Here is a 72,089-nt window from a genome sequence, read left to right as displayed (position 1 = left end):
GATGTAGAAGTGTGAGAATGGCAAGAATATCCAGCTTCACAGGAGTGAAGATATAGTTCAAAGATGGGATGTATTGGTTGAGAGCCAGCAGCTATTCATATGTATGAGAAACTTGTAATCACTATGTTATGCTAAAAAGTAGCAAGAAAGAACTAACCATTTTTTAATATATTTTACCAAGGTATCCAGATATAAATAACTTTGTATGGTGTTTGAAGTTATAATTAGTTAGCCAAGAATGTGTGCCCTTATCAAGTGGGACAGCTTGAGATGATGTCAGGAGATGATTTTTAAAACCTATATATATGGGAAGCTGAATCGATTGGGAGACTCTTCATCTTAGGGTAAGATATTTTTTATGAACTCATGTAATTGCTGTCCTTTAATTATCCATGTAACAGTAATGGATGGTATAATTTTTTTGTTGAGTTAATCAGTATCAAAAATGAAAAATACTTATGCTGTAATAAAGAATAAAGTAGATGCAGAGATTCTCTAAAACCATCATTTGTGTTCTATACCCACAATGAAATGAAGACATTTTTGAGGTGTACCTCTTGCCAGGAATTAAATGATCTGATATAGGAAAGCTAACTAAATGCATTGGACTTCTTAACACCAAACCAATATCTGAATCAGGCCTCACCAGAGTCATCCAGGACAACATGCAATTAACACAAAATTAGGGTTGCCAACCTCCAGGTACGTGGAAACAAATAAGACACCTCTATACACCTATCTTAAGATGAGAAATTCAGTATAGGAGTAGCTGTAACTAATGCCAACAGTTTTGAGGCTATATATTTACAGTATGTGGTAATATACCCACCAGCATCACATATTACCAACAACACATGTATTTATTTCTTTTACACATAGAATTTATGAACAAAGACACATTCTCAGCACTTCCTATAAAAGGTAAGTATAATAGTATTGCATCATAATCAATTTGTCCTTTATGATGTATTTCTTTTTCTTTTGCAGCAGCTGATTAGTTGAAGGAGAAAACGATCGTTTCAAGGCACAAGGGCCGATTCTTCTTCAGTTCTTCAATAATACGTCCTATGCAATTTATTTCTCATCATCCAAAGTTTCAGGTTTCAATTGAATAACCATTTATGGATATGATGTACAATAAGTCCCCACACTGGGTAAGTAACAGGAATCAGTCCACTCTGGTAACGATCCCAATGGAGATCTCCTGCTATTATAACTAATCTCCAGCTGATAAAGATCAGTTCACCTGGAGAAAATGGCCGCTTTGGCAATTGGACTCTATGAAGTCTCTCCCCTCCCCAAACCCCGCCCCCCTCTGGCTCCACCCCAAAAACCTCCTGCCAGTTGTGAAGAGGGAACTGGCAACCCTACACAAAATTAATGTTAACAACTGCATTTTTCAACAGGAGAATGCCACAGGGAAACAGAAAATTACATGAAATGAAAGGCAAATAGTTTCCACTTACACAAGGGAGAAGTGAAACTGAAATGTAGAATTTTAAAATTAAACTGCATAGTCTCTTACAGAGTTGCAAAATTGCAATGGCACCCCAAACTCAAATATTTCCATAATCCAGAGTTTATTTGTTGTATATTCACAAAAAAATTATACACACAAATCTGAAGAATAATTTCTTGGACAAATTTATTCTACTCACAAACAAAATAGTAATACATACGATCTAAACTTTTGGCATTATTTCCAAGTTGCACTGAGCATTATCCTGTACAAAAGCAATAGTACAACATTCCAGAAATTATTTTATTCTGAATACAACTAATATCCACCCCAATTACATTAAAGCTTACTTCAAGCAGCTAAAGCTAGAGAACATATTCAATGTACCAGCACCTCTCTATTAAAATCCTTTTTCTCCTGTTTCCACAAATGGAAATGCTGTTCTGTAGGAAGAACAGTATGCCACTTACAGCTGAACCAAACTTTCATGCCCCGCCCCCCCCAAATGGCACTGGAAGTATGGAGGGGCAAAAGGTCAAAAGCTGAATTTGTAGCAAGGGTTTTTATTGTATAAAGAATATATTCTAAGATTGGGTGGAGCTAAAGTTAGATCTTTGTTGTAGAGCCTGTTATTTGTCAGAGATTATTACGAAAAGGAGGTAGGGACAGTGAAACAGTTTTGCTATGTCACTGCTTTAGCTGAAATTGTTAGACTCTTCTTCCCCATCATCTGTGTTACCAAAAGCCTAAAACCCCCTTACTGTGCATAAGGTTTTAGCACAAGTTATGAGATCACTTTTGCATTGCTTTAAGAAAAAAATTAATTTCCTGCAGGTATATGCAAGGTGGTGGTTGCCATATTTCACACTGGAGTTGGTTGGTCTTTTAGTCTTGGTGTGACACTGTTCAGAGCTGAAGTGGCTAAATGAGCAGTATCATTAAGGTAAGTAAGTAAGTTGGTAGCCCCCACTGCCTATGCACAAATGTAGTAACTGCTGCTTACTCTGTTTTCAATTCATTGCTGGAAGTTGGAAGTTGGTGCTTGCAAAAGGAAGAACTGTGCAATTCCATGACCTTACATTTTGTATCTGCATTAACACTGTCTATCTTGGTGAGCCCCAAGACAATTAAAGCCTTTCATGGGTACTGTGAACTGGTTCTGCCTATCTTAGTGACAGGAAAGACCCCCCCCCCAATCAACCTTGTCCAAAGAGGAATCCGTTGGTGGGTTGCCAACCTCCAGGTAGTAGCTGGAGATCTCCTGCTATTACAACTTATCTCCAGCCAACAGAGATCAGTTCACCTGGAGAAAATGACCGCTTTGGCAACTGGACTCTATGGCATGGAAGTCCCTCCCCTCCCCAAACCTCACCCTCCTCAGGCTCTGCCCCAAAAACCTCCCGCCGGTAGTGAAGAGGGGCCTGGCATCCCTAGCAGTCATACTTCAGAGTTTGGGTTCACTAAAGAAGGGCAGTTTTTATCCCAAACCTTTTATGACAGCACCTTCAGTAAACTTCAGCTCCATCTACCCTTACTATCTTGGAATATATTTGCCTTGGGTGGGAGCCTAAATGATAGGTCTGCTATGTTAACCAGGAAGCAAATGTGGTATAGCATGCTGCAAGCCTATACATGCTTGGAAAGGATCCCATTGAAATAAATGGGACTTAGTTTTTAGTAAACATCTCTATTTCTCAGTAGAGATGGCCATGGCCAGACTTTACAAATGCCTAGTGAGTTCCTGTGGGTGCGATGTTTGGGACTACATGTCTCAAAAAGACCCCTGATGCACAAGCTAGGCAATGGGAAAAAGGTCCTGAGAGTGTTCACCCTAGAGATACAAAAGCCTGAGATGGGGGAGGGGAGGGGACAGGGGGAAATACATTAAAATCAAATCAAATTTATTAATACGGTCAACTGACCAATCATGGCAACTGACCAAACATGGCAACACATCAAAATTTCCAGACTCAATAGTTTTGCACTGCAGAATCACAGACTGCCAGTACAAATGAAGGTGTAAGACACAATAAAAACCACCCCTGATTAAAATTATAACCTTAAAATTGATAAAATTGTAAAGTATTCTAATGATCATTCTCTAATAAAGTTCTGCGTATTTTAATAGCAACAGCGCAGAACTTGGCAGTTTGGAGAGTAAGCTAAGGATCTTCTCCTAATAAGAGCTTCTTTGCCAAAAGCTCAACTGACTCTTCAGGGAATTTACCAAGCAGGGGGGGAATAAGCTTTGATTTAATTTCATGGTAGAATGGGCAACATATCAGTGCATGTTCAATGGTTTCAATGTCCCACATGGACAAAACCTCTCTGATCTAGGGATCTTCTTATATTTCCCTTCTAAAACAGCTGATGGTAGGGCCTGGCATCTGGCAAGGGTAAAGTCCTTCCTATAAGTAATAGGCTCAAGATGAGATAAATAAGCCGCAGGTGAGACCACGTATCTAGACTTATTGGGTACTAGGAAGAAGGGGAAACACATTTTTCCTGTTTCTTTCCAGATCTTCACATCTCTAGTTCACACATCCTCCACTGCAGCTAAATACCCGAGATTCGGATTTACACTGGAAGTTCTGGCCTATGACTTATTTGCCCTGCAGCAAAATGGATTGTCTCAAATGCTTCATAAATGCTAATGTAGCTATACTAAGCAGACAATGGCTGCTGTGCACTAGTTGTTCGCTGTGGGAAGAGTTACAAGGGCAAAAGACTGAAGTTTTTATTTTTGCAAATCCAAGACTAAGGGGGTTACCACATTATGTATTCCCAGCGATGTATTAAGAGTTTGAAAGTGTTATAAAAAACATTGCTTTAAAAGGGTTTTTGGATGCCATGGCTAAAAAGTGGTTGGAAGACCTCTTCACAGCTAAAGGGGCCTAACAAAGTGTGAACAGTATTTTTTATAACGTTTTCAAACTCTTAATACATCGGTGGGAATACATAGAAAGTGCAAACAGTATTTTTTATAACATTTTCAAGCTCTTAATACATCACTGGAATATACATAATGTGGTAACCCCCAATATCTTGATTGTAAATACTTTTGGTTCTTTTTAAAAATAGCAATGAGGTGATTTTTTAAAAATACAATAAATAAATAATCGCTCCAGCAGTACCCTGCCTGCCTCTCTACCTTTCTGCAATGTTCTAGGAGGACTTTCTAATGATTCATCTCTCTTGGTAGAATGGAGCTTGCAGAATGCAGGTTTACTGGGGGGAAATCAAATTTGGGAGAATGGTTTTATGTAGAACTTAAAAACAAACTATCACTGTTTCTGTACCATTTCCTGTCTCCTTTTTAGTGGTCTCACTGTGCAGTAGAATGGTTCATGCCATGCAAAGAAAAAATATCACTGAAAAGTGTTTTGTAGAGAATGCAGAACCTCATCTGGTATCTGAACTGATATGTATGAAAGGATTTCAAAGGCTTCAGATCAAAAAAGGTGCTGTGTTTTGTACAGGTATCCACTCACTGAAGAGACAGCCCAGCTTGTACAACAAGCAAAGTCTGATGTTTTGTTTTAATTGCAGATTTTAGAAGAACAGATTCATGATTATTAGTCAGCAGCAAAGATCTGCTTGAGAATCAATCTGAAGAAATGCATGCTGGGAACAGCCTGGCGTTCCTTCATTGACAGTTTCTGTTTTCCCCTACCTCTCATTCTTTACCTGTCTCTCACTTTCATTCCCCCCCCCCCCCACTTCTTCTCTTTTGGCTTCCTAAAGTTTCTGTTTCTGGCAAAGAGCTAGAGGAACTTTAATGGGCAGTTAGGACACCAGGAGGAATCCCAGGAGCCCGCTGAGTCACAGACAGTATAGCCAGCATCTGTGGGTATATGCTTTCTCCTGCCTGGAAGGTGTGAGGCAATATTTAATGTGTGGAATGCATAAGAACTCGTGAAGAGAAGTAATTCACACTGACTAAAAAGGAGAAGATTCCAAAATGAACATTACATTGCTTTATGATGCACATGTAATTTCAGCCTTAGGATGCATTCCCACATACACAGGATTGCCAGGTCCCTCTTCATAAACAGCAGGAGTTTTTTGGGGCAGAGCCTGAGGAGGGCAGAGTTTGAGGAAGGGAGAGACTTCAGTGCCATAGAGTTCAATTGCCAAAGGGGCTATTTTCTCCAGGTGAACTGATCTCTATCAGCTGGAGATCAGTTGTAATAGCAGGAGATCTCCAACTAGTACCTGGAGGTTGGCAACCCTACACATACACTATATGGGAGTACTTACTACTGAACATAGATGATATTACTTCTGCGTAAACATGTCTGGTAACTTGTGCTTATCAACACAGCATCATTTAGGTAAAGAAGAAATCTCTTGGAGTTACTGATAAAAGCTGAAGATTTTGACCTGTAAAACAAAAGTTGTCAATGGTAAAGTTTAACTGTCATTTAAATCAGTGGTACTTATTAAATGTACCTGAGGCTGAATAAGCTTTCCATATAATGGCTTGGATCCTGGAGAAAATCTCCACGGATGGAATGATTTCTGGCAGGTGGACTGCATGCCATTATACCCTACCAAGGCCCCTCCCCTCCCTAAATCCCACTCTCTCAGGCACCACCTTCAAATCGCCAGGTATTTCCGAATCCAGAGTTGGCAGCCCTAACAAACACCCAGTTTCCTTTGACTTAATGGTTTATTAATTAACACTGAAACTTCTGGGCAGATAACTTGTCTTGGAAAAGGAAATATAACAATACATAGCTAAAACTATTCCTTGTCCTTTAGGCCCAGGATTATCCTGGGTCCCAGGGCTAGAGATCAGTTGTAATAGCAGGAGAGCTCCAGCCACCACCTCCCCTCCCAAACCCCACCCTCCTCAGGCTCCACTCCCAAATCGCCAGGTATTTCCCAACTAGGGTTGCCAACCTCCAGGTACTAGCTGGAGATCTCCTGCTATTACAACTGATCTCCAGCCGATAGAGATCAATTCACCTGGAGAAAATGGCCCCTTTGGCCATTGGACTCTATGGCATTGAAGTCCCTCCCCTCCTCAGGCTCCGCCCCTAAAACCTCCCACCGGTGGTGAAGAGGGACCTAGCAACACTGTTCCCAGTCCAGAGCTGGCAACATAATCCTGCACAAGCTGACTTTCTGCAAGATTTTCTCTGTTATGAAAATGCAAATACTAAGATGCAGAGATGCTGTTAAAACAGAAAGGTGCAAGCCTTAGCTGCCAAAGTCTAGAATGCTCACTGTTTGAACACTTCCAACAGGATTTCCTGGGATTAATTAGCAGCAACTTGACTTCACCAGGCATTCTTTGAAAGAGCCTATACTTCTCTATAAAATGCCATGCTGTCAAGTACTCAGGCAGACACTCGTGTTTTCCTGTGTTCCAGTAAAGGAACAAGATTTCACTGTGCTTTAAATTACATTCAAACACTCAGACAATGGGGAAGTGTTTTTCCATGAAACATCCAGGCCAGCCTATTGAGATTTTTATTTCTAGGTGAAGTAACATTAAAGGGAGAAAGTGAATGAGAGGAACTATTCTTTCCAGGATCACTACTTTTTAAAAGCACAAGGGCAGTAACCATTGTTAACTGAAAAGGAGAGGTGTCAGATGTTTGTCCCCAAAGATTTATGTGAAGAAGGAATGTTGACATGGTGGCATACAGGATGTTGTTTCATCTGGAGCCTAAGTGGTGAAAAGTCAACATTTGCCACTTTTTCTTGGTAAAATATTTGCTAGAATGTGTAAATAAAGAATAGAAAGTTTTTGCTTCACATCAATGTGCTAAAACATCTGGAGTTTTGTTTACACTGGAATGTACAGCAGACTTGTCTTTAAAGAAGCTTTTAAAAATCTAAAACATAAAGAACCCCAGAAGAGTATAATGTTTTCCCAAGCAAGACAATTCTGTCTGCATGTGTGGGTATTTCTCGACTACAGATGTGGAAAAATGGTGATTATGAGAAAGCTTCTAGATGACTATCTAAAGTACCCCACTACAAACTAGTATATATTAGCTAAAACAGATCACCAATACTTTTTAGACTGCTTGAGTCTATTTTTTAGACTGCTTTAGGGTTGCCAACCTCCAGGTGGGGCCTGGCGATCTCCAGGAATTACAACTGATAACCAAGAGCAGTTCTGGAGAAATGACTGCTTTGGAGAGTGACATTATACTCCACTGAGGTCCCTCCCTTCCCCAAGTTCTACATAAGAACATAAGAAAAGCCATGCTGGATCAGAGCAAGGCCCATCAGGCTAACAGTCTGTATACACAGTGGCCAACCTTGTGGGCTTCCTAGAAGCACCTGGTTGACCACTGTGTGAACAGACTACTGGACTTGATGGGCCATGGTCTTAGGGTTGCCAACCTCTAGGTAGTACAAAGTAACAGCACTTGTGGTCTAATAACTAATAAACTATATCAAGTCTATAAGTTCTAATCAGAATTATTTATCCGATTAATTTTAGTTACATGGATGCAAGATCCAATAACAGGATACAAAATACACAGTGAGCAATGAAATTTCCAATTGCAATGTTTGCAAAATTTACACAGTAAATATACAATTTAATAAAATTGTATATTTCATGTTCCAAATATGCATGTTCCAAATATGCATATAATAGCTCATTGTACCAAAGATGCCACTGGATTCCAAAAATTTTGTAATCATTGTAGTATTATAATACAAGCAATTTTTGTAGATAAACACCTTGTCCTGCAGCCACCCAAGGATTTTTTGGATTGATGAAGCCTGAACAGGCGAAACGGGTAGAAAAATACCAGAAACCCATCTCTTTTGGCATCTTTGGTATACTAGTTGCTGGAGGCAGAAGGTGAAGGGTTGATACCTTGTATGTGGCCTTCCCTGAGGCATCTGGTTGGGACAGTGATGCCATCGGCAGGAGGTTTTTGGGGTGGAGCCTCAGAAGGGTGGGGTTTGGGGAGGGGAGAGACTTCATTGCCATAGAATCCAACTGCCAAAATGGCCATTTTCTCCAGGTGAACTAAACTCTATCGACTGGAGATCAGTTGTAATAGCAGGAGATCTCCAGCTAATACCTGGAGGTTGGCAACCCTAGGTTGAGAAAATGATGGATTTGGGCTGTTCCAGCAAGGCTTTTCCTATACTGCCATATTCTTATGTGTGTAATATGCATGCGATGAACTTTCCAAGTCAACTCTAGAGAAAAAGTGCAAAGTTTACAAGATAAATCTCTGCTCCATTAATGCTTTCAGTTCAGGCTTGTTTTGCTTGTGCATTGGAAAGGTGTACATGATGTGTTTGGCAATCTCCTTCATATTTTCCAGCTCTGTGCCCTCGTGTCCATGGAATTACAGCAATTATGTCATCCAACAGCACAGATCATTTGTCGTATGGTTGGCCACTGGGAAATATATTTATCATAGATTCCAGGAGAGAATTACACTAGTAAAACCTGCTTTATATACATCAGCCTTTGGGTATTTCTCTCCCCATCAGCACACCCAGCAAAAATTCACAGAAAGGAAAAAAAGATGACTAGAGATAGGTGAAAAAAAGTCAGTTCCTTTGATATTATAGTCAAGCTCCATCAAGAAGACAACCCAGACAGAAAGGCTTGTTTTTTGTTTTGTTTTTAAATTTAGATCCAAATAAATTGGTAAGTCTGGTGTCTCATTTAAAAGCCTAAAATTCAGAAGGTTTTTTTTTTTAAAATAGCAGCGTTTGTTTTCATTTAATTTTTTTTTTCAAATTTATAACCCGCCCTCATCCCCAGCAAGCCATGCTCAGGGCAGATTTAAAACAAAAATGTAACTTGAATGGTTACAGGAAGACCTGAACGCAATGATTTCATGATGCTTAAAGAAGACTGAAAGTCTTTTGTAGACCTGCAACTGAATATTTCAAAAATGCATAGGATTGTATAAAGTATTTATTGCTTTTATTTCTGTGTGAATGTGTATAATCCAAGGAATGAAAAAATAATCAACTTCTGAGAGGACAATCAAAAATACAATCAAAAATACAAAAAATTGCTTCCTGCATTAGCAGATGATACTTCCTGTTGTAATGCTCAGATATAAGGGCTGGTTTAGAACACTATGTATTCATACGCACACACATGGAAGCTTTGGGAACGTTGGCATCCACAACTATAAGAGGCCAACAGATTGCATTGCTTGCCTGGTACGGCCTTTCACCAGTAGAGAAAACAGTGTCTTTGAATTACCTTCATCTTTAGGAATGTGGTTTCTAGTTACTAAGATCACAAGACCTAGAACTTGCTTAGAGACGCCTTCGGGCAATATCTATAGGCTATGCTAATTAGAGTGAAGTAGACACCTAATGTTCATTGGTGCTTTTGTGTATCAATCTGCTTGTCAGCAGCCATGGGCCTGCCCCATGCGAATGCATAAATATTTCTGAGCTTCCTTTGTTTCTCTGGTGAGTAACTCTCCATCTTATTTGTGGGTTATTTCACCCCAGGGTCTCTGTTGAGCTAAATAAAGAACTGTTGCTTATTCCTAGTTGTCTTCATTGGACTCTATAAGACAACCAGGCACTTCACTATTATGATCTGTTTTGAGTTTCTGGCACCCTTTGTTAGGCAGTGACGCCTTTCTGCACAGTGGTGCTGCGTCTGCTGCTTCCCTCTTTTCTCTTAATTCTCTTGTTTGCAAACACAACATGATACTAGAATATACCAGTTGAAAAATAGAGGCGGTCCTCAAAATTGCTAAACCAAAATGACATATCCTTTGTGGTACATTTTTAACATTTTGACTTTAAATTTCAGACATTAGAATCAGTACTCTTGTCTGGACATACCACATGAAGAGGAAGTTTGGTATTTACCTTAAGATGTATGAAAAACTTCTATTGCCAATAAAGCGACACTGCAACAGAACTTCCAGGTTGACTGGATTTATCTAAAGTAATATCATATGGGAATTATTATTATTATTTGGGGGCATAGAATGAAATATAGATCTTTACTATTCTTTAAAATGTTTTGTGGTTTATTTATTTACTTAATTTATACTCACCTTTATACCCAATAGTGACCCAAGTAGGTTTACATTGTTCTCTCTTTACCTGCACAATAACCCCATGAAGCCCACAGAATCAGGGCTACTTTCCCATCCAGGGCTACTTTTCCATTTCATCATTTTTCAGCCTCCCCAATAAAAGGCAGACATTGGGAGGACTGTTAAGGCAGTGATTTGCTGCATATTTCATCTGAAATAAGAGAGTCCCAGGTTCACATACTTGATTACAGGCTGGAGGTCTACCTGTTCCTTACTGCCTCTGTCCATATCTGTCAAAGCTCTGATAATTCTCCCAGGATTCCTTTTCTTACTACCTCTAGCACTGCAGCCTTACTATTGGGATAGGTGTTGAGGTATATTGTCCCAAAAAAGGAACCCACTGCTCTACTGGCAAGGAATGTCACCTCCCTGGCTGACGGGAAGACCTTGTCCCTTTCATCTTCCAAGGCCTTGCCTGCTGTTTAGCTTGCTGCCGAGTTCTTCCATTTCTTCATGTTCTGTGCTTTTATTTTCCCTTTCCTCCTAACATACCTATTCCCTGGCTCACTAGGCTATGCATGAATAGCCTTTACTCCCAAGGAGACAAAAACATGTAAATCATATTATGCACCCATCACAGTAGCCACCATTTTAGAAGATGGATTTCCTAATGTGTGAAAGAAACAGAAATGCCTCATGAGATGGTGCATATCACCTAGATTTTGTATTTGAAAAAAAAATCTTACTGGCTTCAGAAAAACAACAACAGTTTAGTCAAATTTAATTTGATAGCACTAACCAATTAATTGATTAAATATTCTAGACATCAGGCATTTGTTGTGGGGAGAGCGTTCTATCACATGAGAATTCACCTGCATTTTGAAGTGGTATAAGTTTACCTTAGGGAAAAATAGACCAAAGACTGATTTTGTAGGAGAAGCCCCTTCTCTTCTGCCAGAGTATGGAAATCCATAGGAGATTATTACACCTTTTCACCAAGGAATTTATTTTCTGAAGTCTCTTCTATAGGTTATGCCTTTAAAATTTAAATCATATAGCAATGATGCCTGACATTCCTGTCTGATGCCCCCAGCTTTGCTACACAGCTAGGATCTCTCTGTGTGAGTGAGAGTGAGAGTGAGAGAGTGAGAGAGTGAGAGAGAGAGAGTGAGAGAGTGAGAGAGTGAGAGAGTGAGAGTGAGAGAGTGAGAGTGAGAGTGAGAGTGAGTGAGAGAGAGAGAGAGAGAGAGAGAGAGGCATAAATTGAGATTTAACATATCTGTAGTCACAGACATCTGGTGACCATACATAATACTTCAGTCGCTCGATAAAATATTGCCAGAATGAGTTGCAAACAGCCATTGCAGTAGTCACAGACAACCTCTTCCGGCATAATGTTTGTTTCCAATATATATATATATTTTTTTGGTGGGGGAAATGTTTTAGTGGAAAATATAATATCAGATATAGTTGTTGGACTTTTTTCCTAGTGTGTGCTTTTGGCAGAAATACATCTTCCTGTCTAAAGATCCTTCATCAACACTCCATGTGAATGACCAGTTTGACACAATGTTTTCCATGTGTATGTACCTCCATAGCAATAATACCAAATGCATTCCAGTGGAGGCTGATGCTAAGTGGAAACACATCCAGATTTTTACAAGTACCAGAGGACAATTATGTCATAATTGCCATCTAGTAAGGTAACCAGCTCTACCTGAAGGGAAATTACCCAGTTACGTCTGGTAATGAGTAAATATGATTCTACAATATTGGAAAAACTAATGATAGTGCTTAGGAACAAATGGAAACCACTGCTGGGTCAGACCAGAGTCCTCTAGTCCAGCATCCTGTTTCCACATGTATCTGACCAGATGCCCCAGAAGAGCCACAGGAGGACAGTGATTCAAAACCTCTTCCATCTGCTGCCTGTAGCAATTGGAATTGAAATATATGTTGCTACTAAACATGAAGACCCCATTCAGCCATCATAGCTAATAGCTGGTGGTAGACCTGTCACATGTATCGAATCCCCCTTTATACCCATTAAGCCTGCAGCCATTCCTACACCCAAGCCAGTTTTGCATTATGTGAAGAAGTACTTTGTCATGTTCTAATATTTGGAGAGAGGAAGAAAATTGTCTCTAACGAATTTTTCTACAGATTTTTAAAATATATATCTCAGTCATGTTCCCTCCCACAGGCGAGGGTTTTCCCCCCCACCCAAAAACTAAATATCCCAAACTCTTTAGCCTTCCCTCATAATTAAGATGTTCCAACCCCATAATCTTCTTGGCTTCAATATTCTTTTTATGATGAGGAAACCATAGCTGTACCCTGTTTTACAAAAGTAGCTTGCCCCTATGGGCATTACGAGACTGTTACATTTAAAATTATTTCCCTTGTAATCTCTAGCATGGAAGCTCGACGACTGACTTGTTAGTTTTTGCCATTAGCCCTAGAACTTCATCTTTTATGTCCTCGATTTGACTCAGATTTTCATACACCTTTCTTGAAAATAGCACTTCTGAGGTGAGTAACCACCCTTGTATTGCATATTAGACATAATTTATTCCATTTCTCTGCTGCCCAACTGCCTTCTTATTGGTTGTCTTAATGATTTTTGCAGTATGCTTCCCAAATATCACTTGCCTTATCAATAATTTACATCTGTTTTGTCCAAGCTTGTGCTCCTTTTTGTTTCCACATTTGGGCAAGACAGACATTTTTTGAAGGAATCTTTCTTGCTATTTTAAATTCCTTAAGGTTGTCTGTTAGCCACACAGGCGTCCTCCTTTTTTTGATGGTACCTTCCTTAATCTGAACACTGAGCATGCAGCCCTCCAATGGGCTCCCTGGGGCCATTTTGGCAAAGAAAAATGGCAGGGATGAGGTGCTACAGTCCCAATCTCAATCAGGCCCTGTGGCACAAGGCTACGTAAGTTCCCTGCATGTTCCCTTGCCTTGTGGGAAAGCAAGTTGTGTTGGGATAACCATGATCCAACTGATGCACAGACATATCATGTAGTTTGGCCCTAAATCTCCTTCCCTCCCAGATAGCCCTCCCAGTCCTTTAACTCAGTGTCTTGGATGCTGTGTTGGCAGTGTATGAGAATGCCTGGGGCAAGATTAGGACTACATTACAGACTGTACTCCAGGCATACCTTGGACACTGCTGAAACAGCATCCAAGGTTTTGGTTGTAAGGAAGAAGAGGATGAGGAGTAGGGTTGTCAGCTCCAGGTTGGGAAACACCTGTAGATTTGGGGGTGGAGCCTGGGGAAGGCAGGGACTTCAATGGGGTATAATGCCATAGAGTCCACCTTCCAAAGTGGCCATTTTCTCCAGGGGTACTGATCTCTGTCACCTGGAGATCAGTTGTAATAGCAGGAAATCTCCAGCCACCACCTGGAGGTTAACAACCATAACAAGGCTGGTAGTGAGGGCAAAAGATACTCTTTTCGTACCCATTGGCTGGTTGGCCATCACTGTCTGCTGTAGAAGCCATAAATGAGAGGAGGAAGAGGGAAAGAGGGGAGCCCTGGACAGGGTTTCTGAGCCTAGAAAAACCTAGTTATTTTGCTAACATTGCAAATAGCTCTGTTTATCTAAGCCCATTTCCAAGGTGAACTTCTCATTGCTGCTTCTTGTCCTCAGTAAACCACATAATAGTTGCTGCCTTAGCTTTTACTTCCTTGCATGTGTTAATTTCAGTTCTGGAAAAGAGAAAAAGCAATACACACAGCAACCAAAAAGTTTAGTGAAACAGTTTGGCCTCCCTCCCCATCCCCATTCAGCTAACTATACTTAAAAAAATTCCGACACATGTGTGCCCTCTGGTGGGAAAAGAGCCTTAGGAACAGATGGAATTATATGTTCAAGGGTCTATATTTAGTAATTGTCAGTAAAGTTAAAAGTGGTATTACACTAATTTATATTGTGAGGACATGCATCTGCTTCCATGTTTTCAAGAGTTTTTTAAATGCTAAATGGACTTAACAGAAAGTCAATTTAAGTGGTAAACACATAAAACCTGTTTGTTAGTAAAACAAATTGGACTATTCAGGTGTACAACAATGTTACTGTAAACAGCTTAGATTATAAAAGAAGAAACTAGCACCTTGGGCTGTAGTATCAAAATAACTAAAGCTGCAAACAGGTTCAATAGAGCCTGTCTGGAGCAAAATTCCAGATGCTTCCTACAGATATTTTAAGGATAGAAATATGAAAATACTAGAAACTCCCCTAAATTCTGTTTCAGATAAATAAGGTGAGTTGACACAACTACTTTCTCCCTGTAAACTCAGCAAATCTTCATCAATTATCTGCAAGAAGCCAAGATTTTTGTTGGAGTTTTTCCCCTTCCATGCTACAAAGCATGTAAATATTGTTTGTGTTATATGCAATGAACTAGAACTATGGAATATAGGCAAAATACAGTATGCTTATTGAAAAATATGGTATGCTTATTTTGATTGGATCCCTTGGGCACCAAAGGACAGACTAGGTGCCTATTGCTGGGATTTACATCCCATACCTGGAGATAGCCATACGACCACCTTTCCTGGATCAGGAGTAGTTTGTTCAGTCAATTCTGAGAGAACTAGCACTTACTTGAGAGTACAGGACTGAGAGCTCCTCTCCCACCCAAAGCAGGTAGTACTGTCAAACCTAATTGTGTAAATCACTTATTTGGGATGGCTGAATGCAAGAATTTTTGGATCAGGAATAGATTGCCATTATAAAAACAAATCCTTTTTAAAAAGTTTCTAAACAGTACATCTTAAAGGTCAGCCATCTGGTGCATGACATAATTAATAAGAATTAAAGAATTAAAGAAAAGTTGCTAGGAAAAGTTGAGGGCAGCAGGAAAAGAGGAAGACCCAACAAGAGATGGATTGACTCAATAAAGGAAGCCACAGCCTTCAGTTTGCAAGATCTGAACAAGGCTGTCAAAGATAGGACATTTTGGAGGACTTTCATTCATAGGGTCGCCATGAGTCGGAAGCGACTTGACGGCACTTAACACACACACACACACACACACACACAAAGAAAGAAAGCAAAAAGAGAGTTTATGGTGAAGCTTTAAGTAAAACCTTTATGGGGATTTCTTATTTACTTTTCTGCCTGAAATAGTGGATGCCTTTGAACAATGCTGGCATCTAAACAAAAGTTACTTTGAGTAATTTGCTTGAATCCAGCCCAGGTTGGTAGTGTTGGACGGTTAGGACCATCTGGCAGCTGTTCAACAGCCAGTGTAATGCTTGGGTGGTCTCAGGATGGTTCTTATCACACACCCCTGACAATGTGAGTGAGCTAACTGGCAAATAACAGGCTCAGTAAAGCAGTCGTGGAAATGGAAAAGGAAAGACACAGTTAACATATTCCTGTTTTACATGAAGACATACCAACCCATTTATGGTATGATGCCTAATATAGATGTCATGGCAATATTGAAAAAGAAATACAGGTGTTCCAAGTCTTTTCTTCAGTGTGTAGTGTCATCTGTGTTGAAAGAACCATCATAAATCAGCTCCTCATCCAATGCCTTTATGACCTGGTAGACTGTAACTAACAATGAAAGTCAATTTACATGAAAAGTAGTAAAATGCATTTCAGTCTGGCTTCAGACCAAGGTTTGGGACAGAGAGGGCTTTAGTGGCACTCCATCTTCAAATGCACAGAAGGAATGTGTCTCTATTTATGTTGCAAGATCTGCCATTAGTCTTTCATATTGTGGACCATGCAATACTGCTGAAGCGCCTTAAAGGTGAGGTGGGACTGGGCAGAGCAGTGTTGAGATGATTCCGGCTTTTTCTATCAGAATGCTAACAGGAGTATTAGTTCTGACAGATCTGCATCCAGATACACTAGCAAAAAAATGTCAATTTAACTTTCTTACTGTTAAACTGCAGCAATGGATCTTTAAATATAATTGGCACATTCCCTTTAGACTTAATGTTTATATAAAAAATGAATGAGTGGTGGTTAAAATAGTAGAGAAGGCAATTGTTAGAATCACTTGAAAGATCTTCAGCAGAAGAAGGGAATCCTTTCTTCAGTTCAGTTCAGTTTTTATTGCATATGGCCAATGGCCATTACAAAAAATAAAACACCATAAAACTGAATGACAATTGGTAATAAAAGATACATTTTAGTTACAAATTAAAACCTTTATGGGTATGTTTCTCTCACCCTCTGGATCTTATCAAAACACAGCACATAAAACATTATTAAATAATTAACCTTCAGAATTATCTTGGGCTTATCTAACATGAAATAAACAACAAAGCAACTCAAGCCAAAAATCAACTCTGTAGAGTGAGGGAAACCAAAAAAGTGAGATCTCAGGCGCAATATGGTTTTAGTCCTGGGCAATAAGAGACTGCCAGATAGAATTAACAGCTGTAATTAGGAAAGCCTGCTTCGCTTCAGCCAATTGGTTAACTCAATTCTTTTCAGAATTAATGGGTTGGGCCAACTGTAACGATACCCTTCTATACCCCCTGTAATATGGACACCCTTGGACTCTCGTGTCTGTACATTGGGACTGTTGCTGAATGGCAGGGGAGGCATAGAGAGAGACAGTACCACACTCCAAGACACAGGAGTACCTCAGACACTCCACCGGACATCTCTGTACGGAGCCAGCAGGGACCTGTGAATGGCACACAGCACCTGGACCCAGAGAAGGGATGTGGACTTGAACTCCATCTTGGAGGTGAATGCAGAGCAGAACAGAGAACTCCAAAATCTGCTCCTGCCTCTCCCCACCTGTGAATTGCCCCTGGAACAGCTGCCTTCCTGGACACCTTTGCATAACCAAAGAAACGGCCAGCATATCAAGATCTGCCTAACGACCTTGGACTCAGAACAATAGCGTTTCCCCCTTCCACACCTTACATTCCTTCTCAGAGCAGGCTAATCCCATCTTCTCCTTCCCCTCTCTGCTCCCAGTTCCTGCCAGCTGTCAATAACACAATCACTCAATCATCCCCTCGTATTCCGATCACCCTGGCTCCCACCTTTTCACCACTCAATCTTTCTCCAATTTTGAAGCAGTCTTACCTTTGCTCCCCACTGCTCACATGTCCTGTGAGTCAGTCTGCCCCAAGGGCAGAATTTGACTATAAAACAGAGAGACCTGGCACATGTTAGTGGCTTCTTCTCATTTTGGATCCAGAACACAAGATGTGAGTCCTACACCTGGCGTGTAGTCCTTTTCCCCCTTCCCTCCTGAAGCTGCTATTCTGGAACCTCGTTCTGCAGGAAAGGTGACTATGAACCGCTTGGGAATCTCAAAACCTTTACTTTCCTAGCTCTTTGTGTTGGGAATTGTTTGTTTGTGTGTGTGCGTGTGTGTTATTACCCAATTTGATTACTTTTAATAAAACCCTTAACATTCATAAAAGCCTCCTCATTATTGGGTTGCTCTCCATCTGTCTGCTCACCTAGGGGCAGAATTGGTTTAGAAAGATCCCAACGCCAGCTTCTTGCAAAGCTCTATTTAGTCTCCAGCTAATTTCTCCAAATAGAGGAGACCCTCTGTGCTTGGCGTAACACAACCTGGCACATATTTTCTATGCTGCTAAAGCAAAGAGGGCAACTTTAAGAGAGACAGCTGGCTCCATATCTGCAAGGAGAAATAAAACATTCTCCATAACACTATGATGTTCTAAATTTGCCAGAATTGTCTCTAAATTTTTTATCCTTGGAGTAAGATATAATGGGCCATCCAGCATATAATGGCACAGATCTTCCAGACCTGAATCTCTAGGGAATCCCTTCTTAATAATAGAAAAGTTATAAATTGATTGGACCCTTACCAGAGAGTCCAATGAATTTTTTTTGCCTTTCTTCATTTAATCTGTTTCTGGTTTATTTCTATAGTTTTAAATTATAAAATAGATGGCTAATTTAAAATTCTTTCTTTAAATGTTAAAGGCCTTAATTCTCCAAATAAAAGGAGACAATATGCTAGACTTTTGAAGAATGAATGAGTGGATCTGCTTTTCTTACAAGAAACACATTTGAGACAAATATATAAAAAGCTATTGGAGTATATGAATTTAGGTATGGCCTTTGAGTCCTCTCTTCCGGTTCAAAGAAATGAAATGGCAATTATACTTTGCAATCTTTTTATAAAGTCTTTCTCAAATGAACAGGATTGTGAAGAAAGATATATAATGTCAAAATGTTGAATATATACTGAGATCTACTCAAGTATTTGTATCTACGGGAGGGCTGTCGATTTGGTTCGTCCAAAACCGAAAAAACAGGTGAATTTCCCGTTTCGGCAATTTTTAGTTTGGGACGAACCGAACTCAAAAAAGGCAGGAAAACAGGGAGCCGAATTCAGCGAGTTCGGGGTGTTCATGAATAAATCCGGCAAATTCAGGGTTCAGGGCAGCAGCAGAGGGGCGGGGGTCTTTAAACCCCTCCGCTGCCTGCGCAGACAGCGCAGAGGGGCTTGACAACCCACCGCCCCTCTTCCCGGGACTCCCGGGAAGAGGGGAGGGTCTTTAAACCCCTTCCCCCCCTTGCCTTCACAGGGCTCCCATGAAGGCGCGCGGGGGCGGCGCCCAGCACTTCAAAGACCCGGCCGAATTTTCCCCCCAAACTCTGGATCTCGCACCGAATTTCGCGGATCCGAAGCGGGGGAGTTCGGACTTCGGCACGTCACAAATAAAAAAGGGGCTAATTTTGCCAAAGCCGAACTTTGCCGAATTTTTTTTTCAACAGCCCTAATCTACGGTCCACATCAAACACAGATAAAATTCTACAGGATACTAATAAATAAGATTGGCACTTTGCAGATAGGCATATCCTTCTTGGTGGTGATTTTAATGGAGTTATGGAATCTGAAATGGATAGAACACCCACTAATCAACATGTTAAGTCACTGCATGGCAGGATTGGTCATCTCCTAGGTGACCAGTAGCACTGCAGCCCATAACCACCTGGGTAAGTATCTAGAAACCATTAGTCCTATTTCCCCAAGCACATGTATTCCTCATAATAATCATCCATTCCATCTGTTTTGACATCTGCTCCTGTTGTTTTGACAGCTGTTTATGCTGTCTTGCAGCTGTCTCATTTTGCTAAGCAAACATGTATTGAATTTTTTTTCCATATTTACTTGCGAGGGTTTGATGAGTTGAAGATATTTTTGATGTTTTATTTCAGCTATTTTGGCAAGTCTTAAAAAGTGTTTTTCCAAAGTATGGGTAGATTAGTGGTTCATGCTGAACCTAATCGCTAAGATGTTCCCCTAGAAATCCTCAAAAAACAGCTAGAAATTAAGTTTTTAAAATTTGAAGTACCATCGAGTTGTTTTGGACGCTCTAGGTCGACAAGAAGCAGGAAGTAGAAAGTCGGCCGGAAATTGAGTAGCTGCAGACCTTCCGTCGTTCCCTTTTTGTAGTTTTAGATAGCAAACCTTTTAGTTGGTACACCAAGGGAATTCACTTCCGGTCCTGCGTGCTTCTGTACTTCCCTTCTCCCTGTTGTTGGCAGGTGTCCTGCAATGCAATAGTATTGTTTCCTAGAGGTCTTCCGGTACTTCAAAATGGATCTTAAGAACATGGCTGGAGGACCTTCCCGGCCCAGAAAAGGTAGCATGACCAAAGAGAGGGAGGGTTTTATTTCTCCCTTCCCCTCAAATGTCATGGGATCTGATTGGTACTTGCCACGTCTGTCAGAGAGTTCACTTGTTTAGTCTACCCCCAGATTAACTTGATAGAGTCCTTGCCGCTTTATCTGATATCTTATCTTAGCAGAGAAGTTTTTATATGATGAGGGGAAGAGTGCGGAGTTCCCAGTTAATTCTGCCAATCAGTTCAACCTTCTATTCCCGGTAAGATCAAAAGAATTCTTGTTACTCAGATTTCAGAGGGTGAAGTTTTTCTTCATTAAAACAGTTCATAAGATGGTTATAGGTAATGGAGGTCCAAGCCTAATGCCAAAGAGAATGCTTGTGGCGATGCAATCTCCTCTCGATGCCAGCGGGACAAGCATCCACACCTCCGGGGGGTTTAAAAAAGCTCCCTCGGAGAGTGTGGGAGTCACACCGCTTTCTTCGGGCTGCAGAGGAATTCCTGTGTCCCGGTCCACTATTTAGGACCGGGTTGGTGTGCTAAAGCACTCCAATTCAAAGCGTTTCTTGGATTCCCTTGGGAGCTCTCCCAAGGGACGTGTGCTTGGGACCAGCTCGTTACCAGAAGTCTTAAGATATAATGTCTGAGGTCTTCCACTTGACCCTGGCTACAGGGACAGAGACGCTGCTCTACAGGAACTTTATTAAATCTGCCTTCAAGATATGCCAATGGCATGGAAATGAAAGCTGGTAAAAGCCTTTCTTAATCGAGGACTAGTGAGGTTGACTAGGTACTGTGAAGTGAATTTGTTTTTCTTAAAGGAAGGGTACCAGAGAAAGAGCTTCGAGTGTTGAACCAGGGCAGTGTCTCAACTGGCATCACACTCATAGAGCAAGTCACGGATCCCCCCACCCCCTTAATTTAACCTCCTCTACAGAGAGTATGGGATACGTTTGCAAAATGCGGGGCAGCATGCTCATCCACCGATCTTCCTCCCAATAATACCAGTAGCAGGATTTAACGAGGTGGTCTTCTGGAAGGCTACCAAGTGTCATCAAATATTTTAGCAATTTCACGAGCCCTAACAGTAATTGAGGGCAAACCTGTCTCCGGCCTTAAATGTATGGCAGGAGAATCCTGAGGAAGACCCATTTTTTTGAAGTTGTTCTGTATGATTTCTAACTGGCTGAGCAACTTCTCATCCTAGCTTCAATCTTCGGCCCCATATAGAAGTTGAGTAATTACTTTGCCCTGGAATATTTTAAGAGCTGGAACAATTAGTTGACTACCTATAGAGATTTTTTTTAAAAAGATGACTTCCACAGTCCATCTGGGAGTTGTCAATGCTGTATTAAAGTGTGCCTTCCAAGATAAAGATAGCTGAAAAGGAACACCCAAATGTTTTTTTAAAGGGCATTGCTCAATTGGCCGGGCATTAATTGTCTACCTGTGCTTGGTTTTACCATTGTCAAAGAACTGAATTTCTGTTTTGTTATAGCTGATCCTGAGTTTTTCCCTATTGGAGTAATCAGCCAGTGCAGTCAACATTCTCCTGTCTCAGTGTAAGTCATACGTGCCATAACGTCAGCATATAACAAGATCAGGATCTTAAGCCTGTGACGTGAGGGAGAGAAAAATATCTGTGGCTTCACTGACTGAACTATATCATTTACATAAAAGTTAAATTAAAAGAGAACCAATGAACAGCCCTGTTTAACACCTCTCCTCAGTGAAATAGAATCAGACAGATTTCCTTGCCAACCCAATTTCACTCCGGCTGTGAGGTCGGAGTGCAACTCAATCAAAAGCCTAAAAAGCTGTTTACTGATACCTGTCCTTTCAAGTTTTTCCCACAGCCTGAATTTGTCGATGGAGTCAAAGGCAGATTTAAGTCAATAAATATTATCTAGAGGTGGTTTCTATAGCAGTTAGTGTACTTCTGAATCAGGGCCTTCAAAGTGACACAGGAATCAATTGTACTATGGCCTCTGCGAAAGCCTGCCTGCTCAGGATGAAAAAGTTTCATCTGCTCTGCCCAGTCCTCCAATTTATTTAAAATACAGAAAGTATAAAGTTTGGAAGATATATCTAGAAGACTAATGGGATTATAATTTTGCACGTTCCTGTCTATTACCCTTTTTGTATAATGGATGAATAATACTCTGTTTCCAATTTAAGGGAACAACACATGTATTACACATTTTGGAGAAAAGCCTTACCAAAAACATGGTCCCTTGGTGGCATTCAGTTTGGAGACCTCAGGAGGTGACATAACTTCCCCAGGGGATTTCCCTAGGGCCAGTGAGCAAATCAACTGCTTACACTCTGAATATGAAATTGCAGTCTACTCAGGGTGTTAGTCTAATTCGGGAGGTGAGTATTCACATGATGGCTCTCCCTAGGTACCGCCATAGATAGCTGTGAAATGTTGAGATAACTTCTCAGTTATGATGTGTACATCTGAGATGGAACTAAGTGTCAAAGAACACTTCATCAGTAAAATGAAAGAAAAAGATCCAAGCTAGACTCTGCTCTACAACAAATAATGGGATTTTTTTGGATACTCATACAAAGACATACATGAGTGAGGTGGGATTTCCATGTGTGTGTAAAGGGCCATCAAGTCACAGCCGACTTATGGGGTTTTCATGGCAAGAGACTAACAGAGGTGGTTTGCCAGTGCCTACCCTTTGTTATATTGCCATCCCAGATATTTGGACTTTTTAAAATACATTCTCAGCAGAGTTTGCCAAATTCATGACCAAAAGTACTTCTTGTTCCCACTGGACCTGTTCTTTCTCCTTTTTGATCAGTAAAAACTGGAAGGAAAATCTGTTCATAACCACCAAGTACCAGCAACACATTAGGAAAGAGACAAGGTTTTTTTTAAATACGTATATTCCATTTGGTTGTCACTCCAACTTGCATGGATGAAAGTAACATTCATTGTCTCGGGAGGTCCTTGCTGTTAATTAGGGCTGTTGAAAAAAAAAATCGGTATAGTTCGGATTCGGCTGAATTCGGCCCATCTGGATTCAGTATATGCCGAAGTCTGAACTCCCCCGCTTCGGGTCCGTGCAATTCGGCGCGAATTCAAAGTTCGGGGAAAAAATCGGCCGAATAAAGCCATTAAAAACACAACCGCACCTTTCTGCGGCTCCAGGGGGGCATTTTTGGGGGTAGAGGTCCCAAACTTTCAGCGGAGCTTCAAAGGACCCTTCTTGCAAGACCCCCCAAGTTTTGTAAAGATTGGGTCAGTGGGGGCTGAGATATAAGCCCCAAAAGGGGTCCCCCCACCCTTAATGTGCATCTCTGAGCAGAGCTTGCCACCCACGCACAAAGCTCCCAGCCCTGACAAACAGCGGAGAGCAAGGGCGGGGCAGGTGCTAAGAAGTTTGCAAAGCAACAGAACTGCAAAGCAACACTGCAAAGCAACAGAACTGCAAAGCAACACTGCAAAGCAACACAACTGCAAAGCAACACCCACAACTGCAAAGCAATACCTTTGCAACAATGCAAAGCAACACCTGACACCTGGGAGTTTGCAAACCATGGAAAGGGACAGAGGCAGCTAGCTATGCATAATGAGCAGGAGGGGGTAGAATTTCCCCTTTTGCATCAGACCTGGGACCAGGCAAATGCATTCTTCAAGTAACCATTTGAAAACCAGTTTTGAGCAAGCAACAAAATAGACCTAACCGATCTTATGAATGAGGGAAAACCTGAGGACACACAACTGAAGCCCCCCCTCAAACCAGGGAGAGAGAGACTCAAGGGGGCACACACACCCCAGACAGAACGGGCGAAAGCCCCCTTTGGCTTTCCCCCCCCACCCACAGAAACTGCTCCCTCCCCACACACACACAGACTCTGCTCCCCCCCCCACATACACAGGAGAAAAATTATAGATTAAAGCCCCCAAAGGGGTCTTACTGTGGCTGTCTTCTGTTCCATCAGGAGGGGCTGGGAGGACTGGGTAATCCAATATGATTCCATTTAAGCACGGAAGGTTTTGCCGCTCTGGAGATGCATACAGTATCGGGTGATCCATTCATCCCAAAAGGGAAAAGGGGAAAGCCCATATCTCGGGACCCCCTGACCCAATGTTTACAAAACATGGGGGGTCTCTTACGAAGGCTCGTATGAAGCTGCACCCCCAAAAATGCACCCCCTGCAGCCACGGAAAGAGAAAAGGGGGAGCCCATATTTCTGCCCCCACTGAACCCATCTTTACAAAACTTGGGGGGTTTCTTAAGAAGGCTCGTCTGAAGCTATGCTGAAAGTTTGGGGGCTGCATCCCCCAAAAAGTGCCCCCTGCAGCCACGGAAATGGAAAAGGAGGGAGGGAAAAGGGGTGGAGCCCATATCTCGGGACCCCCTGACCCAATGTTTACAAAACATGGGGGGTGTCTTACGAAGGCTCGTCTGAAGCTATGCTGAATGTTTGGGGGCTGCACCCCCACAAATACACCCCTGCAGCCACGGAAAGAGAAAAGGAGGGAGCCCATATTTCTGCCCCCACTGAACCCATCTTTACAAAACTTGGGGGGTTTCTTAAGAAGGCTTCTCTGAAGCTATGCTGAAAGTTTGGGGGCTGCACCCCCAAAAAGTGCCCCCTGCAGCCACAGAAATGGAAAAGGAGGAAGGGAAAAGGGGTGGAGCCCATATCTCGGGACCCCCTGACCCAATGTTTACAAAACTTGGGGGGTCTCTTAAGAAGGCTCGTCTGAAACTCTGCTGAAAGTTTGGGGTCTCTACCCCCAAAAATGCACCCCCTGCAGCCATGGAAAGGAGCGAATGTGCACAAGCACCCCCCCCACGAGGATTTCTTTCACTCTCTCTCTCTCCCCGGCCCGGCTGCGCAGCAGCTGATTCCTCCAGTACTCAATCCTGACTGATTGGCCAGAAGAAGACCCAGCTTGGCCACTGATTGGCCGTGGGGAGGAGAATGCTGCTTACTGACGGTTATGCTGCTTACTGACGCCCCGAATTTGCTGAATTTATTCGTGAACTCCCGAACTCGCTGAATTCGGCTCCCCCGGTTTCCCGCCATTTTTTAGTTCGGTTTGTCCCGAACTAAAAACCGCAGAATCAGGGGAAATTCAGCTGTTTTTCAGTTCGGGCTGAACCGAATCGACAGCCCTACTGCTAATCTAAAATGGCTTAAACTGAGATACTCTTGGTAAGGGCCACTCCATTTAGAATGTCATATGTTCCATTGCTGAAAAAGGGATTTGGAAGTTCAGCCTTAATTCAAATTAAGTCTGAGCTTTCTATGAAGACATACTGTAAAAAATTATTGCATTGGAAAGCTTATGGAGATGCAAGCACAGCTGTGCCCTATTCTTTGAAAATACATAAAGCCAAGACATCTTGAAATGCCTCGTTAACACCAAAATCCTTCTGACAGTTTCATCTTTTCTTCTCTCCCATTTCCAGCATGAATATTCCATCTTCCTACCTTTTGAGGGCGATAACAAACGTATCATGAGTTTAAAAATTACCTGAATGCTAGAGCAAGCATCCTCAAGTGTGATTTGTGTGGGATTGCACTTAATGTGAAATAATGGAACTTCTCACTAGAGTGACTATTTTAAAAGTTCCCAATCGTTGGTTGGAAGAATGGCTTACATGGAGACAATGAGATTTGCTATTGTTGCTATATTCACATTTTTCATCTTGGCTCGTTATGACTTCTAAGCCACTAAGAGATCACTTTCAAAGAATTTGGACACACACAAAATCAATATTATTTACTTTCACCAATTTTCTTTCCTCCCCACTCCCAGTATCACAGCCTTATATTATAAATGTGTTGCCTGCTAATGCTAACACAGCTTTTTGTCTGGCAAACTCTCCGATTAGGTAGAATTTATGATCCATTGCAGCCAAGTCTGAAAATTCTCTCCTAATGCTAAATCCAGCTTGAAAATAATTTGCAGGAGGTATTCAACATCTGGTCCCAATCGAAGGGTTTTTTCAAAGTGCAATGAAAAAGTGATTTTAATGCTATAGCAGGGTTATGCTAGTGCTAGCCCTGCTCTGAGACACATTTTGACCCTTGCTCATAACCTTGTTTTTGTTTTTTTTGGTTAGAACCCATTACCAGTTTTGGTGAGCAGAAACCCAATGGTTATAAAAGAAGAAAAGGCATTGCAAGAGTTGTTCTGGTCTAAGCTGGTGTTCAAGGGGAAATCACATGGTCCGCTAGTTCAGCACATTGCAAATTCATAATAGGGGCTGTAATACCTTGCTTTCTTGAGTCTCTCTCATGGCATGTGATGTATATGTGCTTTGACTGCAATCTTTTCCATAACATTGCATCAAACTAGGTTTGGGAAAGGTAGCATCAAAGCAGGAGGAAACCTGGAAAGTGGACAATTAAAGGATAACATCATGCTGATGTTCCAAAACAAAAACAAAACACTCCTGTTTGGATGCCAAACTGGAGCAGAATTTCCACGTGGAAACAACCTAATAGGTTTACTACCTCCTGACCAAGAGAAAGAATGGTGGTTGCTTTTTAAAACCTCTCTAATACAGAGAAGCATTCTGTGGGAGCAGTTTTTCTCTTTGCTAGTTCTGCTGTAGATCAAATGCTTTCTCACTTTGTCCAGTAGGTGGAGGAGTAGAGCAGGCAGCTAGATTCTGGTAATTAAAAAAAATACATTCCAGCACAGTATGAATACTTTTGACCTGTCTTTCTCATGTTTCAAGGGATTGCTGTCTCGAGAAAAGAAATATTAATCATGCATCTGCATTCAAAACTAAATGTTATTTTCCAACATATAAGGGTAATTTATTTATATTGTGATGACAGAATAGCCAAAAGCATTCAAACCAACAGTTACAATTAAAGTAGATTGCAAAAAGAAAAGCAATAGCAATGCAATATAGAATCATGTTTCATTCGGCTGTTTTATCAGAATTTTTTTACATAATCTAATTTTAGCATTTTCTCCTTGAGAGGCCCAAGGACTGTTGAAGGAAACTGTAAGTATAAAGTAAATGATTTTCCAATGTGAAATACAGCAGGTTCAAATAAATAATTTAAAAAGTAAAACTGTGCATAAACTTAGGCTATTAAGTAGCCAACTGAGTATTTCCCACAGTGTGCTAGTCACCCTGCAGTGCTGCGATCCATTTTAATTGGTTGTGTATATGTAGGGTTAACTGCCCCGTGGCGCAGAGTGGTAAGCTGCAGTACTGCAGTCCAAGCTCTGCTCACGACCTGAGTTCGATCCCAATGGAAGTTGGTTTCAGGTAGCCGGCTCAAGGTTGACTCAGCCTTCCATCCTTCCAAGGTCAGTAAAATGAGTACCCAGCTTGCTGGGGGTAAAGGGAAGATTATTGGGGAAGGCACTGGCAAACCACCCTGTAAACGAAGTCTGGCTAGGAAACATCGGGATGTGACGTCACCCCATGGGTCAGGAATGACCCGGTGCTTGCACAGGGGACCTTTACATGTAGGGTTTCTAACCTCCAGGTACTAGATGGAGATCTCCTGCTATTACAACTGATCTCCAGCAGATAGAGATCAGTTCACCTGGAGAAAATGGCCACTTTGGCAATTGGACTCTGTGGCATTGAAGTCCCTCCCCTACCCAAACCATTCCCTTCTCAGGCTCTGCCCCAAAAAAACCCCACCGGTGGCAAAGAGGGACCTGGCAACCCTATGTATAGGAGAACTTTCCAGTTGAAGGTTATGATAAAGCACTGCTCTTAAACATAAGATTTCTAAAAAGAAGGCCACGATAATTTTAAAATTAAAGGAGGAGAAGTACTTAAACAGTCCAAAATTCTAGATGGAAAGTCACTCCCAAAACATCAGCTCTGAAGCCTTATTGACATAATGAACATATTTGATCTTACTGAAGAGTCCAGATTAAAGATGGATAGGAATTCCTAGACATAAAGCACACTGAAATATCAGTACATTTCCTAAATGTTATTTTAAGTACTTCAAGTGATGTTCATTTTTCAAAATCTTGGCTATTGTACTCCAGAGTTTTCTTTGACAGTAACAAATCCAGTACTTCTTGATGTAAAAGACAATGTGGACCGTGATAATTCATGAAGAATATAGATGAAGTTGTTATCTCAAATCCAAGTGAAATACTTTGGCAGCAAAGTTCCTTTGGGGAAAAACAAAAACGTAGCTACATTCATAATGTAATGTTGATACCTCATAAAAATGCAAACGCCTGCCCTGTTGTTTATGTTTATGCTAAAACTAACAAAAGATGTACGTAGATAAACCACACAAATTCTAAAACTACAAAAACATGCCAAGCAAATGGAACGTATAAGGAAGGAGCTAATAAAAGCTGCTTGTGAATAATTGTGTTTTTGCAGTGATAGAAACAGAAAGAAAATGGTTAACTGGGTATTTCCTAAATAAGGAGTTAATGACAATCAGAAGGCTTTCCCTCTGATCTGATGATCAACTAAGATGTTCTGCCCATGAAGAACAGTAGTGACATCTTGCAGCCTGATTCATAAGTAAGTCCAGCAGGTCACCATTGAACAGATAAAAAATATATGCACAATTGATCCACCTATGGCTGAGGTAGAAAACCTACAAGCAAACAGAAAATAGGGAGAGGAGTTAAAGAACTCAGAAACCAGGCAAGAAATGTCTGACTGCAATCTCACAAAACTATGTATCATAAAATCTTGATTAGTGTTGCTAGAAACCCAACACTGCTTTACTCCCTCTGATACAGCATTCTGTGATTTACTGAAAGGCTTAGGGCCCTTTTCAATGAATTTAGTGAATATTGTTTCACCCATAAGCCCATCAGCAATTTCCATATTAACTCTATCCAAGCCAGGTGGCCTTGGTGATGTAAACCCAAAAAGAGATGAGATTATAGTAGCCATTTTGGGTTACAAAGAATACCCAAATACTGACTGGGATCTTGTTTAACTACATTATAAGATCTTGGCCATTAGTGGGGATTGCTAGGGGCTGAAATAGGGATGCCAGTCTCCAGGTGGGACCTGGAATTCCCCCGGTATTAGTTCATCTCCAGATGACAGAGATGCTGTGACTGAGCGGCTGAGGAAAAGCTGCCTGAAGCTGAATCCAGCGAAGACAGAGGTACTCTGGCTCGGTCAGGGCGGCTTAAGTGCGGGGTACCAGCTCCCAACTCTCGATAGCATGCATCTAACATCTGCATCTGCTGTCAAGAGTCTTGGTGTGTTCCTTGATGCCTCCTTATCTATGGAGGCTCAGGTCAAAGCTGTGGTCAAGGTGGCATTTTTGCATCTCCGCCCAGCCTGGCAGCTGGTGGACCTAGCCACGATTATCCATGTGACAGTCACCTCTAGGCTGGATTACTGTCACTCGCTGTATATAGGGCTGCCCATGAGACTGATCCAAAGGCTCCAGCTGATACAGAATGTGGCGGTGAGGCTCCTTATGAGGGCCTCGCTCTGAGAACATATACAGCCAGTGCTCTGTCAACTGCACTGGCTCCAGCTGGAGTATCGAATCAGGTTCATGGTGCTGGTTTTGACCTTTAAAGCCTTATATGGTCTGGGACCCTCATATCTTCGTGACCGCTTTTTCTGGTACACCCGCTGAAGGATGTTATGTTCTGCAACCACTTGTTGGTGGTCCCCGCCCTTGGAGTGTGTGGCTGTCCTCAACAAGTGCCAGGGCTTTTTTGGCCCTGGCTCTGGCCTGATTGAATGTTCTGCCTAATAACATCAGGACCCTGAGGGTTCTGAAAGATTTCCGCAGGGCCTGTAAGGCAGACTATTCCACCAGCCTTATAACTGAGGTCAGCTGCAGGTGGTATCAATTGCAGCAAGTTTTATTTTATTGGTGCGCCATCTGTTTTTAATAAGTTGGTATTTTTTATTGTTTAAGATGTTTTTATTAGTATATACATATAATCTGTGTTTTATCATTGTTACCCGCCCTGAGCCTGTCTGACAAAGTGGCCAACCTGTTCCTCTGGAGGTCCAACAACAGGGCAAAGAAATTAAGGCCTTCCCCTGATGTTGCCTCTTGGCACTGGGATTTAGAGGTTTACTGCCTCTGAATGTGGAGCCATGCTACATGCCTACTGTTATGAAGCGGGAGCTTAGACAGCTAGAGCGAGTTTGGCAGTGGACTCACAACGAAGCTACAAGAGCATCTTATAGGACATTTATGAAATCCTATGAGGTGGCAATAAAAGCTGCTAAGAAGGAGTTCTATGCAGCCGAAATTGAGTCTGCTAGCTCTCTCCCGGCACAATTGTTTAGAGTGATTCTGTTCTTAATGTCCCTTGATGGACACTCAAATGTAGGGATAAATTTGGCACATAGCTGTGAGGCATTTACAAGCTATTTTGCAGATAAAGTCTTATCGCTCTGCCATGACCTTCCTACCACCTGCTCCTAGACCCGTGCCCATCCTGGTTGGTTAAGGCCAGCCTGGTAAAGACAGCATTTTGGGAGGGAGCTCAGTGGGGATGTGATATCACGGCGCCCATCTTCTGAAGCTGCCATTTTCTTCAGGGGGACTGATCTGTGTCGTTTGGAAATCCGGTGCAGTTCTTGAAGTTCGCAAACCTATTCAGGATACAAAATGGATTTTAGCTGAAGGAAATGGAGAAGGAAGAGAAAGAAATGGGAAATAGATGCACATATTTCCAGTTATAGAAACCAATACTTCATGTACTCCTTACCTCCATGATTATTAAAGCAACACAATCACATATCCTTATGGCAGTTGCCAAAAAGGTTGCATTGGTCAAAATGTTGGCATTTTCATACATGACACAGACCTGCCTTTTGAATGTCTTCTGCTCTTTGTAGATAGGTGTGAACGCTGGACAAACAGAAAATCTTTTAAAACCCGGCGTACTTTGTGAACAATACGTTTTTGAATTTGCGGGTGCAGCTAGGTGCAAAAACAAAACACCAAAAACAAAATGGCGTCTGGCATTCGGTATAAAGGCCATCTGGCCATCCTAAAAGGATTACACAACTTCGAAAGAAAATGCCTCCCTAAGGGCTGCGTTGCTGCCAGTGGCGGATCTACATTTTTGGGGCCCTGAAGCTTGAACTGTTATGGGGGCCCCTTCGCAACCAGCAACAATAGGGCAACATCCAACAAGGCCCTGGCCCCAGCCTGATGGAATGTTCTTCCAAGTAACATCAGGGCCCTATGGGACCTTCAGAAGTTCTGCAGGGCTTGTAAAACAGAGCTATTCTACCAGGCCTACAATTGAGGGCAACCACAGGTTGTCATCATTACTGGCCTCCCTCTCCTCTCCCTCGGGGCTTCTGATATGAAGATTTGGCTGGGCCTCCAATGGCCCTGTAATTATATGAGTACCATCTTGTTAACTGTATTGAATGGTTTTATGAATTTTATTGATTAGTTATGCATTTTAGATATATGATTTTATTATGATTGTTGTTACCTGCTGTCAGGTAAGAGAGAAGAATGGGGATCTTCAGTAGCTGCCACCACTCTGGTGTGAGCCTAACTCAAGAAGGCCCAGAGCACTCTGCCTGCCCCTGGCTGCTTCTTCTCCCAACAGGGTATACTTTCTAGGTGACCAAATGAGGAGTGAGGACCCAGGGCAGAGTAACAAATAGTTTATTAAAAAGGTCTAATAATAATGATAACTCAAGCCACAATAGGACAACAAAACCAATAAAGGCAGGCAATCAAACAAATAAAAACCCTAACACATCTATCTTTACTGTCCCTAGCCATCTCCAGGCACTAGGCCTCAGGCTAACTCACCCCTTCCTGGAGGCGGGATTCCTCCATCTGCAGCAGCTCCTCCCCAGCCCTGCTCCCTAGGAGTGAACCCCCTCCCGTTTCAGGCAAGGCATTTTATTCCTTCTCCCCAAGCAACACTCCCTTACCCCTGATTGGCCCTAACCTTCCCTCCAAATCCTCTTCCACCAATCACAAGGCCCAGAGGGTACCTGGGAGATGTAGGTCTGGTAACTACTTTAATGTAGGCCTCCCTAGGGCCTGTAGGCTGCACTTGAGGCCTAGGATCATGACACCCACCCTGAGCCTGGCTTTGACCAGGAATGAGGGTGGGCTACAAATTTAACAAATAAATAATAATAATAGGGAGGGGGTCATCAGAGGGATAAAGAGGTGAAAATCTGATCTTTTGGTGTTAAAATGCACAAGCAAGACAAATGCAGCCTGAATTGAGAATTCAGATGTCTTTTTATGGTTCTGATTGGCTCTAGCCTAAGGGCTGAGCTATAGAATTATTAAACCGTGTACCAACAAAGGATTTGAGGATCCAGCTGCCAAAATGTGCTAGTCCCATGGGCTGTCGTTCCAGTCCCAGAGCATTGTGTTTAGATTTAAGGACCTTACTGGAAAATCCATTCCACATTTTCTTTGCAACTCTTTTTGTGCTGTAATGTATTTCAGTGGAGCTCATGCAAGCCAATCGGCAATCCAGGCTCCCATTATCTTCAATGGGCTGTGCAGCGTCTCCCATTGTTTCTAATTGGCTAGCCTGTCGTTCGTTTTAGTGCATCCCGGCTTCACCTCCTTGCTTTCACCCACTCTCAGAAACTAGCGGCGATGATCCCGAGGTGGCCAAAGGGGAGGGGAAGACAAGCCTTGCGTATTTTGTGGCATGCTGCTTCAGAGGTTGGAAACAGCACAGTGGGTGGGAACGTGTTGATTGACGGGCCACGTTTTGCTTCCACCCACAACTGGAAAGTTGTGCCTTTGCCTTCCGAGTGCAAAATAAAGCTGCGTGGTGAGGGCGAGGCAACAAAACGGGCTCGGTTGATTCCAAACGGGACAAAATAGCCATTTTAATTAAAAAGACGGGATGGCCAGGAAATGTGACAAAAACCGGGACTGTCCCATTCAAAACGGGACGCACGGTCAGCCTAGTAGTAGAGCATGTTCTAAAGTCACTATGAAGTACTTCACCCCATGGGCTTATGATTCTACCACTAAAAAACTCCATCGATTTTGTAGAGAAATCCACTCATTAAAAAAAAGTTGCTTCCGGGGGGGCCCCCTCCAGGATTGGGGCCCCTGAAGCTTCAGCTTCATTCGTTTCGCAGTAGATCCGCCTCTGGTGGCTGCCCGAGCCGGGCAAACTGGAACCTCGGCCAGGGGTTGCGCCCGATAGAAGCGAGCCAAGGGCCGCCCGCCCCGAAGCGCCGCTGGGGGAGGCGGCGAGGGGGCGGCCCCCGCCCGCTTTGTGTGGTCTGCGGCCAGCCCCGGGGGGCTGACCCCCTTTGCCGGAGGGCGGAGTCGAAAGCTCGAGGCCAGAGCTGAAGCGGAGAACTCCTCGGGGCTCCTGCGCGCCGCCGGTATCCTGCCAGGGCGGAGAAGAAGCCGCCCGTCGGCGTTTCCCGCCCGGCGGCTCCAGGAGGGAAGAGCGGCTCGCCCTGCTCGGCGTGGGGAACGAGCTCGGCGCGCCTTCGCCGGGGGGGTGGGGGGGGTGGTGGTGGTGGTGGTGGTGGGGAGGAACCGTTTCGCGAAGCCCTTTGCCACCTGCTGCCTGGTTTTGAGCCCCCCAACCCCTCTCCCTCTCCGCTCCTTCAGTTCTCCCGCGTCCCTCGTCGCCGCTTTTTCTTCCCTTGGGCGAGGCGGCACCTGGGGGTGGCTGAAGGTCGCGCGCCTCCGTTCCGCTCCCGCTGACCCCATGCTGCCCTTGTGGGTGGCGGGGGTGGCCGCCGGGCTCGCCTCGCTGCGCCTCCTGCAGCAGCTCTTTTTCCCTTACTTCTGGGCTGACCTGAAGTTCTTGCTGAAAGTGGCGGCGTACGGGCTGACGGTGGAGAGCTACCGCCTGCGGGGCAGGATTTGTTCCGTGCTGGACAAGTTTGTGAGGCGGGCCGCAAAGCAGCCCGGGAAAGCGTTCTTGGTCTACGAAGGGAAGGTTCACACCTACGGGGATGTGGACCGGAGGAGTAACCGGATGGCCCGGCTTTTCCTCAAAGAAGGGACGCTGAAAAGGGGAGACACTGTGGCCCTGCTGATGAGCAATGAGCCCGATTTCATCCATGCGTGGTTTGGGCTGGCCAAGCTGGGCTGTGTTGTGGCTTTCCTCAATTTCAACATCCGGTCCAGGTCCCTCATGCACTGCATCAGCAGCTGTACACCCAAGGTGCTGCTGGTGGGAGCAGGTACCGTATAAGCCTGCTTTTTTGAATGTTCCTTCTCCTGACTCATTTTATTCTTCTTCCCGCACTTCATCTATTCCTGATAACCAAGTGGTAAAGCTTTGCTGGGGCTATATACCCCTTCAGGCCAGGAGTTCTGTGTCTGAATACTTCTCTGCAGATAGAAAATATTATTTGGGGGGCTGAAATCTGCCAATCTAAATTTCGGTGTCTAGGCAGTTGTTTTTAGGTAAGGTGAACAGTGAAGCATGTGAACCTGTGCAGGCAGCCTGAAGTTTTACAACCTGTAAGTACCTAAAATTGTATAGTCTGGACTGTAGTTTAAAGTTTAAAGTTATCTGGTACAGTTACTGCTTTGTTCCCTCTTTGTTATCTCTGGAAGGCTGCTATAAACATTATGGTAGGTGAGCAAGAAGAACTTAGCTGTGTTGCACCTCACATGCCAGGATTGACTTGCCTGTTACACAGTTAACACGCTGTCATTTGGGTAAAACTTGGCTAGATGGATGGCTCACACCAGAAAATGCCCCAGCCTGATGCCCTTAGCCATTCCCACTGGATTCTGGCTGCTAACCTTTCTCTGTTGCTAAAGAAGTTTGGCACCCAACTCTCACATGGCTTGGTTTCCTGTTTACAGAAAACCAAAACACGTGCAATGCAATCCTAAGAAGAGTTACACCCATCTAAGTCAACTGAAGTCAATGGGCTCAGAAGGGTGCAACTGTAGGATCGTACAACCATTCTCCTATAAGTCCCTGCCTTATGCAAAAGCAGCAAATCCAGATCATCTTCTTGACAACAGATTCTGAGCAAGTTTTCATTGATTGATAAATTAATCATATGCAAGTATAATGTATTCTAATATCTAATCATTTTAAGCACAATACGGACATACTCCTCTTTTAGTTAATACAATAGTAATGTCCTATATAAGGAGCCCCGTGACGCAGAGTGGTAAGCTGCAACACTGCAGTCCAAGCTCTGCTCACGACCTGAGTTCGATCCTAAAGGAAGTTGGTTTCAGGTAGCCGGCTCAAGGTTGACAAAGCCTTCTATCCGAGGTCGGTCAAATGAGTACCTAGCTCACTGGGGGTAAAGGGAAGATGACTGGGGAAGGCACCGGCAAACCACCCCATAAACAAAAGTCTGCCTCGTAAATGTCGGGATGTAATGTCACTCCATGGGTCAGGAATGCACAGGAGACCTTTACCTTTTTATACACTATTAATTTCCATGCTTAAATTGCATGAATCCAATGTGTCATTTGTTGATTAAGATAAATAGACATGTATCCCTTTTGCCATGCATATGTGAGGTAGCAAGTAACATGGTTTATAGTTATGTGTACAAATGTAATGAACCAACAGCTCAGTCCTAAATTGTGGACACTGGAGCATCATCAGGAAGGCTAGTCAGTATTTTATGTGCTCGCAGCAAGGAAAAAAAATTGCAGGGGGGGGGAAATCCAGCACAACAGAGGTTAGAGCATAACAACAGCACTGGAATCCTTAGCAACACCACATACTCACACCAGTCATGGAACAGAATATTGATTACATCTTTGCTGGAATGCCTCTCTGACCATGGCCTAGTAATAAAGCATATGCTTTTCAGGTTGAATTCCTGGTATCTCCAGCTGAAAGAATCAGGTTGTCAGCGATGTGAATGACCTGTACCCTGGGAAACTGCTTGTTGGATTAGATTGTACTCACCTTGGTAGACCAATGGTCTCACAGTAAAAGGAGCTTCATATGTTCATGTTAGGGCAACCCCCAAGAGAACAATATGAACAACAGGGCATGTAATTACAATTCTGTGAGCTTTGTAGTCCTGGAAGGAATCTCAGGTACAGCAGAGATTTTTTACTTTTAGATCCAATCACTCACTCTGATTGGCTGCCTCAGAATCAAATAATTTTACTGAGCACCTATCCATGTAGCCCACCTGCTGGATTCATGAAATTCATTGCCACTGTCTGTGGCCATTCATTACAGGAACCATTGCTCCCCATCTTCCCTCTATTATGTAGCCTGGGTAGAACATGGGACAGTAGAATTGACCAGGGCATTGTAAATCCTGAGGAACTTGCCCCAACCCTTAAAAGAGCACAACTTTACAGATGTAAAAGAACACTTTCAGCCCCAGCTCAGTGAGACTCCCATGCTGAAGGCAGCTGAGGTTAGTAACAACCAGTAGGCAGACATCAATATATCTAATTCTCAACATGGCCAAATCTGTGGGTACTTAAATTCAGAGACTGGAGTCATGGACAGACAAGACAGATCTTTCTACAAACCTGAAAAAACCCAGGTTTACAGGAAACAGCTGAAATATTAAAAAATGGGAGATTGAAACTCCCCCAAACAATAAAAGTGGCACCTGTAGCTTTAAGAAATGAATGCCCTCAGCGGCCACTGCTATGCTAGCACAACAGCATCACCATCCTTCAAATCTTGATTTCTGTCAGTAAGAAGCAGAGCTCTTTCTGGGGTGGTTTTAGCCTTTGAGGGAGGCCACATCAGGGTACGTGCCAGCAGCAACAACCAGGTGACTGGATACCATATGACTTGCATGACTCACAGAGGACTTGCTGCTTTCTACTGTACAACCGCAGCCACACCATGAAAACCAGGGTGATATAGTGGTAAAAGTGTCAGACTAGGATCTGGGAGACCCAGGTTTTTTTAATCCTTACTCTTCTGTGGAACTTCACTGGATGACCCTGGGCCAGAATGATGTAAGCTCTTTTAGGTCCCTGTTCTGGAGAAAGGTGGGTTATAAATGACGTAAATAAATAATAAATATAGCTGAAGATGGCAGGCAGTTAATAGATTGGTGGATGGGCAGAAGAGAAGGAAGCGGGTATAGAGGGATTGCCAGGAGGAGGGAAAGAGGAAACAGTGTGGGGAGAGGGATCCAGGGAAAATAAGGTGCCCCCAGCAAGTCCTTGTGGGCTCCCCACTGCACAACTGGGCTATAATTTTCCCAGAAAGAGGCTGCTGGGGGAGAGAAGGAGGGAAAGCTGAAACCAGGAGAACAGATAAAAGTAGGTTGGGTGGTGGGTGGGAAGTGGGAAAAGGGGAGAGCTGTGAGGTTATAGCCAGCAAGGTGTAGGGGTTAAGAGAGGCTGCCTAATCTGGGAAACAAAGTTTGATTCCCCACTCCTGCATGAAGCCTTGGGCTAGTCACAGTTCTCTCACACAACTCTTTCAGCCCCATGTACCTCATAAGGTGCATGTTGTGAGGGGGGAAGAGAAGGCAATTGTAAGCCACTTTGAGAAAAAAGCAGGGTATAAAAACCAACTCTTCTTCTATAAGGGCTTTCAGTGATTAAAAAGAAACATTGGGGGAGGGGGGACTTGCCCTTTGCAAGTCCACACTTGTAGATCCCTGTTTACTCTCTGAAAAAGAGGCACTGCAGTCAGAGATAATGATATCAAGGAGCACAGTGGCTAACTTTTGTACTTTTGAAAGCACTATGTACAGGCTGCAGAGTAACAAGTAGAGTTGTCCATATCACTGCATGCCTGTAATAGGTATAAGTGGTGGTCAAAAAACTTTGTTATGCAGTTTGTAACTGTGTAGTGGCAAGGCTGGAACAAAAGATTTGGCAACCACTTGCCGGAGCAGCTAGTTGGACACCTGTTGCAGCAATTTTTGGTCCTGTTGTCAGCTCAGAATTGGTCAACACTGCACTGTAATTGGAATTCATCCTTGTTGCTATCCTGTTTAGGGAGGTAGGACTGTTTAGATACAGGCAAAAGAGATAACAAGGACAGTATTGAGTAATATTCTGTAGTTACAATAGACAGCAAGTGGGCTCAAGCACTCTGCAGATGTTGTGGATTTGAAAACATGGCACCAACTCGGTACTCTTCCAGGATACCAAATTACCATAGTACTCCCCAGTGTAGTGCCAATGCCATCCATCTGTGCCAGTGTGGCATTGGTGAGGCACTACACTTGTCTTTCTCCAAATTATGTTGGCATGGGGTTTAGCTGTCATCTAAACATTTCAGAGATTGGTTTTAGGACTATGGTGTAAATTTCCTACTTAAAAGTTCACTTTCATGGAGAAAATTTTATCTTGTGCAAAGTGGTGTTTAGTGTTAGAGTTTAATATCATTTAGCTTACTATTTCATTATTATCTTTCTATTTGGTTTTCCTGAGACAGATAAGAATAAAGTCTAGTGCACAAATGTGCAGAAAGGGTATGTGATTTTTGTTAACTCATCAAGTGTTATGATTTTATGTGAAAGTACAAAATATAGAATCTGTATGAATTACTGAAATTAGCTTTGTATACCAAGTATTGGGTGTATAACACTCTAAAAAAATTGAAACTAAATTATAAACTGATGACATCTGGAGTTGTACTCTTAGAATTTTAGTTTGTTTCACTTTAAAAACCTCAGTCCTTCCTTTTGAAAGTGGGATTTTCCAGCCTTTTACCAGATGACCACAACTGTCTTAAATTAAAGGATGATGGGAGGAAGGACTTCCATTGATGAAATTCATATTATAAAACTAAGGAGGTTGAATGGTTTCTAATTTGTACCGTAAAGCAGACAAAAGTGATTTTATTTAACAAATGAAAAGTTTCCTGAAAGGTAAATATTCAGACAGTTTAGGAAGTGATGCAATGTGGCATGTAGTAACTGCCTTGAGATATTAAGGCATTAGTAAATTTTATGATCTCCCCCCGCGGTATGGGAGCAGGTGTGCACTGATCTAGGAATTAACAGTGCAATCCTAAACTGAGTTACACCCTTCTAAACCCATTGACTACAATGGATTTATGTGTAATTCTGTCTCGTAAACGTCGTGATGTGGCATCACCCCGATGGGTCAATAATGACCCAGTGCTTGCACAGAGGACTACCTCTACCTTTAATTCTGCTTATGATTGCATAAAACTGTCTCTTGTGTAGTATAAACAACATTTAATAGACATGAAAGAGAGGCTCTTTTGCACCAAAAATGTGGATATGAATAACATTGCTTATAGCTTTACTGTACAAATGTATGACTGTCAGGAATATATAAAAGCCCTGTATATAGACCGTCTTGTCACACTTTTTCACAATGAAGAAAATTGAGTGAGTCTTTACAGATGAAGTGACAGAGCTCTGGTGAGGGAGGTGGGCTTGATTTTCTGTGGCTCCCTTCGAGTTTAATTGTACAAAGTAATCTGGGACATAGTTGAATGGGGCAAAATTAGCCACTGGCTCCATAGTGGGACCACCAATGTCTGGTTGAGAGCAGGTTTTTGTTCAATATATGGACCTTCCTTGGCATCCCTCCGCTCATTATGATAATAAGCATTTTGCCATTATACCATTTGAGTCGAACCTTGTGTTTACTATATTGCAATATTATTATTTTAAAGATATGCTTGGGACCTTAGAAGAAATTCTTCCTAGCCTCCAAGATGATATAAGAGTATGGTTGATGACAAAAGAATCCACTTTGTCACATGTTGATACCATTTTAGACAAACTGGATGATGCCTCTGATGATCCCATACCAGATAATCTCCGTATTGCTAAGAGTCTAAAAGACCCTCTCCTCTACATTTTTACTTCAGGAACAACAGGTACGACATTTGATAAAGTAACATTGGTTTGGAATGTAAAGGTAAAGGTCCCCTGTGCAAGCTGAAGGAAATGTTCTATTGTTAATAATATGAGCTCTGTCTACGTGTGTGTGTGTACTGAATGAGTGTACAGGGAAGGGAATAGAACCATGTCTACTGGCCCTATCCATGTATGTTAGGGTTGCCAACCTCCAGGTACCAGCTGGAGATCTTCCACTATTACAACTGATCTCCAGCCGATAGAGAGTGCTATATTTCAATGGAATTTATCCAACGACAAATTAAAGAGACACCAGTTTGTGGAAGTGGAGGTAATAATTCACTCTTCCCACTGTGATTCCTCTGCTGTTTCTAAGGGTCTGTTCCCCCTCCCCTTCAGCAGGAGTGGGCTGGGAAGTTAAAATAGCTCTGGAGCAAGCCAAGAGGATTGATGCCTGCACTGGGCCTACAGAGCTTTGATAGTAGGCTTGCCAAATCTGGTTTGGGAAATTCCTGGATATTTGGGGTGGAGCTTGGGGAGGATGAAGTTTGGGGAGAGGAGTAAACGCAGTGGGGATGTGATTCTATATAGCCTGCCCTCTACAGGGGAACTGGAGTCTGGAGACTAGTTTTAATTTCTGGAGAATTCCAGGCTCCACCTGGAGGATGGCAACCCTGTTTGCTACTCATGACTTGAAAGGGGGCTATCCAGCATATGGTGAGTGCCAGAGAAGTAGGAGGTGAGGGCATGAAGGTTCACAATTTTTTTAAATCAAAAAGGGGGTTCTTGGATTGGTAAAATTTGAGAACTGTTGCTATATTTGATTTATATTGCATATTGAAAATGCAAATGCATCTCATGGCCTCAAATTTACAGTTGTAAAATTCTGTCAAAGAAGGCATATTTTCATCATCAGGGTGATCTAAAGGAGAAGAACACTGACCTCAGAATACTTTTTGACATGGCTGAACTGGTTCAAGTGATAAATTGTGCGCATGGCAAGCAGAGAATATATTATTCTGCCCCACCCACTTCATTGGCAGAGTGTGATGAGTAAACTGCTGTAGGAGTGGCTGACATGTTTGCTTTGGCTATTACATAATAGCCCCAAACAATAAAGCTCATTATTTGTACAACTGACATTGTCTACATATATACATATGTGAAAAGTTAGCCACTGATATCAAATAATTAATCAACATTGACCTTTTAGAGAACATGTGTGTGTGTGTTCTATTTCAGGTTTGCCTAAGGCTGCAGTTATCAGTCACACGCAGGTCCTAAAAGGTGCTGCTGGATTATGGGCATTTGGTGCAACTCCTGATGACATCATTTATATAACTCTCCCTCTTTACCACAGTGCAGCTTCTCTTCTTGGCATTGGTGGATGTATTGAATTGGGTAGGATGGACAATCTCTAATAATGCTGATGGAAAGTGTATGTTGTGGAACTGAGTTATGGCAGATGAAGCAGGGTATATAATTCTCTATTAGTTTGCTTAATGTGAGTGTAAAGGTTCTCATTATCATAGCACTCTGATATATCCCGTAGTAGCTGTAAGCCGCCTATCAGATCTAAATCTGTTCTTTTGAAGGACTTGCTACACGTTAGACGGAAGGGGTTATACAGGCCCTCTAGTGATAGTCCAACCCTTTACTCAATGCAGGATCAGCCTACAGCGTCCTTGACATGTTCACCCAGATGCTGCTTGAAGACTGCCAGTGAGGGGAAGCTCACCACCTCCCTATGCAGCTGATTCTACTGCTGAACTACTCTTACTGTAAAAAAAATCCCTAATATCCAGTTGGTCCCTTTCTGCTCATAATTTAAATCCATTATTATGAGTCCTATCTTCTGCTGCCAACAGGAACAGCTCCCTGCCTCCTGTGTCAGCCCTTCAAATACTTAAAGCGATCTATCATGTCCCCCCTCAACCTCCTCTTCTCCAGACTAAACATTCCCAACTCCCCCAGCCTTTCCTCATAAGGTTTGGTCTCCAGGCCCCTAATCATCCTCATTATTCTCCTCTACACCTGCTCCATTCTATCCACATCCTTTTTGAAGAGGCCTCCAGAACTTCACACAATACTCCGGGTGTGGCATGACTAATGCCTCCATTCTGTCCACATCTTTTTTGAAGTGAGGCCTTCAGAATTACACACAATACTCTAGGTGTGGCCTGTTGGTGCACCTCAAGACCGCATTAGCCTTTTTTGCCACTGCATCACACCGTCTGCTCATATTTAGCTTAGAGTCCACCTCTACCCCAAGATCTTGTTCACACACACTGCTATCCAGAAATGTATCTGCCATCCGGTATACATGCTTCTAATTTTTTGTTACCAAGATGTAGAATTCTGCACTTGCATCTTGTTGAATTGCATCTTGTTCACATCTGGCCACTTTTCCAATGTGTTCAGATCTCATTGAAGTCTATCTTCTGGAGTGTTCGCTACTCTTCCCAATTTGGTGTCATCTGCAAATTGAATGAGTCCTTCCATCCCCTCATCCATGCCCAGAACCAAGCCTCTGGACACCTCCCTCCAATCAGATGTAATGCCATTGACAGCTACTTTTTGGGTGCAGTTCTCCATCCAGTTCCCCGTCCACATAACTATCCTGGAGTCCAGTCCACAACGCTCCAGTTTTCCCATCAGAACATCATGGGGAACCTTGTCAAAAGCTTTACTGAAATCCAGGTAAGCAATGTCAACAGTGTTCCCAAGATCCAGTAAGTTCATCACTCGATCAAAGAAAGAAACAAGGTTGATCTGGCAGGACCTGTTGGGGACAAATCCCTGCTGACTTTCCCAGATCACCAAGTTGCCCCTCATATGCTTGCAGATTGACCCCTTTAAAATCTGCTCCAGTATGTTCCCTGGGCAGAGGTCAGACTGACTGACCTGTAGTTCCTGGGTCATCCCTCCTCCCTTTTTTGAAGATTCGGATAACAGTCGCCCTTCTTCAGTCCTCCCGTCCTCCAAGAGGTCTCGAAGAAGTTGGACAAAGGCTCTGCAAGCTCTCTAGAAAGTTCTTTGGTCATTCTCAGGTGCATGCCATCTGGCCCAGGGGATTTGTACTCATCCAATGCAGCCAGGTGCTTCTCAACTACCTTTCTGTTCATGTCAACCAGCAGGCCTGGATGCTGTGCTTTGCCTGCTACCATCTCTAGATGAGCTTGTTCTCTTCTTCAAGGAAAAAAACTGAGGCAAAATAGGCATTGAAAAAACAAAACGGGGAGAAACCTCTGAATACTGAAGGGGGAAAGGTACACGACACCAGAGGTAGCAAGACGTTTATATAACAATCTGCAGTTAATTCAAAAACGTACAGTATAGTTATTACAAAAGATGCAAAATCAAACAGATAATATGAACAGTAAAATTTCCAAATGACTAGCCAAAGAGTTCAAAAGCACATAGTATACACTGTTATTGTAATTAATAACAAAACATTAACAGTACTGTAGTGTTGACTGTACTGTTGTTTTTGTGTACTACAGCTAATGCTCAGTTTCAGCTTATTATACTTGTACTGTATTATGTGGTTTACAATTGTTCTGCTCTGTCAGAGTTTCTCCATTTTCATCCAACAGTGGGCCTTTTGCCTCTTTTACCTTGCATTTGCAACCTTTTCTTGTTGTAGTTAGCCTCCCTGGCCAGCCTCCGCTCACTCTGATCTTTGACCTCTCTGATGGCTGACCTACAGTGCCTAACAACCCTCAAATACTCTTCTTTAGAGGTATGTTTTTGCTTCTATTTCTTGAATATTTCCTTTTTCTTCCTTAGCTCATTATGGAGTTCTCTATTCATTGTCTTCTGAGATCCCCTACCATGTTTCTGTCTTGTTGGAATAGTGATGGCTTGAGCTTGCAAGAGCTCTTGTTTTAAGACAGCTCACACTTCAGTTGCTCCTTCAGTCTGCCCTACTAAAATCTACCATACATGTCTGGCTATGAACTTCCTTGGTCTTTCACAGCAAAAGGAATTACCACCTTCACCCCATCTACCAATTCTTGCCTGTTGGTTAATATTGAGCCCTTTGTAGCTTCCTCCACCATTTGAAAAAGGAAATTGTTGTCTGGGCAGGTCAGGAAGGTGTGTGATTCTGGATGCTTAGATGAGTTCCCCCCCCCCGCCCCCCAAGCAAATATCAGGGAAGTTGAAGTGATCCATAACTATAAGGTCATGTTGATTGGATATACTGTGATTCTGCTCAAGGAGGGCAGCATCCACCTCCTCACCCTGGTCAGGAACTCTGTAGCAGATTCCAACCACAATATTGTTTGCCCTTCCTTCTCTTATCTTCACTGAGCTGTTACCTGCCTCCTTCAGTATTTCCTGACAAGCAAACCCTCTCTTCATATGCAGCACTGCTCCACCTCCTCTTCAACCCCTTCTGTTTTTCTTGAACAACTCATATCCATCCACTGCTACATTCTAGCCATGGGAATCATGGGAGAGTGTTTCCATCTCGGTTGCCACTGCAAGGACTTGGAATCAATTCCTGAGTTCCAGTGACACTAAGTGCCATCTTGCTCAACGCCTTCCGTTTCATGCTGTAGTCCTCAGAGGAAGCTCATTCGGGAATTCAACCACTCTGTTGTCCATTTGACTGATCTCCCTATCCCTATGCAGGGATAACGCTGGATAAATTGGGTGGAATTTCACTTTGATTCCCATAGGGTTCCCTGACCCCTGCTGGGAGTAGTGTATTCCCAGTTTTGGGGCCCCTTCCCTTGGCACCATTCAGCCAGCTGGCAGGGGGACTTAAATGCAGCAAACTGAAGCCTAACCCACTGTTGCTGGAGATGTGTCAATGTCACTTCTGCCACATCACTTCTGGCATGCTCTGGTATGTGGGCAAAACCTGTATGGTAAAAATGGTTTCTACCATAGAGTTTTTGCCCAAATATCAGAGCATTCCCACATTGCTAGCAATGTGAGGATGTCACTTCCGATGCTGCTGGTAAGTTCCCCACCACCACCACCACCATCCACTGTCAGTTGCCAGGGGGTACCTGGCAATCCTGGATCCCCAATAAGTCATTCAATTAAAAATGTAACTAATTCCTTGGTGGGGAGGTTCAAAGTATAGAACAGGTTATTAACAAAATAATAAATAATGCCTGGACCAAAAATACCTGTGTATTTCTGATCTATAGTATTAGACATATGTATATTTATTCCAATGGAAGCACCAATGCTTGGACAGGGTATACAAAGGGGTACAGATCCTCCATACGCCAAAAGAAACAGGAGAGCAAACAGTGTCCCTGACACCTGCTTCCAACCTGAGAATAGCATGCAAACTGAACTCCTTTCTCACTGAACTTAGGGCAGGTGCTGTTCCACAGTCCTGGGTAGCAGGCTTTTACACTGCAAGAGAAGCCCACCATTAGTTTGTTGCAGATAGCCACTGGCCTGGGCCTGAGCCCAAACTTCTATATAGCCTATATCTGCCTAGAAGAGGGATGTTTTTCATGGTTGCAGCCCTGCTGTCTCAACTGCTGGTTTGTGGTGGCGGCACTGGGTAAAAGATGGGCCATGTGAGGAAGGCAAATCCAAAGCAGTTGGCACTTTTGCCAAGGGGAGGAAAGCCCATGCTGGTTGAAGGAATGCTTAGTAACTATGTGTGATCAAGCTTCAAGGACTAGAATATGACTGCTTATGGAGTATCCCTGTGGTCTCACTACTATTTAAAATAACCTACCTACTATTGTGGTAGGTTATTTTAAATGAATCTTGTTGCTTGATTAGTAGGCTCTGCACATGGATCTAGTAAGCAGAATTGTCAGCTCTCAGAACAATTCTGGTTGCCAGCTCACAGCAGCAATATCTAAAGGCATCGGTCATTTTGGCCTGCTTCCCCTTTTGCCCTCAATAAGGACTGTTCCAAATCAAGGGCTACCTCAGTATTATGGGATGATATAGCGGTACAGCACAGTCTTCATAGAAGACAAAGAATGGTATGGATCTATACTGTAGCACAAAGTTAAGAGTTTTAAGACGTATGTATTTAAATATTATAAATCTTTTTGAGTATTCAAAAACAATTGCATAAAAGTAAACCCAAATTCAAATATATTAATCATTCAAGTGTTCATTTATTTTTTAAGGCGCAACATGTGTTCTTAGAAAGAAATTTTCAGCCAGTCAATTCTGGAGTGATTGCAAAAAATACAATGTTACTGTTGTTCAATACATTGGGGAACTGTGTCGTTACCTCTGCAAACAACCTGTGGTAAGTTCAAACAAAGTAATATTCATGCTGAGTTGTATTCTTTACAAAACTATAAATATACGTAATTTCTGCAGTTTAATTAAAAAAGTGGAGATAAGTATTTATTAAAAAGCAGCATTTTGTCACACTCCTGTTCTCCAAAGTAAGCTTCTTCATGAGACCCTTTGATATGAACCAGAACTTGTGTCCACAGGGAGTTTCAGTAGCCATAACTGCCATTCAGAATATTCAGATTTACAATCCAAAAGGTTAGGAAACTTTATTTTGGATTCTTGGACATTCATAAATAACAGTCATTCTTATGTTTTATGAGTTTCTGGCAGTCCAAGAACATACTGTGTGCTGTTGTTTGTTGTGCTGAAAAGGCCAATTTATGGCAGGAGTGGACTGGATTTGCATGATGTAATACAGTCATGGAATAGAATGGCCAGCTAGTTCAGCCAAAGGAAATTGAAGCCTTAGTACAAAAAGATAAGTCACAGAGATGGATCAATCAGGCACAGCCAGCCCTGGTTATTTGCTGCTATTTGGTCTCCCTTTACAACAACAGCAACAAAATCTCTGGAAAACCTCCAGTTCTGCAGAAATCAAATTTTTGTATCTATTGTTATTCTAACTCCTATAACAAAAACTGCCTTCATCCTTCCAACTCATTCTCAGCCCTGAACTAATGTCTGTGTATCTGCATATTGTTTGGATCTTTTAAATTAGCATGGAGGCCATCCCTTGGTTATTTGATATAAACAAGATGTCTGGAAATTGCATGTTTCCCACTAAGGTGCTTGCATTGTATATGACTTCCAGGGTCTTGTGCCTTCAGGGTGTTTCCAGAACATATCATGATTTCTTCAGATGCGCACCTTGGCTGTGTATTCCTGTTTCCTGGCTTTACTTAATTCATCCCAAGTATTTCTCTTTGGTTTTGGCCCTAACTTCAAGACATCTCCTGCCTTGAGATATATTTGAATTGCTCTAGGATCACTTTACACCAGATGTTAGCAAATGTGATTCTGTAAATTACAAGGGCTGCAGCATCAGCTTTGAAATAATCTGGCTCCTTTGTTTAGATATTTAGAATCACCACATCATTCTTTTGTCCATGAAAAGCAAAAATGGAAACAAAGTTTACCTGTATGCTAAATTGGCAACTAGAGAGTTCCAATTTTTGTAGGCTATGAATGTTCCATTCAGTCTGAGCTGGGTTATTTCCCCTCCCTTTGTTCATTACTGAACAAAAGGTCACAATAAAAGTCTCTTTGTTTTCATGTTTAGTCTGGTGTTACCAAGATTTACATTTGAATACCAAAGAACTCAGTGACCTCAGTAAGGGGTAACTGAAGGAGGCCGGCTAACATATTAATGCGAGCTTAGCAATGAAGCAAGCAATCCTTTATAAAATAAACTTCAATTGAAGTCTATTTTAGTAGTAAATAAGCAAAATGATATAGTTATAGTAAGAAAACAAAGACGGGCCTACCAGCAATAGTTTCTACAGCAATAACCTGATTGTTATAGTTAGTTGTGATTACTACACTTGATTGAAGCCAAAAGGCCCAGAAGGAATCAAAATTGTGATTACATACTATTACAAACAAGTTTGTCACAACTCATTTTAAAAGGTAAAGGTCCCCTGTGCAAGCACCTGGTCATTCCTGACCCATGGGGTGACGTCACATCCCGACGTTTACTAGGCAGACTTTGTTTATGGGGTGGTTTGCCAGTGCCTTCCCCAGTCATCTTCCCTTTACCCCCAGCAAGCTGGATACTCATTTGACCGACCTTGGAAGGATGAGTCAACCTCGAGCCGGCTACCTGAAACCAACTTCCGTTGGGATCGAACTCAGGTTGTGAGCAGAGCTTGGACTGCAGTACTGCAACTTACCACTCTGCCACGGGGCTCCTACAACTCATTTTAGCTTCATTATATTCAGTGGAATTTAGCAATATGAAGCTTTAGCTGAATCAGGGTTCATGAGTATTTAAAGACATTTTCAGAACTTCTGAGTGTTTATTATAATCAAAACTGCATTACCTATAAAGCTGCCACAGACTGAGTCAGCCCATTATTTATTTATTAAGGAGATTTCTATGCTGCCTCTCCAGAGTCTTGCTGAAGTGGCTTACAGTTAAAATAATAATCATAGCTCGGCATACCTCAATACCATTTGCTCTGCATGAAAGCAGGTCTCCAAGGTCTTGAGACTTAACCAAATTTCATTTAAAAACAGGCTGAAGGAAGTCCCTTTTGCATCAGGTTAGGGGAGGTTAATGTTTCCTTCTTCTTGAACCATTTTCTAGATCTATCTGTCTATTCACCTATCAGCCCCTAGTTAGAGAAAAAACTCTGCCAGCCCATCTTCTCTAATACGGCTAACAGCTACTCAGGAAGGCCAGTTTCTATGCAGGGGCATGGAGAAATAATTAAACGGCCCTATTCCAGCATTCAGAGCCAGTTCAAGTCACCCCTTCCTCTACACTAGGGTTGCCAGGTCCCTCCCTTACCATTGGCAGGGAATGGGGGAGGGTTTCCAGATCCAGGTTGGAATGTTCCTGGAGATTTGGCTATGAACCTGGGGAGGGACCTCAGGGGGGTACAATACCATAGCGTCCACTTCCCAAAGCATCCATTTTCTCCAAGGAAACTGATCTCTGTAGTCTGGAGATGAGCTATAATTCCAGGGGACCCCCAAGTCCCACCTGGAGGCTGGCATCCCTACTCCCCACAGTTGAAGTTGAAGATGTTAGAAGATCTGATCATAAATCTCTTGTTTCATATAAAAATACATAATATCTTTTAAACTGAAGTTGTCAGGAATTTGACCTAGAATATTCTGCATGCGCAGAATGTCTGAGTATGATTCCTTTCCATTAAAATACGTTAAGGACCAGGTCTCTCCATGCAACCAGGCTTGGGTTGGATGCTTGCACAATGAATTGTTGGTGAAGTGAGTGCTTATACTGAGACATAGAATGAACCTTTATAAGTAAATTCAGTTGTAATTCAATATTATGAAAATGGACCTACAGCTGTTTTTAGGAGAGCTCAAAGTGGTATGATAGAAGCATCCTTGCCTTTGCGGCATACCCATCCATCTTTTCGTTCCACTGTGACCAGTGATCAAACAGCTTTTGCTATCCCTGTCAAATCCTGTTCAACACTATGAAATAAACTATTGTCTGTCACCAACTTTACCTGTTAGGATTCAACTTTACCTGTGGATGCAAGAGCAGAGCATAATGCAGGACAAGACTCTGGTTTCCATTCTGTAAATATATTAAGATACACACCAAAAGAGGGCTTGGGAGGGCAGTTGAAATAAACAAGGAAGGAATGGGTTCATTTTAACTATTTTAAAATTCTTTGCAGAAAGAAGGAGAAAAGCATCACAAAGTTCGCCTAGCGGTTGGAAATGGAATAAGGACTGATGTCTGGAAAGAGTTTTTACTCCGGTTTGGTGACATCAAGATATGTGAATTGTATGGTGCAACCGAAGGAACAATTTGCTTCATGAATCACACAGGCAAAGTGGGATCTGTGGGCCGGACCAATTTTTTTTATAAGGTAACTACCGTATATACTCGGGTATAAGCCGACCCGAGTATAAGCCGACCCCCCCAAACTTGAGGCCAGAAAAGGGAATTTCTTATTGACCCGCGTATAAGCCGAGGGTCAATAAGAAATTCCCTTTTCTGGTAAAGCTGCGCTCTAAAATGGCGGCCGCCATTTTAGAGCGCAGGGAAGATCTTGCCCCTGCCCCAGGTCGCCCTCCCACCGGCCTCCCAGGACCTCCCAACCCACCCCAATCCACCCCGACCCCAGTGCCATTCAAGGGGGGGAGGGGGAAGAGCCCCTGAACCCCCTACTCACCAGGAGAGGCGGCGGCGGCAGCAGCGGCGCAGCCTTCCCGGCCCTGCAGGAGGCCGCTGCCGGCCGGAAGAACCCTCGCGGGCCCGGCGGGGGCGGCGGCGTGGCCTTGCCGGCCCTGCAGGAGGCCCCTGCCGGCCCCTGCCGGCCGGAGGAACCCTCGCGAGCCCGGCGGCCCCGCTGGCCGCTCCCAGGCCGCAGGAAGGCGAGCGGGGAGGCGGCGGGGGCGGCGGCGAGGCCTGCCTGGGAGCAGGCAGGCCCCGCTGGCTGCTCCCAAGCAAGCGGGCCGGCGGCGGGGGGGGGGCGGCGGGGGGGGGCGGCGGGGGCGGCGGCGAGGCCTGCCTGCTCCCAGGCAGGCCCGCTGGCCGCTCCCAGGCCGCAGGAAGGCGAGCGGGGAGGCGGCGGGGCGGCGGCGAGGCCTGCCTGGGAGCAGGCAGGCCCCGCTGGCCGCTCCCAGGCGAGCGGGCCGGCGGCGGGGGGGGCGGCAGGGGGGCGGGGGCGGCGGCGAGGCCTGCCTGCTCCCAGGCAGGCCCCGCTGGCCGCTCCCAGGCCGCAGGAAGGCGAGCGGGGAGGCGGCGGGGGGTGTGGGTGGGCGGCCGCGAGGCCTGCCTGCTCCCAGGCAGGCCCCGCTGGCCGCTCCCAGGCCGCTGGAAGGGGAGCGGGCCGGCAGCGGATGGCGGCAATGGTAAGTTTTCCTCCTCCCTCCTCCCTCCTCCCTCCTCCCCCCTCCCCCCTCCCCTCCCCTACCGTATTGACCCGCGTATAAGCCGAGTTGGCTTTTTTCAGCCCTTTTTTTGGGCTGAAAAACTCGGCTTATACGCGAGTACATACGGTATGTGTGAAGGGGTGCCATATTACCTTCATAGTTCAGACAGCGAATCTGAACTCAAAGATAAACTGCAGCCCCATAAAAAATCAAGCTCTGAACCTTCTAATCTGCTTGTGCAGTGTTCTTCAACCCATGGGTTGGGACCCTCAGGTGGGTCGCAAAGCTTTATGATGTCACTATTGTTGCTTTTTGTTGCATTATGGAGAGGAGTAAGAAGAATTCACTCAGAAGTGGAAAAGTTTTTTTGGAGGTTTTTTTTTTTTTTTTAGTACAAGCAGGTTCAGAGACACCACTCTTTGCCTTATCTCTCTTTCTCTGGCTTGTCCTGGCCACCCCCTGTCCCTGACAGTCCTCCATTTGTGCTTGCAGCACAGAACTCCCCTTTCCCACAAGTGAGGTGGCATATCTGGCTCTTCTTCTTCCTCTGAGTCTCAGTGGGTCCCATGCTGCCAACTGGGTATTAAAGGTGGGTTTTGCCTCTGAAAAGATTGAAGACCATGTGCTAGTGGACAATACATGTTTATTTATTTATTTTATGTGCTTGTATTCTGCCCTCTTTCCCAGCCAAAGCTGGGCTCAGGGCAACTGACATCAAGTCAAAATACACCATAAAGCAACAATAAAAATATACAGAAAATTCAATCCTAGATTAAAATCAACAATTTCTGGAATTAAAATGAGTAGGCGCTCATCTACTGGCATACAGGGCCACAGTCAGCCCGGGGTGAGCAATCAGGCTCCCCTATTTAGAAGATCTGATGGAAGAGAAGAAGAAGGGAGAGGGAAGGGAGGCCAGACATGATGGAAACTGTTGCTGCCCTCAACCGTTGGCCTGGCAGAACATTTCTATCTTATAGGCCCTGCAGAACTGCATCACATCCCGCTGGGCCCTAGTCTCATTAGAGAGTTCCACCTGGCCGAAAAGCCCTGGCCCTGGTTGAGGACAGCCTGACACTTCTCAGGCCGGAGACAACCTGCAAGTTGGTATTTGCTGAGCATAGTGCTCTTTGGGGGGGGGGGTATTGGGGGAGAGAGTCCCACAGATACTATGATCTCAGACCGTTTCAGGCTTTAAAGGTTAAAACCAGCACCTTGAACCTGATCCAGTATTCCACCTGGAGCCAGTGCAATTGTCGGAGCACTGGCTGAATATGTGCTCTCAGTGGAGACCCAGTATAGACCCTCACTGCTGCATTTTGAACCAGCTGGAGTTTCCAGATCAGTCTCAAGAGCAGTTGTAAGTAGAGCGAGTTATATAATCTAGCCTGGAGGTGACCACCCCATTGGAACACCGTGGCTAGGTCGGGGCGGGAAAGGTAAGGCACCAGCTGCCTAGCCTGGCGGAGATGGTAAAAGGCCGACTTGGCTGTGGCTGTGACCTGGGCCTCCATTGATAAGGAGGCATCCAGGATCACACCCAGATTCTTGATGGCGGGGGCAGGTTGAACGCCACCAAGAGTTGGGAGCTGGTTCCCCTCCTCTGGGCTTCACTGGCCCAGCCACAGGATCTCCATCTTTGATGGATTTAGCTTCAGTTGGCTCTGCTTCAATCATTTCATCACGGCCTCCGAGCTCCTGGCCAGAGTGTCCTGGGTGGTATTGGGCTGGCCAACCATCAACAGGTAAAGCTGGGTGTCATCAGTGTACTGATGACAACCCAGTCCAAAACTGGACTAGCTGGGCGAGAGGATGCTTATACATGTTAAACAACATTGGGGAGAAGATTGCACCCTGTGGCACCCCACACACCAAAGGGTGCCGTGGTGATACTTTCTTGTATGTAACAAATATGTAGGATTTTTTCATTTAGATGTGATAGGCAATGATATAATACACACATTAGCATAAACAATTGTTTATATATCATCAATGAAGAAATCCTACATATTTGCTTACCTGTTATACTTTAAAATGGTCTGTGCCCCAGCACTTCATAGAACATATTTGTTTGGAGAGCATCTGAGTCCATTGTATACCTTCTTCCTATCTCGACAAAACTGTAAACATGCTCCTAAATCCATCTATTGTTTCATTTTTATACTTGCTTCTGAAGCGCCTCTCAGGAGCTTGTTAGCTGTAAAAGGATGAACCCTACCAGCACTGTGACTCCTATGAAGAAGGGATACTTGCACAGTAGACTGTAGAAAGAAGTCTTTGTGTGGGAACCTGAATAGTTTGAGCAGAGCTCTGTGTACTCATTAGCATGGCAAGCAGTAAACAAGCCTAATTTATAACAGCATATTGTGGTAAACTTTCAAAATATTTTATAACATCAAGAGGTTTTTACTGCACACTGTCTAACAGAATGATATTATGGATGGCGTTGCACAGTTGTGATTCTATGCACTCTAAGCAGCAAAGTAACAGAACTCAGTAACAGTAGAAGCAAATGTGTAGTTACACTGACAGTCAACCCCTCAGGGCCCCTGGCAACTCCACATGTCTAGATAATAGTGGTCTGAGTTCCTTTGTGTGTCTTATATTACTGGTTATTGTAGAGGAAAGCCGCCGAGCGGTCCTCTGTAAAGGAAGCTTTCCTGAGCCCAGCGGGTAAGCTGCCACCAGCCCTTATTCAATCAGTTTAGCCCAGGCAGAGGATAAGGGCAACCTCTGCCTGCTGATACCAAATTAGTGCATAAAACTCACCCTGCAAGGTAGGAGGCTCTGCAGGGGGATAATTTACACAGACAAAAGTTTGGGTGTTGGTAGATGGACCCACAAAACAATAAGGCACTCAGATTTAGACTTGAAGCCCCCAAAGTCAAAGAACACAACCAAAATATAGGTTAAATATTTATTCCAAAGATCTGTGCTCATTACAGAAAAGCAAAAGACTAATGAAGTGGTTTAAGCAGAAAATAACAACAGGTTTAACACAGCTAACTACACAGTAAGATTCTTAGGTTCAAAAGTTTGGCAAAGCTTTGGGCAAGTTTCAAATAAGGTTTACCTGTTCCACAAAAGTCATAGCATCTTGGTACAGCATCCAGAGTTGTTTCCATAGTCAATCTGACAGAAAGTCCCACTAAAAGGGCAAATCAAAATGGGTTTTTGATGGCTGACATGCCGCTGCATATCCCAAGCATTCATCGATTATGGCTATCAACTGGCCATTTTTATCGTTGTAGTTCCAAAAGAGTGAGCTCACATTGTCCAATGAGACTGCGAAGAAATCCATAAACCAGTAATTAAATGATGTGCCAAACATTGCCCACTCTTGCATCAGGGTATGTCAAAAGGTGAGCTTGAGCCTGCAGAACTCAGTTCACCTGGTACTTGTCAGCAAAAGATAAGGCCTTGCCTGACAGATTTGTTGCCCTAGTAACTAATGGCCTTCAATTTAGGGAGGAAGGAGACTGTAAAGGCCTCACAACTGTGTCTTATCTTTCCCCCCACAGTAGTGAATCTTTCAAAAGTGAAACCATTCCCACGGCTATAAATTGCAGGCTGGAATGTTTGCATTCCAACCACTCAGTCTAATATCAATCTAGAGCAGGCCAAAGCCTGAACCAAAGAAATTATAACAGCAAGGAATTATGGGGACCCATTTCCTTGACAGTGATGGACCACAATTAGTCAAAATCCCGTCTTTCACTATGGCAGGGGAATGGGGAGAATTAGTAATCTTTGGCTATGAGTATTTTGATTTAACGCACACCACTTCTTTCATATGAATAGTGCTAGCTAGTAGGACAAATAGGATTCCAAATTATCCCAGGCATATTTCTGGGATAGGATTGTTCTGTATGTAGGGATGTACACCAGAGAAAAAAAATCAGTATTTTTTGGGTCTGGATTTCATGGCAGGGATAATTATTTGTATTCTAAATTACTTGGGTCTCCAATACCAGTTCAGTATTCAGATATGGATTTTTTTTTCCAAATTCTGAATTATTCCCAGCAGAACCACAGACCAATGTGGCAAGCCCAACATATCCAATGTCAAATCAGAGAATCTAAGCCAAACCAACCTAAGCAAGGGAATGGAGGCCAGCCCTACAGAACCCATGTTAAACCATAGAAGACAAGCAGAACCCAGGGCCAATGTGGCTCTGTGAGCCCAGCAGAACCAAGGTCAAACAAGAAAATTCCAGCAGAAGCAACCTGGCAAGCTCTCCCTAACGTGAGATCCCATTAGCCTTTGAGAGCTGCCTCCCTCCCCTCTCCCTCCTGTTGCCCACGAAACCTGCAAAAAGCAACCCCCCTCAAGTTTGGTACTTTAAAATGCTGGCCCTAGATGTTCCTAGATATCCTTGATTATCTCCATGAATATTTGGGATTGGGATACTGGTATTGGCCAAGATTCTCTAATGTGTATCTGGATCTGGAATATGACTGAAAACAACAACAACAACAACGTGTTTTTGGATATATTTTTGGACTGAATGCATTTGAGCACCCATCCATGTCTGTATTTTTAGAGCCAGCACAGATATGGCAAAGTTCAAGGATTGCCATTCATAAGTAAAAAGCAATTTGGGAATATGCATAACCCTAATTTGGATTAGGACCCTGTGGGGAAGGAAGAGGATGTTTAACCTTTCAACCCCTCACAGCTTCTTTAACTATAACCCTACACTGTTATCAGCACCTTAAAGGGAAAGTTATATGTTTTAAAAGAAATAAATTCCCTCCCCCTTGAAAATGCTAATAGCTGTGTGGCCCTCCCCATTTTGATTACCAAAACTAAGTGATAGTTGAAGGCGAAAACAGCCTTTCCTCTTGTCTGTAAGGGGCCTTGAGATAAAGAAGTAATTGTGTATATTGAACTAGCTTCTGCTGAAGAGAAGGCATGAGCTATAAAGGAAGCCTCTGTGAAACTTTAAAAAGTGGCACATTTTTTTGTAGCATGAAGACTGTGTACTCAAAATGTGTTGGTCTTATAGAAGGCTCTTTGTTGTTTTTACTCTGTTTCATCAGGGAATTGAAAAGAAGCTACTTATCACATCAGTATTACACTTAGCATTCTTGTAGTCTTGAATTCCTAAAATGCTGATAGTCATTTGAACAAGTTACCCTTCTAGCTTTCATTTTGGAGTTGTTCCCAGTTAACTGGTGCAGTAAGTGACAACTGTGGAAGACTAAAAAGGACAAGTAATGGCAGAGTTTTACAGACATAGCCTAACAGCTTAACAAACATTGCTCTTTTGTAACACAGAATGTATTTTCAGAAGGTCTATGCCTTAAATATGAAGTTAGTGAGGAGGGAAGAAAGAGCACGATGCAAAGGGCAGGAGCCACCATAATGGAGTGCTGACCTTTCAGACCAATTTTGGGTCCCACCCATGGTTCGGGAAACACCAATCTGAACAACCCTCACTCCAGGCACATTCTATTACAGACAAATGACTGGAAAACTCTAGTATAGATATCTAAAATCAAGAAGAAGAGTTGGTTTTTATACCTTGCTTTTATCTACTGTGAGGAGTCTCAAAGTGGCTTACAATCACCTTCCCTTCCTCTCACCACAACAGGCCCCTTATGAGGTAGGTGGTGCTGAGAGAGTTTAAAGAGAACTGTGACCAGCCCAAGGTCACCCAACAGGCTTCATGTGGAGGAGTGGAAAAACAAACCCGGTTCTCTAGATTAGAGTCCGCTGCTCATGTGAAGGAGTAGGGAATCAAACCCAGTTCTCCAGATTAGAATCTGCTGCTCATGTGGAGGAGTGGGGAATTAAACCCAGTTCTCCAGATTAGAGTCCACCATTCTTAACCACTACACCACACTGGTATTATACTTGTTTTTAAAGACTATATATTCTGTCCAGATGTTACTGTACCAGGTTTTGATCATTGCACAGTAAGCGGTTTCTTTTGTCCCTACTCTCTGTTCTGCCTTTAAAAAATTATATTAACTTCATGGCAGGCAACTCCTATTTTTGCAATTGGGGCAGCATATCAATTGAATCTAGAAAAGTGCAGGATCGGATCTAAAATGTCTACAAATTATGGCAGTGTTGAAACTTCCTTAGCTTGTGTTAAGTAAAAGCATGTCATATTAATTCATGGAATACCAAAATGACAATCAAACTTTTTTAGGTCACATAAAATAAATGTGTTATTTTTCTCTTTCTTGGTAATCATATGGCATGAGTTAACTAGTTTACTTGAAAGTACCATCTGTTCCAAACCACAGAAGCATTTTCTAAAGGGATATTTCTTTTTCCTGGGCATCTCTATGACAATTTCTAAATTAAGCTATGGTAGTTACTGTACATTAGAAAGACATAAACTATGAACATTTTGTTTATCATGACGCTGAAATGAAACATAAGCATTCTTATGCCTATTATGAAGACTTTGTAAAGACTGGAGTTTCCACCTTCCTGCTGCTTGCAATATGGGAGGAATAAATTAATTAATAAAATAATTAAATTAATAGGAAAGAGTACTTAAAACCTGTTTGGCTCAAAAGAATTCACTGCCTACATATATTTTTTAAATATATGAGTTCTGCTGGAACCAACTAATGGTCCGGCATCATGTTTACTTCAGTGTGTGACCCCCAAAGGACAAACAGGCTACAGTCTTCCCTCTGCCTCCCATTAGCAGTGAGATGTATAGTATTTCCAAACATAGAAGGCTCATTTGGCCATCATAGCTAATAGCCATTGATGGCCCTTTCCTCCATGATTTGGTCTAATCCTCTTTTAAAGCCAGTGGCCATCGCAACTGAGGTCCACAAGTCAATAATTTTTTGTGTGAAAATTCCTTTCTTTTGCCTTTACTGACAATCTTTATAGAGTTGAAGTCTACATGATTAAAAAAATAATTTAAGGGTAGAAGCAAGCAGAAAACAATGATCATTAAGCCGTCTCTAGCTGGTAAAGCTGAACAATAGCCTGACTATAAGTCTGAGATCTTCACTGAACTTATTTTACAAACCACACTGAATGTGTTTGCTACTCATGCCTTGAAGACTTACCACATGTCAGCAGTGACCTCTCTCCTCCAAAGAAAGTAGACCTTGCAAAGGCTATTCTACCTCTTAGAGAAGAAGAAAGAGAAGAAAATACTGACTTTTCAAACTGTTATTTATAGTTCGGAAGAGAGAAACAGCATGTCTGTTGACCCATGCAAAAGTTTTTTAAAAGTTTAGTAAGAGAATGCTATAAAGGGTTGATTTTTTAAAAGTAAAAATGTATTTACAATCTATTCAGTGCTATTTACTTTGTTCATGAATTATCTAGAACTGAGGGTGAGCAGCATAAAGGCCAGTTTTGCAGGTGATATCAAATTATTCAGGATGGCGAAAACCAAAGCATATATTGTGAAGAACTTCAGGAGGATCCCCTCAGATTTAGTAATAGAGCAGCAATGTGGTAAATTAATTTAAATGTAGGTAAGCCTAAGGTGATGCCTAGTGGGGGGAAATTCCTAACTTTAAATATAAGTTGATGTGGTTTGAACAGGCAATGATTGATAGAGGTCTTTGGGTTGTAGAGAACGTTCACTTGAAAATGTTGATTCATTGTTTGAAAAAGGCAAACTCCATGCTGGGGATTATTAAGAAAAGAATTTAAAATAAATCAGTCAATAGTGTAATGTCCTTGTTTAGATCTACGGTACAACCTTCTTTAGAATACTGTGTACAATTCTGATAGCTGTATCTCCAAAAAAAAAAAAAAACAAGAAAAAAAGTCATTGCAGAGATGCAAGATACTGCAGAAGAAGACAACCAAAATGATCAGAGGTCTGAAGCATTTTCTTTATAAGGAAAGGCGTAAAAAGAGTTTGGGATTTTTTTTTTTGAATTTTTTTATTGTTTTTGTTACAAGACATGGGAAAAGGGAAACAAAGGGATAATCAGTTTTTGTTCATATTACATTTCTATTACACTGGAGTACAGATATTCGATGTCATTATCTCTATCTTAGTCTTTCTTTCTATTACTATTATAACATTCGTGTAGCAATTCTCTAATATTATGTTTGATATCTCTGATATTACCTTTCAATCTATTACAAAAAACACTCACTAATGTCATGACAATTTCATCTGTAATATATAGTTATGAACTATCATATTTATCATAGAAGGATTGCCATTTCTGTTTGTGCTCCTCATACATTTCATGATGTAGCAAGGTAGAGAGTTTTGACATCATTGCATATTCATACATTTTTGTAATCCACATGTTTAAATCTGGTATCTCTTTATCTTTCCATTTTTACGCCAATAACAATCTCGCCGCTGTTGTGGCATATTGATACAGCTCTCTTTGGTTGGGTGAGATTTGAGGTGGAATAATACCCAGTAAGAATTATTTAGCTTCTGGTTGAAAATTGGTATTCGTTAAGTCTTGTATTTCCTTATGTATCTTTTTTCCAAAAAGTTTGTACTTTCTTGCATGTCCACCATTGGTGGAAATATGTCCCTTCTGTATCAGAACATTTCCAGCAGTTTGCCTGATTTGATTTGTACATCTTCTGCAAATCTTTCAGTGCATAGTGTCATCTGTAAAACATCTTATACCAATTTTCTTTTACAGCTTGTGATCTGGTAAACTTAATGTCTGTTTTCCACAATTTCTTCCAGGTTTGCATCAGGATCATCTAAGTTCTGCATCCACTTCACCATGCATATTTTTACTTGCTCGGGTGCAGTTTCTATGGTCAGCAATAGTTTGTAGATTTTTGACAGGAGATGGTCTTGTTTTGGTGATCAAAATTTCAAATTCTGTTAACTTCCTTTGTTTGCCTTCTTGTACGTAATCTTTTCTCAGAGCATATATTATTTGATGATATACAAACCAAGAAATCTTAATGTTCTCTCCATGAAGTTCCTGTAGTGTTTTCACTTGACCGTCTTTCTTGATACAATCATTGTAAGTAAATAAGTCATTATTACTCCTACTTGCAAAATCTGCATATGCTTCTATTGGAGACATTAATCCAGGTGGCGATGGGTTGAGAAATCTCTTTAATGAATTCCATACCTTTATCATCTGCAGTGGTAGATTCTCAATATTTACATTTTTAGGTCTTGTGGTGTCTTTTTTTGTCCAAAGCCATTGGTGGAAGCCATGTCCTAGATCCGCTTTTTCTAATCTAACCATTCTATCTTCAGGACGTATAATTCAGTCTGTCAGTGCAGCCAAAGTAGCTGCCTGGTGATATAATTTGAGATTGGGTAAATTCAATCCGCCTCTACTTTTCTCGTAAGACTGCAAATCTCACTCTAGGTTTTTTGCCATTCCAAACAAAATTGTTCAATCTTCTGTGACATTTGGACAATGTCATTGAGTTTATATAGATTGGAATTGTTTGGAACAAAAAGTTAAGTCTAGGCATAATATTCATTTTCAACACTGCTATACGACCCAACCATGAAATTTGTAGTCTAGTCCATCGTTGATGATCTTCTATTTTTCCCCAAACTATTTTGTAATTTAGGTCAAAAAGTGTATCTAGTCCCACAGGTATCTTGACACCCAGATATTTCACATTCTTCTTTGGCGTTGACCATTGAAATTTGTTATGTATAACCAGTCTTTCTTCAGCTGTAACATTGTGGAGAATCATGTTTGTTTTGGTTTTGTTGAGCTTATATCCAGAATAATAACTAAATTGATCAATTTGTTTTCTTATTTCCGTCAGTGAAACTTCTGGTTTTCGACATATTAAAACCACATCATCTGCATAACTTCTCATTTTGTATTCTTGGTCTTCATATCTTATTCCTTCTATTTTGGAATCAGCTCTTATCTTGTTTGCAAGTATCTCCATTGCCAAATCAAACAATAAAGGGGACAAAGGACAACCTTGTCTTGTCCCTTTTTGTATTTCAGATTGTTGTTAACATCCCATTGATCAATAATCTCGCGCTTTGATTGGTGTATAAGGTCTTTATGGCTTTCAAAAATTGTGTGCCAGTCTATTTGTTGTAAAGTTTCCACCAAAAAGTTCCATAAAACGTTATCAGAAACTTTCTCATCATCCAAAAATAATATTGCGGTTTTTCTTTTTTGTTCTTAATGTAATTGATTGCTGCCAAAACCACTCTAACATTATCATTTAGTTGTCTCTTTGGAATAAAGCCGGTTTAAACAGGGTATATGATCTTCATGATACATCTCTTCAGTCTTTGGGTTAGTATTGAAGCAAAAATTTTGTAATCAACGTTTAAGAGTGAAATTGGTCTGTATGCTTTGGGGAGGTGGCTTTCTGCTTCAAAGAGTTTGGGATTTTTGTTTGTTTGTTTAGGCAGATATGATAGAGGTTTATACAATTATGCAGGGTTAAAGAAAGTGGACAGAGAGAGCATTTTCTTGCCTTCTCATAATATTGGAACTCTGGGGCACCCAGTGAAGTTGACAGTCAACAGATTCAGTACAGATAACAGGAAGTACCTCTTCACTCAACAAGTGATTAAACTGTGGAATTCACTACCAGTGAATGGAGTGATAGCTGCTCATATAAATAGCTTGGATTTAAAAATGGGTTAGACACATTTGTGAACAATATGTACATCAATGGACACTAGCCATGATGACTAAAGGAAAACATCCACATTCATAGGCAGTAGAATTCTGAATTGCAGTGTTGGGAGGCAACATCAGTGGCAGGTCTTGGCCACTGTGACCTGTTATTTCTTGAGGCAGCTGCCTGGCTACTGTGTGAATCAGGATGTTGGACTAGATGGACCGCTGGTACACTATATTTTACAAAAGGTTACTTTTAGGTAAGTACAAGGGCATTAAAATGCTGTATACAAACAATTCAATGTTCATTGTTATATTATGCCATCGATGTCATTGTACAAACATTGCTGAGTGCATTTTTATTTGTTTTTTTCAGCTCTTTTTCCCTTTTGACTTGATTAAGTATGATTTTCAAAAAGAGAAGCTAATCAGAAATAAACATGGATGGTGTGAAAGAGTTAAGAATGGTAAGGATTTTTTTCAGGATAGGCCCAGCATTGTAATGACAATACTGGTCTCCTGCTTGGTACTTCTATCTAACTTCATCAGGATGGGCACCATATTTTAGTGATTGGGCAGATTTATAGCCTTTATCATGCCATCTTGAAATCAACAAGGAGATTATTAACCTGATGTAATTTGTAATTTATATATCATTTAGATTTTGAATGCCTTATCCAAGTTGTCATTTAATTTCAGTCCTGTTAATGGTGTTTGTATATGTGTTGATATAGTATATTTATACATATATTTTATAAATATGTCATTACTGTTTGCTGGTAGGGTTTCAAGTGTGTGTGTGTATTTCATTAATTTGCATGGTTTCATAAAATTAATGATGTTCTTTACTTTGTAATATCTAAACACTGCTGCCATCTGGTGGCTACACTGTTAACCATTTTGCTTCTCTTTAAATTTCACCTTTTAAAAAATGATATATTTATTATTTCTTTCTTCTAACATCGCTTGTTGTTCAGTTTGTTTGGGGGCCCAGCTTTTATTTCCTATTGATATTTATAGGAGATGAGGAGAGTCCACAGAAATTCAACTGAATACAACACTGTCACTCTCTTTGAGGTGTTAGAGCCTGGGTAACTCATTTTAAAGCCTGCTATATGGCCATTTATGCAGGGGAAATTTGAGCTGAGGTTGCCTCTCTGCAGATGCACAGTTTTCTGATCCAAGTTCTTAGAACTGTATGCATGGGGTTTTTTTTGCCCTGAAGATATTCCATGAGTACCTTGCACTCAATTATTCATCCCCAGCAAAATTCGGAGCTTTTGAGTCCCTCCCCTTAAAAACCCTGCTTTGTAATTGGCTGCAGTGTATTGTTTTGAAATACGTCACCAGCCCCGCCAGTGGGATTCTTCCATTTTAACTGAACTGAGTGGCCCCAATATGTCTGTATACTCCTGCTGTGAATCTGACCAAGAGGACGGGGGAGTGTTTTACTACCAGCCATGGAAGTCCCACTCCAGCGATGCTTATTCCCACGTAAGCTTGCACAGGCTTGCAATGTCTGAAAGCATCCTCGCCTTTTTTTTAACAGTGGAATTTTAGTGATAAAACACCCAATTAGTAAAAAGAAATGAAGAGTAAGACTCCCCCCTCCCCATTCGAGCGATTCACCAGTAAATCTCCCAAATGTGGGGAGAGGGGAGCTCAGAGTCTTTCCCTCAGCTACTCTTCAGGGAGCTGCCTCCATAGCTTGGAAGCTCAGTATCAAGAGACGAGCCTCTGTTCTATGCTCACGTGAGGAGAGAAGGCTGTATGTGCAGGCCGATGGTCCTTATGGCCCACTCCCATCAACATCCTGGTTGCAGCATTCTGAATGAAATTTTCAAACATTTTTCAAGGGCAGCCCCATTTAGAGTACATTTCAGTAAACAAATCTAATCTAGATCTATGCTCTTCTCTATAATTTTGCTTACAGGTGAGGCTGGCCTTCTAATATCCAAAGTGAACTCAAATAATCCATTCTTTGGCTATGCTGGCAATAAGAAAGATACAGCAAAGAAATTACTCTGTGATGTGTTTAAGAGGGAAGATTGCTATTTCAATACAGGAGATCTGATGGTCCAAGATCACGATAATTTCCTTTACTTTTGGGACAGGACAGGAGATACATTCAGGTAGTCACTAATAGAATTTAAGTCACTGGCGGATCAAAATACACACATGAATTCATAATGTTGCTATTGTACTTTGCTCACTGCGCAGATGCCAAAGGCTTTTGTTTTGATTTGGATGATTTTCTGACAAACTGCCAATGATGTGCAATTTCACCTGTTCAAGGAACATTTTACAAGAAAAAATGCCTATGGATAGCTCTAATTCTAAAGCAAAAAGAGGAGAAATATATTAGTGACATACTCATAACACTTTAAAATATTATGTTAGAAATTTAAAGTATGCAAATAAATAGTGTGACAACGGCAACAAAACCTATGCATGTTAAGAAGTTGATGCCATACCAGCAGTTCTCAAGAATTTTTAGCCCCAATCCCATTTGAAACAAAATATATCTGGGTCCTTGTAGACCATAAAAAATGCTTGCCAGTTTGATATAACTAGTAAAACATTGAAATTTGACCTATGGCTTTCATGAGTTACCATGCATATTTATCTGCACGTTTTATTTTAGATGGAAAGGTGAGAATGTTGCCACTACAGAAGTTTCTGATGTCATTGGTATGTTGGATTTTATACAGGAAGCCAATGTTTATGGGATTTCTGTGCTGGGTAAGAATGCTTATTTCTTGTTGTTGTTTTTCCCCTTACGCTGTATTTCTTGACATGCTTACTTTGTAAATACTGTTACTGCAGAAAGTATGCTCATTTGAAATAAATTCTTATTAAGAGAAAACTTTTAAAAAATCAATCCTCTGATCAAATGTGATGCTCCATATAAAATAGAACTTTGAATTTTATAAGAAAAAATTACAAACCTGGTGTTATCAGCTTTCCCTGCTAAATGGAAATGCCATATTTTCAGGAAGGGCTTCTGTGAATGGAAAGTTCTGTGGTGTTTTCACAACCCAAATAAATGTCTGTAACTATTACGAAGCTCAGGTGACTGTATATTATTTTAGTTTCTATGAATTATTAAATGAATTATTAAATCAAATGCAAAGATTAATAATAAAATTTATGCTTTGGTTTGAAACTTTATCAACATATGATTATTTTTCTTAGATATAAACTTGCCTACCTGTGACATTCCTTAAGCACTCTTTCATGTTCCCAGTCATTCCTAAAGAGTGATTTATTTTTCTTCATCATAAATATGAAAAGCGTGATGAGGATCTTCAACATAAATACGAAAAGGGTGAAAAATCCACCCTGAGCCATGGGGATTTTGGTAGGGGTGCATTGGAAGACAAACATGGTGGCAGTTAAAGGGTCCCACTCCTGATGGAAGGGGGAAAGGAAGTAGGAAGAGGGTCCACCTCTGCCCCCCAATGGAGGGGAAAAGGGAAGGAGCAGCTCATATCCACAACCTTAACCAGTTCACAGTGGCTGCTTCTGCACACTTGGTGCATGATGGTGGCTACTGATGGGGGCGGCGGCGCAAGGCAGGGAATGCTAGTTTGTGGCAGCTCCTTTCATCTTTGAGCTGGACCACCTGTTGTAGAGGTGAACCCAGAGGCCCCAAACCCCTCAACCCACTGAAACTTTCCCCGATAATCTTAATGGCCAAACCTTCCCTGAATCTCAGGAAATCAGATTTGGGAACTAGTTGACACAGATTTTAATAGAATGTTTACTATTATACAAAGAAGGCCTCGCATCACATCATAAATGCCTTTTTAAAAAGTTGGCATAAGTCAGTGTTTCAAATGGATCACTGCATCCACATGACTATAAACTTTGTGCCCTTGCAACCCCGGGGTTGCATAAACTTGCATAAATGGAATGGGTCTTTTCCGCACCTACCCATAGCGGCTTCCTGCATGTCCCAGCAATCTGTCGTGAAGTGGCAGATAAAAGCACAGTGAGGAGTGGAATCTGGCAAGATTATCTTCATTTCCCTCTGGCAAATGAAAAGCTTATCTCATTATGCTTTCTCTATCAGCAGAATAAGCAGGCAGTGGCAATTATGTTCAATTCTCTCTTTCCCCCATACCCCTCCCTGTGCCATGGAGCATTTGTTTATGTGGGTTTGACCCTCAACGGAGGAGTTTCAGGGCACATCTTCCCCTTGTTGTGGAAAGGGGAAGATGGGAAAGGTCAGTTTAACTAACCTTCCCCACTTCCATAAACGTAGTGGGTATATCACATTTGATCATTGGAACTGTATCAATCATTGTGGATTTAGCATTAATCCTAAAACAATTTCCCACAGGTTATGAAGGGAAAGCAGGCATGGCCTCTGTCATCTTAAAGCCTAATAAATCTTTAGATTTGGAAAAACTATATCAACATGTGGTGACATATCTACCCAGCTATGCTTGTCCCCTATTTTTAAGACACCAGGTAATGTATGTGTGCATGTGTGTGCATTATAGACACACATTATAGACACAGTAGTAGAAAATCACTGATCAGCTCAGCCATCTATTAATCCGTACATACTGAAAAACAACAAAACGATAAATTCAGAGGAACCTATCTAATGGGTATTTCAGAGATCAGTGGTACTTTTAGCCCTACTTACTCTCTCCATTAATGAGGTGGAATTATATGGCACACTAATGAAAACCTCAGATTATACTAAATTGGGAAGAGTTGTACCAGGGAAGATAATATAAAGGGATTAGAGAGATTAAAGCATGGATTGAGAATGATAAAATGAGATTCAGGGTAGTAAAGAAATAACATTTGAAAATAGAAATACTGCAGATAATCATGTTGCTTTGAAATACCAGTTGTTGGGCTGAGTTTTTCATGATGGCTTCTGATTCAGTAATGGGCCATGTTACCAAAATGCACAAACACACCAGCATCTCCACAGGTCTCAGCTGGGATCCCTGAATCTTTGAGTGGAGACATTCCATCTTTGAATTTTGTCAATGGCATATCTAAGCCAGGAGTTTCTGCGACCTGGTTCAGACTAGTAATTTAACACAAGAATTTAAGGAGGAGGACTACAAAGTGAAGTGAGTTTTGTGTTGAGATGGAGGACCATACTGAACAGAACATTGGGGATCAATGCTTAGCTTCAAAAAGCAGAGTAGGGATGGGGGGTGATATGTCATAAGGTCAACTGTCCCCTTGTGTTATTTTCCATTCATTGTGGTACTTGTACAGTTTCAAATGGGTTCTGGGGAGGGGCTATGGCTCAGTGGTAAAACATCTGCTTGGCATGCAGAAGGTCCTACTTTCAATCCCTGGCATCTCTAATTAAAGGAAATAGTCAAGTAGGTGATGTGAAAAACCCCTGGTCCATCAAAGTCAGTATTGTCTACTCAGATGAGTAGACAATACTGACTTTGATGGACCAAGGGTCTGTTTCAGTATAAGGCAGCTTCATGTGTTCATATGTCTAGGCAAACCACAGATATTTTTGAAGCTCCAAAGGAGCAGGAGCTCTCTTCCCCCTCCTCCATGCCGAAGTCCTATCATTCTCAGCATGAAAAGGAGGAAAGGATGCCCCTCTCTCAGTTCTCTCTTTGCTGCTACTGAGAGAAGTCATCTTTCTCAAAAGATCCTTCTTAAGTGTAAACTGAATCCATTATCATGGAAGAATTTAAGTAGTGTACTGTTGTAGAATTTCTGGTAGACAAAATAGTCTGTACTTCACTCCATGTATTCACTTTTTCTACAATAAACAAAAATCTTCTCCTTTTTGTAGGAAATAATGGAAGTTACAGGAACTTTCAAGCAACAAAAATTTCACTTGGTGGGGGAAGGATTTAATCCATCTGCAATCAGTGACCCACTTTATTTTTTGGACAATTCTAAAAAATCTTACGTTCTATTAACCAAAGAACTGCATGATAAGATCTTATCTGGGCAGGTGAAACTTTAATGTTTATTTAATAACAACAGTTCATGCTAACTACATCACAAGAGATAACAAAACGTTAACCAATGTTTCTTGGATGTATCAAGGTGATGTCCTGAGTAAGAGTATACATGAATGAAATTTTATAAGTCCATATTTTGAATGATTACTTACTATTATGTTTATGTGTTTTGACCATCAGTTCACACTAACAACCCATTCCTAAAGGGGGGGGTGAATGCCCATAGGAGCCGGCATGATCCCTACATCAGTGTCCATGCCACTTGAGCTGTGCAAATTGGCACAGACACCGGCATAGGGCAATTTATGCCGACCCCCTTGGACCAATGCAGGAACGTGGCTCTCGGACAACGGTACAGCCTCCCACCAGCATTTCCCCAGTGTATCTCCCTGCACTTGTGTCGTGGGAGGGGGGGGCGATCTGGGGGTGTGCCTGGGGCAGAGCTGCCTTTAGGCAGCTTTCTAACTCCTTTCGGGCTCTAAAAGCACCATTTTGCAGATGTCCGGATACGCCTGCAAAATCGTGGCACAGTCCCATGGAACTGAATGGGGAGTTCAATGAGGTTTTAAGAACAAAGTAAAATTTATTTCTTTTTGGGGGGAGCTTGCTGCGTTGGCAGCAAACTGCTCTGGAGGCGGCATGGCTGCACCGCATCCGACCGCCATGGAACTACCCCCGCCCCCCAGGAATGGGCTCTAATTGTTTTCTACCTCTTCAAATGTGAAATATAGTTGAATGTTCCTGTAAATATTGGCTCAGTATATTATCTCTCATGATTGGTCTCTCATGATTCATATGAATGTCATCATATTTAAGCTTCCTCACATATTCTTATGAAAGACATAAATTATATTTAAAGAAAAGAATAACAAAGCTACAGTGCAGTCATCTGACATTGTGTTTACTTAATAAAGATAAATTCTGATACGGGACAATTAACTATTTGAACAGATGGTAATTGCTTATAATATAACATAATAAAAATTGTTTGGAAAAAATAAATTGTTGAAAAGTGGGTAGAGAAATGCCTATGGGCATTCAATAATAATATATCCCTGACTCAAAGAACACTGATTTGAGATGCACAGAAAAAATTATTTACTTTACGGAAGCAGAGGTTCCTCTTACGTTCTACTGTTTTTTATAATTTTAACCTTAATGACTTCTGAACTATACATGTATGTATTTTAGCCACAAGCCTTATTTGAATCAGTTTTCCTCACTAATCTCTTACATATACATTCTCACAAATGAATAAATGAATGCTCTGTATTCTGTATAACAAAAATCACTGACTCAACTTCTCTTTATGTAAGGTATTTTCTTTAAAGAGTACAGGGAAAACATCCTGAACAAAGTGATATGTGAAGATTCTGTATCTAATTGGTTGTATTTCTACAATATTCTGCAAACGTTTAAGAAAGTGGGTGTAATATACTGCAATAAATAAAGGGAAATATGGCAGTTATATTTATACTCCGTTGAGAATAGGATAACCAACTGGCCAAGAAAAAAGTCCTGTCCATTTAATAGAGGTTTAACGACTGGAAATGACATTGTCAGCATAAGCTTTTCATGGCATGGACATAAATAACATCACCTGATAATTGCTGCAGATCAAAGCAGTATTAAAGAGACAACTGGAAAGACCAGTTAAAAAGTTGGCAACTCTAGTTGAAAGGTTTTCCTCTCGAATTGCTTGAACAGTTTAGAAGTGCAATCCTAAAAATGGTCACACCCTTCTGAACTCATAGATCTGGAAAAGCAAGTAATCCAGGCCTATTGCCATTGTTATAAAGCACAATTTCTTAATGTATTAAATGGAAATCAGTCTGATTATCTTCTAGCTTTTAGTTGGAGGTATAATGGAACAAATGGGGGACCCATTAAATGTGCATCTCTGGAAACTGCAGAATCATTGCAGCATGGCAAATAGTTGAATAAATATGGGCATAACTTTGCCAAACAAGTTCCACAAATTTCCAGTGGCTAAGATCATGCCAAAATCCCTTTCATTTAAACCAACAGGAATTAAAAATTCTTAACTTTGGCTGAATCATGATCCAAATGTGTATTTTAGGATTCTAAAAAATCACAGCATATGTTAATTCATAATAACTGAGGATAATTTAGGGAGCAATCTTAAGCAAGTCTATTTGGAAGTAAGTCCCATGTTATCCAATGGGGTTTACTCTCAAGAAAGTGACTTTGGGATTACATCTTTGAGCGCAATCCTGAAGAGGGGGTAAATCCGCTTCCTGGCAACCGCGGACCCAAAAAACCCTTTAAAAAAAATAAAAATGAAGAAAAAGAGGGGGAAGGCCCCATTGAAAACAGCGAGGCTGAGCCACCAAAGAAGGTGGCACAGCCCTGCTGCCGCTCAAGGGGGTGTTTCCAGGGCGAAAGGGGAATGCCTCTCCCTGGGAATGCCTCCCCCCCACACGCCAGTGCTGGCTTCCCCTTCTGAGAAAGCCCTGCTGACATGGCTACACTGGCACAGGGGACTGGTGGCACCTGTTAGGAAATATAACAGAAAATGTATTATTTGATTTAGTAATTATTTACTAATGATTTTATTCTTGTATTCATTAACTGAAAACCAGAATCTCCAGCAGCCTGATATACTCATGAGTAAGCTGCTTCCTAATTAATGTTTTGCTGCTGCTCTTCCCGGATGCACATCTGCAGAGAGCAAAAGTAAGATATTCAGGCAGGGGAAAGGATCAGAAAGGATAGATGCTTCTCAGAGAAAGGGCTGGAGATGCGTGTACATATTCTGCATGAATGTGTTTGCTCCCTTCAGCCTAGGGGCTTTTATATACACTTACTAGAGGAAGGTGTGTGATGGAAACGGCGGCATAGATCACACTGTTGTTGTCATTGTTGATCCTCTGCCTTGTTTTGAAGAACCTATAGAGAAACTGGCATATGAATGTAGAAAGAAAAACACATAGGGTAACCAGTATATATTTTTCTGAAGGTATTAGATTTGTCAGATATGATTTCCCTCTGTGTGGAGACTTCCTTTTTCACCATTTCTGACTGCTGGTTTATTGCATTGAGGGTGGTCCTTTGGTGCATCTGAGATTGAGGTAACAAGAGGAGGCCAAGCATTGCCACAGGAATAGGATAGGGTGCCAGGATATGCAAGAGAGAAACTAATACATCTTGGTTTCAAGCTAGGAAAGACTTCCTTGAAGGCTGCTTTACAACTAATGTCTTTCTATCACAGAACTGTATTGGGATACAAACGTGCAAAGACCATGCAGGTGCCTTCACAACATACACATGATGGGAAGTTGCTATTGGCAGCAAGCTCCCAACGTGTACACATAAACAATGAACTCACTTCCTCACATGTGAATGGAAAGCCAAACGATTATAAAAACATTGGTTCTCGTAGGTTATCCGGGCTGTGTAACCGTGGTCTTGGTATTTTCTTTCCTTACACAGCCCGGATAACCTACGAGAACCAATGAACTCTGACCGTGAAAGCCTTCGACGATTATAAAAACAATATGTCACCACCATGGAAGATTTTCAGGCAACCTCTAACACCGAATAATCACAGTATTTTAGAAAAATACTGGTCATATGAAGTTTAACATTTTCTGTGAATTTGTGACTCAAGCAGAACCATGTAATTTAAAATATTTCAAGTTCAGCAATTGATATGCGTCAGCAATTCCCTTTTCTATACTAAATCCTGAAAGCAATTACCCTACTGCTCTGAGTTATAATGAATTCCTTGAGGCAAGAAAGAGATTTCAAATTTAGAACTGTGCTCTCCTTTTCTGCCCCCATATTCTTCTATAATAATAAAACTATCTGTCCATTCGGCTGTGGCATGAATAAGCCATCAGAAAATGCAGGTAGGAATCTCAAAATTGGTTGCCAGCCTCAGGATAGTCATGAAGTTACAGAGCCAGACATAAAGGGAATCTGAAGATCCTGGGCAGTATAATCGCAAAAAAACCCAAAAAAAAAACACGCACTCTTCCTCCTCCTCCCTTTCCCCATTGGAAGGAATTGTTGTCTCTGGCAGGGACAACAGAGAAGACAATAAAGCTAGGCCTTTGAAAACTGGACACACAGTTCAGGCAGTGCCAAAAATGAAGGAATTCAGGACATCCTGGCTGGGGATATCTACAGAATCACACCAATGCTGTTCTTAATGGACCCGAGAGGTCTGTGGCAAGCAAACTCATCTGAAAATAAAGCTAGTTCCCTCAAAATTGGCACCAGGTTCAGGGTGATAATGGGCCTTGCAGTGCCAAGTAGGGCTGTTGAAATAAAAATAATTCGGTATAGTTCGGATTCGGCTGGATTCGGCCCATCTGGATTCGGGGTATGCCGAAGTCCAAACTCCCCCGCTTCGGGTCTGTGCAATTTGGCGCGAATTCAAAGTTCGGGAAAAAAATTCGGCCGAATAAAGTCATTAAAAACACAACTGTGCCTTTCCACGGCTCCGGGGGGGGGGCATTTTTGGGGGTAGAGGTCCCAAACTTTCAGCGGAGCTTCAAAGGACCCTTCTTGCAAGACCCCCCAAGTTTTGTAAAGATTGGGTCAGGGGGAGCTGAGATATGGGCCCCGAAAGGGGTCCCCCCACCCTTAATGTGCATCTCTGAGCAGAGCTTGCCGCCCATGCACAAAGCTCCCAGCCCCGACAAACAGCTGAGCTGCAGGGAGCAAGGGCGGGGAAGGTGCGAAGAAGTTTGCAAAGCAACACAACTGCAAAGCAACACAACCATGCAAAGCAACACCTGACACCTGGGAGTTTGCAAACCATGGAAAGGGACAGAGGCAGCTAGGAGGGGGTGGAATTTCCCCTTTTGCATCGGACTCGGGACCAGGAAAATGCATTCTTTAAGTCAACATATGAAAACCAGTTTTGAGCAAGCATCAAAATAGACCTAACCGATCTTATGAATGAGGGAAAACCTGAGGACACACAACTGAAGCCCCCCCTCAAACCAGGGAGAGCCTCGAGGG

The 72,089-nt window shown here is 42.2% G+C and overlaps 1 protein-coding gene across 1 annotated transcript; it reads left to right on the top strand.

Annotated features, from left to right (window-relative positions):
- Positions 1-33,713: 33,713 nt before the first annotated feature.
- On the top strand, positions 33,714-67,099 carry SLC27A6 (solute carrier family 27 member 6). Its single transcript, XM_056848031.1, has 10 exons — positions 33,714-34,194; positions 39,582-39,788; positions 41,011-41,169; positions 45,888-46,012; positions 49,380-49,574; positions 61,505-61,595; positions 63,062-63,260; positions 63,773-63,870; positions 65,474-65,604; positions 66,923-67,099. The coding sequence occupies exons 1-10, from the start codon at positions 33,714-33,716 to the stop codon at positions 67,097-67,099; spliced, it is 1,863 nt and encodes a 620-aa protein (XP_056704009.1).
- Positions 67,100-72,089: the final 4,990 nt, after the last annotated feature.

Source organism: Euleptes europaea, chromosome 4 (assembly GCF_029931775.1).
Source record: "Euleptes europaea isolate rEulEur1 chromosome 4, rEulEur1.hap1, whole genome shotgun sequence".
In the NCBI taxonomy this organism is placed as follows: Eukaryota; Metazoa; Chordata; class Lepidosauria; order Squamata; family Sphaerodactylidae; genus Euleptes; species Euleptes europaea.
This window is presented reverse-complemented; position numbering and strand designations above follow the sequence as displayed.

Excerpts from the sequence above, each read along its gene's own strand:
- SLC27A6 (XM_056848031.1), top strand. The coding sequence starts at position 33,714 with ATGCTGCCCTTGTGGGTGGCGGGGGTGGCCGCCGGGCTCGCCTCGCTG. Across the intron at positions 63,871-65,473 it reads TTATGGGATTTCTGTGCTGG|GTTATGAAGGGAAAGCAGGC; the intron begins GTAAGAATGCTT and ends AATTTCCCACAG. Across the intron at positions 65,605-66,922 it reads CCCTATTTTTAAGACACCAG|GAAATAATGGAAGTTACAGG; the intron begins GTAATGTATGTG and ends TCCTTTTTGTAG.